Source organism: Capra hircus, chromosome 3, assembly GCF_001704415.2.
Source record: "Capra hircus breed San Clemente chromosome 3, ASM170441v1, whole genome shotgun sequence".
In the NCBI taxonomy this organism is placed as follows: Eukaryota; Metazoa; Chordata; class Mammalia; order Artiodactyla; family Bovidae; genus Capra; species Capra hircus.
Genome location: NC_030810.1, coordinates 114,148,263 through 114,220,351, shown reverse-complemented (window position 1 = coordinate 114,220,351; position 72,089 = coordinate 114,148,263). Strand labels below are relative to the sequence as shown.

At 37.9% G+C, this 72,089-nt stretch overlaps 1 protein-coding gene across 5 annotated transcripts; it reads right to left on the bottom strand.

The window, feature by feature from the left end:
• NUF2 (NUF2, NDC80 kinetochore complex component) lies at window positions 13,652–55,924 on the bottom strand. Of its 5 annotated transcripts, none has more exons than XM_013975335.2 (14): window positions 55,659–55,917; window positions 52,017–52,158; window positions 50,502–50,576; window positions 49,492–49,568; window positions 48,935–48,996; window positions 37,052–37,149; window positions 35,816–35,889; window positions 33,499–33,595; window positions 32,307–32,369; window positions 30,124–30,261; window positions 27,882–28,022; window positions 26,243–26,418; window positions 24,882–25,017; window positions 13,652–14,071 (listed from the first exon to the last, which is right to left on the bottom strand). In XM_013975335.2, the coding sequence occupies exons 2-14, from the start codon at window positions 52,137–52,139 to the stop codon at window positions 13,934–13,936; spliced, it is 1,398 nt and encodes a 465-aa protein (XP_013830789.2). In that variant the 5' UTR covers window positions 52,140–52,158; window positions 55,659–55,917; the 3' UTR covers window positions 13,652–13,933. The 5 variants fall into 5 exon arrangements, with proteins under 5 accessions (XP_013830789.2, XP_005677171.2, XP_013830800.2 ...); XM_005677114.3 differs by having other exon boundaries at window positions 52,017–52,151; XM_013975346.2 differs by having other exon boundaries at window positions 55,799–55,917.

Below are 72,089 nucleotides of genomic sequence, written 5' to 3'. Positions count from 1 at the left end.
CCAAACAGTTAACCTTGAGACAGGTTATATCATGTAATTTTACTACTCTTTATCAGTACTTGCAAAAATAAAGCCTTTAAAACTCCTTACAGTTCATAAAATACTGGTGGTTATTTTGAATCTATTTGCAAACACTACAGTAATGAGAGCTTTATAGGGTACTCATGCAAAATAGTTTGGGTAATATCAGCTCACTATTACCTGATACAGGTCAGCTGACTGAATGGGGTCTAAGTTTTAAGGTAGGAAAGCCAGAGACTGCTATTAGAAACTGCTGGTCATTTTCTTCTTTTCCTGAGCTAAATGCATGATATTAAGCTGCTCCAACCTTAAAGTTCCCTATCAGTAATCTAGTTCATGACTTGTGACTACTGTATGTTTTGAGGATGAATGCCATGATATCCCAGAAACAGATGGCTCAAGATATCTAAGTATTCTTATTACACCTGGTGACACTAATATGTACTTTTATGTTTATTTTTAGGACAGACATTACATTTGAAGTACATGGGACGAGGTTTTACATCTTGAGATATCCCTTGATATAGCCAACTAATTAGCAACATCATCTGTACCAATCATGAATAAACTTACTGAAGACAAAGTATAACCAAAACCACATTACTGGTGGAGCAAGTCAGAATCTCCATTTGTCTAGGGGACAATATATAGAAGCAGGACTAAAGTTGAGATTAATGGACTGAAATTATCCAGAATCAGGTGATAAATTGAAACTACTTGAGGGTAAACAGCTGTTTTTAGTCCTAACACTGAATATTATTTAAATTGGATAATAATTCTGGTTGATGTCATCATTTTAACACTAAAATATGCCCTTCACATGAGTTTTCAGTCTAGACTTTCCAAATAAATCAGGACATCTGTTGATTAACCTCAAGATTATATTTTATTTATTGTTGCACTAATACCCCACTCAAGTCAATGGTCTTAGTCACAAAGGGAAGGAGATAATGCCAGCTTTGAGCACATAGAAAGGCTTGAAAAGGGGCCAGCCAGTCTTCATGATGTCAGGCAGTGAGCCAAGAGAAGAAATGTGAGACTGAAAGTTATGGCATTAGGTGGAAAATCCACAAAGCATTTGGGACAGAACATGTCCCTAGCAGAGACTGCCCAACAGAGAGAGGAATCTTCTGCAACTTTTTGAGCAGAGAGAGCTCAGATCATCTGTACTGCCCTATGGACTGAAGGTGGAGTTAAGAAATGTTGATGTATGGCAAAACCAACACAATATTGTAAAGTAATTAGCCTCCAATTAAAATAAATAAATTTATATTTAAAAAAAAAAGAAGAAGAAGAAGTGTCAGAATAGTGTTCCTCACTGCCCAGCTCCTTTGGTAAGATATCTTCACTGAGCAGTGGAAATCAAGCAGGAAAAGTTTGTTTCTCCTGAGTCCTGGGCTCTGTTTCTCCTCTGGCTGCCTGCTCACGAGCCATTGGAATCCAGATAAATAGTGGTATGCACTGCTTGTTCTTGGACTTCCCTGGTGGCTCAGTGGGAAAGAATCCACATGCCAACACAGGAAAAGCAGGTTCCATCCCTGGGTTGAGAAGATCCCCTGGAGAAGGAAATGGCAGCTCACTCTAGTATTCTTGCCTGGGAAATCACCCAGACAGAGGAACCTGGTAGGCTACAGTCCATAGGTTTGCAAAGAGTCAGATAGGACTTAGTGATTAAAACAAAATTAACAAACATCTTGTTCTAACAGGTCAATAATGTAAGCCTCCAACAGCAAAATCAAACATTTTATCTAGTACATAATGTAAAATGAAGCATTTTACAACATGTCTTTTTTCCTTTAAGAGAGGGATTCTTTTCCAGAAATATACAAGGTGACCTACCACACTTTGAATAATAATGAACATCCGTGTTCCAAGTCATTTCAGTCACTCAGTCATGTCCAACTCTTTGCGACTCCATGGACTGCAGTGTGCCAGGCCTCCCTGTCCACCGCCAACTCCCAGAGTTTACTCAAACTCGTATCCGTGTTCCAAAGCCTAACTTAAAACAGAAATTTTTAAGAATACAGTTGAAACCCTTTCTGGTAGCCCTCCACAATGACAGCTCTCTCGCTGCTCTCAGGTCAGCATTACATGAAATTAGAGTTTGAAATGGGTCACCAGTCTCAGTGGGGCAAGCTGTGCTATGAAAACTTCAAGGCAGGCCTAGTGCAGGTGCATGATTTTCCCTGAAACCAGGCCCTCTGAAAGCTGGCAGAATCCCCTCCCACCTCTGTGTAAATCCCTGTTGCCGCGTAATGCCAATGAATTTTAAAAATCTGGAGCAAGCAAGTGTAGTTTAGTACATTTTTAAAAATTCAAATTCATTACCATAAAAATGAGCCTCTTCTCTGTCACAGCTTGCAATTCTCTCTGACATTCAATTGACTGATCAGCAGACCTGGGCTTTATAGTAGGAGACTTTTGCATTCCTCTTTGATCTGATTTCCCCCTATTTAATAGACAATTATAGGCTCTTTAAATCCCAAAGGTTCAGAGAGAGCAAATAATTACCAGTAGCAATTTTAGAATAAAGCCAATCTAAATGAGCTCAGTTAAATTATGTAATACTAAGCAGTGGCTTTTTTTTTTTTTTTAAACATGGACAGTGAACCAAAACCCCAAACAATCATTATACTGCCTCAAATTCCTCCTGACAGCTGCCTGTTAAACTTCTGACCTGTTTGTAAAAATTTGCACACCATCTACCAAAGGGATACACACATGATTGGAAACTTCTGTTCTAAGGACATTAAATAAATTATTTCTTTAAGATCATATGGCAGATCTATAATTAATTAAACCCACCATGATATTACAGCAAAATAATTTAGCTTTTCTAAAAAGGTAAATGTAATTTGCCGATCTGGTATTTGGAAGAATGCTTTACCCCAAATCAATTCCTTTAGTTTCTAGAGAATAGAAACTAGAGGCAATCTCATTTTAATTATATCTCTTTATTGCTAACAAAGGAATGATTTATGCAATTAAATTAACCGGCTACAAAATTATTCTCAGCTGGGCTGTCCTAATTCTTTGCTTTCTGAATTGCAGGTTCTTACACTTTCCTATGTAGATTAATTTTTCTGATATGCAAACAATGCCTCTTGTGTTCGTCTTTTCCACTTTTTTTTTTTTTAATTCAAAAGTCTCCTTTTCTTCTTGCTGCGACATGAGTAATATTTGTTGAACTGCTGGGCTGTGGTTAGGGTTTTTTTTTAATATGTTAAAAAGACAAAAAAAATCTTTTCCAATCTCATTATTCCAGAACAGAGCAAGGTTTGAGGGATTTCTTATCTGTGATACTAGAACAGCAGCAAAGACAGGGAAAAATTTGCAAAAATGTCAAAGGCTGCAAAATTTGAAAATGGTTTCAGCAGCCCTGGGAGCTGTAAATTAGCAAATGCTTTTAGAACCACCTTTTTCCTTTGCATCCCTCTGTTCCTTTGCCTGCCCCGCACCCATCCCACACCTGTCTGTATGCCACAATTACTTCTTACAAAATGTAATCAGGTAAATCCAGGCATGCTAATATCACCAGGCACAAGTCAGCATTTATGGAGTGACCTCGTTGAGCAGGACACTGAATGAGGGGCAGGTGGAGGAGGGCAGGGGAAAGGGGTTATAGAGGAATCTGAAGACATTCCCTCTGCCCTTCAATAGTTGATGGTCTAGAGGTGATTTTTTGTAAACATTCTTATGAAGTAAGATACATTTCTGTACTGGCCAATTAAAGATAGAATGATAACATAACTTCAGGGCTGGTAGCATTATTTGGGACCTACACTGATTGAGATTATTTTAAAATATTCTATACAGTTTGCTATTCATTCTTTTAAGATAGGATGAAGTAAGAAGTCGCAAAACACAGTCTGGCAATGTGAAGAAAGTGACAGAAAAGAGACGAGGTGCATGTTTCCTTTCGAAGCATAAATATGTGGCTTTGCAAGTGGCTCAGACTGTAAAGTTTCTGCCTGCAGTGTGGGAGCTCTGGGTTTGACTCCTGGGTTGGGAAGATTCCCTGGAGAAAGGAATGCCAATCCACTCCAGTATTCTTGCCTGGAGAATCCCATGGACAGAGAAGCCTGGTGGGCTACAGTCCATGGGATCATAGAGTCGGACACGTCTGAGCAATTAACACTTTCACTTCATATGATATAGGCATGCTTACCATATGTCCACCTTTGTTTACCAGATCAGGGGCATAACCCTTCTCTGTGAAAGGCCAAATAGTAAATATTTTTGGAAATGTAGGTCATATTGTTTCAGAAAAGGGATCCCTTCTAGGGCCCAAAAGGGGGCTCTTGTCTAACACGAGGAAATGAATCGTCCCAGGAGACACTTGTGCTGAAAAAGCAAGAGATTTTATTGGGAATGGGTGCCCCGGAAGAGGGCAGGAAAGTAAAGGAAACCAGGAGGACTGCTCTGTCATGTGGCTCCCAGTCTTGGGTTTTATGGTGATGCGATTATTTTCAGAGTTGTCTCTAATCAGTCATTCTGGCTCAGGGTCCTTCTTGGTGACGCACGCGTTGCTCAGGCAAGATGGACGCCAATGAGAAGGATTCTAGGAGATGATAGGACGTGTGACATCTCCTTTAACTTCTCTTCTGGTTGGTGGTGGTTTGTTAGTTCCATGTTTCTTACTAGGACCTCCTGTTGTGAAATAACTCATCTAGATGGTTGCTAGAGTGCCTGGACGGGGCGGGGGGGGGGGGGGCGGGGGGGGGGGAGGGGGGGGTGGTTCCAGTGTGCTTCCCCTAACAACATGGTGTCTGTCACAATTACTGAACTCTGCCATCTTGGCTTGACCACAGGCATAGACAATATGTAAACAATGAGCCTGGCTGTGTTATAATAAAACTTTATTAACAAAATCGGGACCACCTGGGGGAATTCAGGCCCAAATCCCAAGATTTGCTTCTTTTTTCCTTTTCATATATTTACAGAGGGGAGGGGGTAAGGGTGACTTTGGGGCTGAGTGTGTAGAAAGGAGAAGGGCTTTTACCCTGGAATGCCTTCACTTCCACAGACGATCCAGGTGTTGGGGGAGAGAGGTGTATCTCTGGGCAGATGCCCTGTAGTGCGGGTAAGGCATGTGGAGCTGATTTTTGTTCCTGTCCACCTTTCTGAGAAGTTGGAAGAATAATCACTCTGAACATAAAAATTAAGCAAGAGAGAGAGAGAGAGCGAGAGAGTGAGAGAGAGAGAGGGAGAGAGAGAGAGAGCGAGAGAGAGAGAGAAGTTACCCCTTCTCTGTATGAGCAAAAGACAAGAGTTTTCTTCAGAACTCTCTGGAGCCTGGTAACCTAATTTGTTACATAGCAGTGGATAACTGATAAGGATTTGGGCAAAAAGGAAAGCATAACATTTGCATGGAGAGAAAGCCCTTGAGAGTTGACAGTGTTCATGGATACTTCTTGACAGCAGAAACTGACTTTTTCACTTGACTTCTTCCAGTGTATATACTCATATTGCGTGTGGTATAATTACTCTTAGTAAATGACCACTGTATTATGGATTGAAGTGGACACCTAAATTCTGTGAAAGTAAATGAAGCCCAACCATGGATATGAGTAAGGGAGCAAATAGGGCCACATGTATAGCTATATATGCGGGCTAAGTCACTTCAGTTGTGTCTGACTCTGTGCCCACCATGCTCCTCTTTCCATGGGATTCTCTGGGGAAGAATACTGGAGTGGGTTGCCATGCCCTTCTCCAGGGGATCTTCCCGACCCAGGGATCAAACCTGCGTCTCATGTCTCCTGCATTAGCAGGTGGGTTCTTTACCACTAGTGCCACCTGGGAGGCCCATATGTATGTATGTATGTATGTATGTATGTATGTATGTATGTGTGTATGTGTGTGTGTGTGTGTGTGTGTGTTTGTGTGTGAAGATATATGTGTATCTTTCACATATTTAGGGAGACCAATCATTCTGGCTTGCTCTGAACTGAGGGGTTTCCTGGAATGTGGGACATACAGGGTTAAAAACTAGGACAGTGAGAGAACTAAAGGAACCTTTCTAAGAAAAATAGAAAATGGGAGAACCCGAGGGACAGATGACTACACCTTTGAATACAGTAGGGTTTCTCCATTTGTTTCTTCAACAAATATTAGTTTGTTTCTGTTGTATGCTAAATTCTGTAAAAATCTGTGGTCTCTGACTTGAATGAGCACTTTATATAAAGTTGCCTTGATTTACATTAGGACAAATTTGCCTCTAAGATAAAATACATTTTACTGAGAACTTTTTAAAAGATATTAATATTTCTATCACCTTTTTTTTTCAAATCTAGTCTAAAAGATGGCTTTAAGCATCTCACTGTTTTCTGAATCCTTTCTCAGGTATGCCAGGTGACATACCTGAGAGCAATAAACATTAGTAGTGGGTAGATCACAGTAGCGAGTAACACATACTTTTTTTTTTTCTGGTTAGATTCTATTTCTTTCAAATTGTAAAAGTTCACCTAGCACCTCTGGCAGCTATTTTTGTCATCTCTATTTCTTGGGTTTTACTAGTAATAACAGCCATTTACAAAGAGTGATAAGAAGCTCACATTTATTTTCTGATTTAATTCTTACAACAACTATGTGGAGTAAAGACTACTATAATCCCTAATTTACAAATGAGGAATGTGAGGCTCTGTGACATTCTATATCACGACCCAGTTCACATGGCTGGTAAGTTGCAAACATGGAATTTCAAAGTCTCTCCAAACCCCACATTCTTCACCACTACACTAAATAGCTCATCCTAATAATTGTTAACATAATGTAAGGTGCTTGCCTATGCACAGAGTGCTGTGCCATGCACTTTATACATACCATCACTTCCTTGGAAAGTAAAGGACTTGGTGATATGAACGTGGAATCAATGATGAGAGGCAGGGAGTGATATTGACTTTGATATTCAAAGTGTTGTCAGAAGTCCCGCAGTGTGTTTCACCCAGAAGCTGTTCAGAAATGCAGGATCTCAGTTTTTTGCATGTGTGCTCAGTTGCATCTGACTCTTTGCAACGCCATGGATTGTAGCCCACCAGGCCTCCCTGTCCATGGGATTCCCCAGGCAAGCATACTGGAGTGGGTTGCCATGCCCTTTTCCAGGGGATCATCCTGACCCAGGGATTGAACCAGGGTCTCCTGCATTGGCAGGCAGATATTTTACCACTGAGCCACCTGGGAAGCCCTGCAGGATCTCAGATTCCCAACCAAACTAGCTGAATGAGAATCTGTATTTTTACAAGATCTAGTCTAGGTGACTTGTAAGCACATCAATGTATTTCAATTGCTATAGAAGACCTATGGAAAAAAAAAAAAAAAAAAACCTATCCCCATCTGTGAATGGGTTTCTCTGTTGCAGTGATTCTCTAAGTGGGATCCCTGACCAGGAGTGTCATCTTCACCAGGGAATTTGAAATGAACATTCTAGAACCCCACCCCAGACCTTCTGAATGAGAAATTCCAAGGCAGTAATCTGTCTTAGCCTTTCATGTGATTCTGATGAAACCCGAGGTTTGAGAACCATCCTTCAAAGGCTGTGCAATCCTCACACCTGTGCTCTACTTGGAACGAGGAGTCAGCAGTGACACCCTGTGGAGCCAAGGGAAGCTTGCATGTTTTCTATGAGTGTACTTGCCTTTTTCACCTAGTAAGAAAGATAAAACCATCATGATCTATGTTCTTTGTACTAAAAAATACAAAGCTGATTTGCTACACGGTAAACTATATGCTTTAGAATCCTCTGCCCATTTTGGCCAGGCTGACAAGATCCTTTAATTCAGCAAACATTCATTCATCACCAAGTATATATAAAGGACTGCAAATAGAGGTAGTGCAGAAAATAGAAAGATTGCTCCCTGGAGCAATCTACTACCAGTTATGTTTATAACAGCACCAGCTACCGTATATTTGCTGTGTAGTAGGCACTGTGCTGTTTTTTTTTTTTTTTTAAAAAAACTCACTCAATTCTTATGAGCTAAAGATGTATTTATTATTCCCATTTTATAAGAAATATAAATACTGACTCTAAAGTGTATGCTTTTAATCACACAGCAGAGATTCTTAAAGTGATCTCCAAAGATCACTGTTATAAGGACTTAGTGAACTTGTTTTAAGTGTAGCCTCCCAGAGACCCGTCCAAATCAAGGCATATTTAACAAGCACCCCAGGAAAATGGTATATACAGTATAATTTGGGAACTACTGTGTTACACCACATTGCCTCTGTCAGAGTATACTATCCTTCAAAGTATTATGGATCATATCCTGAAATGAGTTAGCATCAAATATTTGTAAAGCAGTAGCAAAGAGATGATTAAATTTGTATTTTAGGGAGATCTATGTATTGGCAGTATGAATAGATTAGAGGAGGATGGTAATAATAGAGAATGACTTTATCATCTTATCTTGAAGACAAACAAACAATGTCACACTAAAACAAGGCCAGGTGGTGGTCTAGGTTAATTTCCTACGTGACTTGTTCATTCTAGTATGGGTATCTCAAATAGGTGTGCAGGAAAGCTGTTTTAAGAGCTGCATGGAATCTAAGCTAGAAATCCTGAACCAAGTACTAGGAGGCTAATTTAGGTAATCTAAAGAAAGATAACGAAATAGGGTCAGAATTGGAGCTTTGGCAGTCATCCTCTTAGCAAACTTTTAAAATAATTTTAAGTTACTATTTAGAACCTACTTCAATTCCTAAATAGATTGTCTATGAATTCTGATACTTTTTTTTTTGAGTTGTTACTATCACTTTAAAAATTTTCAGTTCTGCTGTTTCAAATATTAAAATCAAGCTATTTTATTTAATATCATTGGTTATACAAGTTGTTATGCCCCCTGGTGGCAATAAGGATAGGAAGCTGAGAAGCATATTTCAATCAAAATGAGAGAGCCGACTTAATTGAAACAGGGGACAGGCCCTGAACTTGAAATGGAATTTCATATAAAACTTTTCTGGTCTTACTAAAAATAGGAAACATCCCGTTAAAACTAAAATCAGATGTGTTAACTTCAGCCTGCAAGGTGCATATTTCAATTTTCCTTGCTTAGCCATAAAATGGATTAGCTCCTTGGAAAATGTCAGTTGAACTTGAAATTAAATATTTGCTCTACATAGAGCTAAGAAGTAGCTACACTCATAAAACATAACTGAAGTCTATATACAGAATTTCCTTCAAGATCAGACTTTAGCATATGTCACATATACACAATACCACCGGCTTCTTTCAGAGCATCAATTTCCTGCTATTAACAAACTTTTCAAGGTTACATAAGCCCAAGTAGTCATTTTCAAGAAGGTGTTAGAAAAAAGTTCTAAATTTTATAATTTGCCCTCCAATCAAAACAGCCAAATAATGGTTTTAATGGGGACTACTGACAGCTTCTTGATTAAGGCTTTTATCTGTTTGGGGACAAAAAAAGGTGAGTGAAGATACTGAACTACTAGAATCTATGCTGATGTTTGGTGTGAAAAAAAAAAATACATGAAAGATAAATGCTTCTTCTTGGATTAAGAGAACTTGGCCTCAGTGGATATATTATTTGGTCAAAGAGGGAAAAAAAAAAAAAAGCCCATTTCTTAAGTAAACAAAGTGGTTACTGGCACTATACTATCCTATTAGTACTAAACAGAGACAGGAGAGGAAAACCCGACAGCTATAGTTTGGGTTGGAGACTTGAAAAATGAGTGTTGTATGTTCAGTTGGACATACAAAAAAAAAAAAAAAAAAACTGTGAGAAGAAACGTGGAAACACATGGAAGTATGAGGTGCTAAGAAAGCGAAAATAGGTATTACTCGCGGATAAAGTTCAAATGAGAACTGGCAAGAGAAAAGGCATGGGAGTCTAGAGTACAAAAGGTCTTGAAATTCATGCAAATTTCTCCTGTAAGTGACAGGTCCCAAAACTTTCTCAGTTCAAGAAGCTCTTTGTGTATCCGAAATTCTTTTACTATGTCCCTTGGCAAAAAAAAACAAACAAAAAACCCCAAAAGCTGAACAGTTCCATTATCAAGTAGTTAGGTTCAAACAACTTAATAGGTATTTATGCCCTAGCAATGTTCATTTAGAACTCCCTGACGGTTTGGTGGTTAGGAATCCGTACTTATATTGCAGTGGGCTGGATCTCTGGTCAGGGAACTCAGAGAAACCTATATGCAGGTCAGGAAGCAACAGTCAGACCTGGACATGGAACAACAGATTGGTTCCAAATAGGAAAAGGAGTACATCAAGGCTGTATACTATCACCCTGCTTATTTAACTTATATGCAGAGTACATCATGAGAAACACTGGGCTGAAAGAAGCACAAGCTGGAATCAAGATTGTGGGGAGAAATATCAATAACCTCAGATATGCAGATGACACCATCCTTATGGCAGAAAGTGAAGAGGAACTAAAAAGGCTCTTGATGAAAGTGAAAGAGGAGAGTGAAAAAGTTGGCTTGAAGCTCAACATTCAGAAAATGAAGATCATGGCATCTGGTCCCATCACTTCATGGGAAACAGATGGGCAAACAGTGGTAACAGTGTCAGACTTTATTTTTGGGGGCTCCAAAATCACTGCAGATGGTGAGTGCAGCCATGAAATTAAAAGACGCTTACTCCTTGGAAGAAAAGTTATGACCAACCTAGACAGCATATTCAAAAGCAGAGACATTACTTAGCCAACAAAGGTCCGTCTAGTCAAGGCTATAGGTTTTCCAGTGGTCATGTACAGACATGAGCTGGACTGCGAAGAAAGCCGAGTGCTGAAGAATTGATGCTTTTGAACTGTGATGTTGGAGTAGACTCCTGAGAGTCCCTTGGACTGCAAGGAGATCCAACCAGTCCATTTTAAAGGAGATCAGCCCTGAGTATTCTTTGGAGGGAATGATGCTAAAGCTGAAACTCCAGTACTTTGGTCACCTCATGCGAAGAGTTGACTCATTGGAAAAGACTCTGATGCTGGGAGGGATTGGGAGCAGGAGGGAAAGGGCACGACAGAGGATGAGATGGCCGGATGGCATCACTGACTCGATGGACGTGAGTCTGAGTGAATTCCGGGAGATGGTGATGGACAGGGAGGCCTGGTGTGCTGCGATTCACGGGGTCACAGTCGGACACGACTGAGCGACTGAACTGATGTTCATTTAAACAAAACAAAACAAAATGGAAAGAGCATTTTCTTCTGTCGGATAGCAATTATTAACTGAGTGTGCATGCCAATTTGGCACTGTATAAATCAGGTTGGATATTGGTACTCTCATTTCTTATTCTATAATGATTTTCATGTGATACTTGATTTGTATTGCAGCAAACCAGTGAATGCCAAAACCCAAAACTCAGCTTCGTAAAGGGGTATCATTGAAAGGAATTTAGTGTGATCTAACAGTGAAACTGTGAACTACCTTGAGCTAGCAGTTTGCATTGGTGTCTAACAGATAGCAACAATCACTGTATTTCCTTTGCAAACTTAAAATATTGAGTTTACTATGACACCCAAGCACAACTTTTTTAATTTAAATTTATTTAATTGGAGGCTAATTACGTCCCAAGCACAATTTGAAAATCTAAAAGCTTTTGTAAAAATAGACATAATCTAATTAGCATGTTTAGAATAACCTAATACCTTTGAAGAGGTGGATTAGAAATTGTAAACCTAGTAAAAAAGATTACTGCCAGTACACCAGCTAAGAAATGAGGATGATATAAATTGCAACATGGGCAAAGATGTGAGAGGAGGCTTGGGTACATCAATCAATAGTTCTTGCTAACTAAATGGATATAAAGGAGTGAGGAGTAGTGGCATAAGAGAGAAAGTTGGCTAAGTTCCTTTTCCATAACATATTTTTGAGTATTTTGATATTTAAAATAATATTTGAATTTAATTGGTTCCACCTGCAATCCTGTATTCTACTTTATGCACAGAAAACATTACTCTGAAAAGGTCCGTTAGGCTTCACCAGAATGCCACAAGGTTAAAAATATCTACAGTCACCTCTCAGTATCCGCAGGGGACTGGCCCCAGGACCGGTGGTCTCAGATTGTGTCTGCTGATGCTCAAGGGCCATAGTAGTCCTCCGTATCCACAGTTCTGCATCCATGGATTCAACCCACTGTGGATCATTTATTCAAAAGTTCGACTGAAACAAATCCATGTACAAGTAGACCCTTGCAGCTCACAGCAGTGCTGTCAGGGTATACTGTATGGGCTATTGAATACCCAAGTCTGAAATTCAGGAAAAATATGACAAATGTTAACAATGTACACAGAGCAGTAAAAGTTGCATGGATGTTTAACTCACGACTGAAGCGCTGGGTGTAGATGACAGTTTTCAAGGAGGATACAGAGGTTGAGAAGAGGAGGGTCAAGGGCAGATGCCTAGAGAACACAAACACTCTAGGCGAGAACAGAGAATGAGACCCTCATGGGAAAACATCTAAAAGGAACAGACAAGAGAACCAAGAGAGCAGTGTTACTGAGACACAGGGAAAAAAGTATTGGACAGGTAGAATGTAAGGAAGATAAAGATTAAAATGGCCCAGGGAATTTTGATAACTAGTAAAATGATTTTAGAAAGTTCAGTGAACCAGTGTGAATAGAAATAACACCACCACTATGGGCAGGGAAAGAAATAGAGGCACATATAAATTAGGTTTTCTAGAAATTTGATTGTGGGGGAAAAAAAAAAGAACAAGAGCTAAAAGTGGAGACAGGTGTTGGTGAGTTTAACATTTTTTAAACATAAAATGAGAGACATGGTCATGTTTACACCTGTTGCCCAGCCCCATAAATAGACCTTCCCATAGGCTGAACTTATTTTTTTAAAAAGCAAGAAAGGGACAGGGCAATAGCTCAATTTTGTGCCCCAACTAGTCCTCCATTGGACACCTAGCCCTTTCCACTCTTCCTAGGGCTTTTCCTCTTACTGAAAGCCTACTCTCTACTTACTGTAGTATTTTATATTTCTGTCAAAGAGAAAAATAACTGGAACTCTGCTGCTGCTGCTAAATCGCTTCAGTTGTGTCCGACTCTGTGTGACCCCAGAGACGGTAGCCCACCAGGCTCTGCCGTCCCTGGGATCTCCAGGCAAGAACACTGGAGTGGGTTGCCATTTCCTTCTCCAATGCATGAAAAAGAAAAGTGAAAGTAAAGTCGCTCAGTCGTGTCTGACTCTTAGCGACCCCATGGACTGCAGCCCACCAGGCTCCTCCGTCCATGGGATTCTCCAGGCAAGAGTGCTGGAGTGGGCTGCCATTGCCTTCTCCGAACTGGAACTCTAAATACCATTAATTAATATGTATTGTCTACCACGGCACTGTTCTAAGCAGTCTAGACATTTTACTTTCCTCAGAAAAATGTCTTAGCATAAGACCACCACAATCATACTTCCTCTTTTAATAATTACATTAGGAAGTATGGTATAGCAAAAACATTCCAGACCTCAGTATTATACAAAGCACAGTTCAAATTTTGGCTCAACTATTTACTCTTTCAGGACCTTCATAGTTACTTCACCCATCAAGTAGTTATAAAAATGTCTACTTAGAGCTGTCTGAGTGAAGACCAAATGAGATCCCACAACGCTTGGTGCAAAGTCAGGGCTCAATAATACTAGACCTCTGTATGTTGACAAACGAAGCGACAAAAGCCATGAAAATAACAGGGAAAAAAAAATTTCAAATGCAATTGTTTGTTTTATTTCAACCACTACAACAAGGAGCAGAGACATGAATACCTGCACAATTTAAGTTCATGGAAGTCTACAATAAATGTATTATCTTACAAAATAATAATCTATGAGAGTATATAAAAAATGACTGAGCCAACACTATTTGGTACTTTTGATACTTTCATTAACTTCAACTTAACTATTCCCTTTCAGAATATAAAATTAAAAGTTGACAAGCTTTTTATAAAAAAGATGTGTAATTCTGTTAATCAGGTTGGGTTCTGAACATTTTCTTCTTCAGTTCAGCTGTTTTCGCATCTATTTTAGCATGGCAGTCCTCTGTTGCCTTTTCAATGCCCTCGTGGTATTTCTCCAAAGCAGCTTTCAAGCTGAGAAATATTTCCTAAGTAGAAAATGAAATACAATAAGGATTATTCCATGCAATGACTGAAACTAAAAGTGAGTTATAAGAATTGCAACACTCATTCATATTTATTCACAATATTTTAAAGCCTAAATTATCTTATGCACAAGCACATACAGACACACGTGTGCCTACTCTTATTAAGCCACACAGATACATCAAAAAGTCAGCTACTTAGAAAGAACAAAGCAGAGACATTAACAATGGCTTGAATTCTAAGACATTAAGGACATATTTTTAATAACCAAAGAAAAGTTCTTACTTTGGAGCTTTTCATGTTTACCAGGCAAATACCTAGATTTCTGTAAACAGCTATAACCTCTGCATTTGACTCTGATCATCATTTAAATTACATGCAAACAGGTTTAATAAGTATCTACAGGACTGAAAAATATACCAATAACTTTGTTTTAATAAACTGATTGGACAGTCCTACTATAAGCAATAATGAGTTTTCATATAAACCTATATGGATATGTTAAGAATTAAGAAAAAACTACAAAACAATTTTTATCAACTGAATAATAAACCAATTAGTCTGCATGCATTATCTTTTATCTCATGCTTATCAAATGCAATTTTAATCCATTTATTATTGATTTTTCTGGAGAAGGCGATGGCACCCCACTCCAGTACTCCTGTCTGGAAAATCCCATGGACAGAGGAGCCTGGTAGGCTGCAGTCCATGGAGTCGCTGAGGGTTGGACACGACCGAGCGACTTCACTTTCACTTTTCACTTTCATGCATTGGAGAAGGAAATGGCAACCCACTCCAGTGTTCTTGCCTGGAGAATCCCAGGGACGGGGGAGCCTGGTGGGCTGCCGTCTTTGGGGTCCCACAGAGTCAGACACGACTAAAGTGACTTAGCAGCAGCATTGACTTTTCTTACACAAAACAATTCTCAAATCTTGATACAAGAAAAAGTAGTATGCTGAAAGATTATAAAAGGTGTTCCACCACTGAAATAAAATAGCAGGCCTTTTCCAATGGAAGAAAAAAGCAATAAATGGGTATAATGGTTATAAATATTTTCAATTTTAACTGCTGCTCCCATTAAACTTTTCTTAAACCCATAGTATAGCTAGTAATTATCTTCGTTTAAATTCTAGTGTAGATACTATCTGATTTTGCGCAAATTATATAGATTATAATTAAATATAGTATGAATTCAAAATGTTTCAAAAAAGAACAACACTATTTCCAGAGACTGCTACCTATGCAAGTTTGAGAACTATTGCTCTAGATTAAGTAAATATAAATAGATGGTGAAGGTTAAACACTTTCCTAAAATCTAAACATGGATCATTATTAAATCATAATACAAAAACAGAAGAGTATACTTAGATTCCCAACATCTAATCAGACATAAAATTACTACAACTATGATGGAATATAAATCATTAGGGAAATAAATAAAAAAATTTTGATACCTTTATTTCTTAAAGCTTATAGGAATAATAAGGTGAATTAGTTGTTAGCTTATATAAACATCATTTAAAAAAACTGGCACAATCAGCAGCTACAGATCAATGTAATTCATGGTTCTATATAGGAATATGTATTTATTCATATTAAAAGCTGAATAAATTTGGTAGAAAGACATTACTCAGGAGAAACTATTAAAATGAAGTGTAGCTAAATAAAGATATATAATCTAAATATCTGAATCAACCATTTAGATACACTGAGAGGAACGATTTTCTCCTGAGGACAACTATGTTCTCAAGGAGGAACCAAATCTAGCAGGTAGAGCCTCAATGAATGAATGAAATATTAAAGCCCAATTCCACTGGCATGCCCACAGAAGCAAACGAACATCTGAAGTTCTAAGCCAGGCCTCACAGGATGGTAACAGAAATTGATCAGAGCCCTCACAAAAGCTACGTATTTCAGTTTCCAATTAAACTCTGTATCCAAGTGCAATTTTATATTAACTTGCATAATAAGTAAGTCTTACTGTGATGGCTTGGCTGAAGTTAAATACTTTTAAACTCTAACTCAAGTTCTACAGTGTCTAACGTGACAACCATGAGGAACATGTGATTATTTAAATTTAAACAGTTGCATGCTCCTCAGCTGTACTAGCCACACTTCAAATGCACTGTAGCTACAAGTACCTAATGGCTACCATACTCAGTAGCACAGAACATTCCCAGCAGTAAGTTCTATTGGACAGCATTGGTCTAGGTAATTATCTCACTTTCCAAATCAGAGATATCAGGAATATATAATATCTATGGAGTTTTACGGCCAATATAGCCATTTATCCACCAAGTATGTATTAACTCATCAACCAACATATTACTGAGTGCCTCCTACAACAGCACTGTAAGTAGTATAACAGTACAATGGGACATGCAGTTATGCTTTCTACTATGAAACATACAATCCAGACTAGTTGGGATACTCAGCCCTTAAAATATAACTAGTATAAACCAGGAACTAAATTTTAAATTTTATTTCATTTAAATTAATTTAAATGTAAGTGTAAACAGCCACATGTTGCTAGTAGCTATGGACAGCACAGATCAGAATAGACTAATAATGCCATAGTATGTGAGGAGAGAAATCAACGATATCTGAAAGGAGCCACAGAAAGTTATACGGAGAATATATTTTTCATTACACCTTAAACAATGAAAACGATTAGCTTAGATACAAAACTTTAATAATCCTAGAAGGTAGGGATCATGGCTTCTTTGTTCACACTTATTCTCTGAATCAAATATAAAGGCTACTACCTAGTAGATTCCTTTCATGGATCGTAGCTTTGTCATAGCAAAGAGGCTTAAGTAACTCAAAGACATTATGAGCCATGCTGTGCAGGACCAACCAAGATGAATGGGTCATAGTGAAGAGTTCTGGCAAAATGCAGTTCAATGGAGAAGGAAATAGCAGTCCACTCCAGTATTCTTGCCTGGAGAACACCATGCACAATATGAAAAGGTAAAAAGATACTATGCCAGAAGATGAGTGCCCCAGGTCGCAAGGCACCCAACATGCTACCAAGCAAGAGCAGAGAACAGTTACTCATAGCACCAGAAAGAATTAGGCAGCTGGGCCAAAGCAGAAAAAATGCTCCCTTATGGATAAGTCCGGTAGTGAAAGTAAAGTCCAAGGCTGTATACTGTCATCCTGCTTATTTAACTTACATGCAGATAACATCAGGTGAAATGCTGAGCTGGATGAATCATAAGCTGGAATAAAGACTGCCAGAAAAGAGGGTGAGATGCATGGAAAGAGTAACATGGAAACTTACATTATCATATGTAAAATAGATAGCCAAGGGTAATTTGCTGTATGGTTCAGGAAAGTCCAACAGGGGCTCTGTACCAACCTAGAGGGGTGGGATGGAGAGCGAGATGGGAGGGAGCTTCAAAAGGGAGGGAATATATGTATACCTATGGCTGATTCATGTTGAGGTTTGACAGAAAACTGCCTAATTCTGTAAAGCACTTATTCTTCAATTAAAAAAAAAAAATACTGTCAGGAGAAATATCAACAACCTCAGCCATAAAGAATAATACTGCAATACTCTATAAAGAATAATACTGCACAGGAACCTGGAATGTCAGGTTCATGCAAAGTAAATTGGATGTGGTCAAGCAGGAGATGGCAAGAGTGAACATCAACATCTTAGGAATTAGGGAACTAAACATGGACAGGAATAGGCAAATTTAATTCAGATGATCATTGTATCTACTACTTGGACAAGAATTCCTTAGCAAAATGTAGTAGTAGCCTTCCTAGCTAACAAAAGAGTCCGAAATGGAGTACTTGGGTACAATCTCAAAAATGACAGAACAATCCTGGTTTGTTTCCAAGGCAAACCATTCAATATCACGGTAATCCAAGTCTATGCCCCAACCACTAATGCAGAAAAAGCTAAAGCTGACTGGTTCTATGAGACCTACAACACTTTCTAGAACTAAAAAAGACATCCCTTTTCAACACAGGGGATTAGATTGGAAGTAGGAAGTCAAGGGATATCCAGAATAACAGGCAAGTTTGGCCTTGAGTACAAAATGAAGCAGGGCAAAGGCTAACAGTTTTACCAAAAGAAGGCACTGATGATAGCAAATACCCTCTTCCAACAGCACAAGAGACAACGCAACACATAGACATCACCAGAAGGTCAATACTAAAATCAGATTGATTATGTTATTTGCAGCCGAAGATGGAGAAGCTCTATACAGTTAGTAAAAAAACAAACAAACAAAAAACCTCGGAGCAGACTATGGCTCATTATTGCAAAATTCAGGCTTAAATTGGAGAAAAGTAAGTAAAACAACTAGGCCATTCAGGTATGACCTAAATCAAATCCCTTATGATACAGCAGAGGTGATGAAAAGATTTAACGGATTAAATCTGGTAGACAGAGTGTCTGAAGAACTATGGACAGAAGTTCCTAACAGTGTACAGGAGGCAGTGACCAAAGCCAGCCCAAAGAAAAAGAAAAGCAAGAAGGAAAGTGGTTGTCTGATGAAGCTCTAAAAACAGCTGAGGCAAGAAGAGAAGAAAAAGGCAAGGGAGAAATGGAAAAGTATACCCACTGAATACAGAGTTCCAGAGAATGGCAAGAAGACATAAGAAGGCCTTCTTAAATAAGCAATGTAAAGAAATATAGGAAAACGATAGAATGGGAATGATAGGGAGCTCTTCAGGAACATTTCATGAAAGTTCAGTTCAGTTCAGTCTCTAAGTCGTGTCCGACTCTTTGCGACCCCATGAATCGCAGCACACCAGGCCTCCCTGTCCATCACCAACTCCCAGAGTGCACTCAGACTCACGTCCATCGAGTTAGTGATGTCATCCAGCCATTTCATCCTCTGTCGACCCCTTCTCCTCCTGACCCCAATCCCTCTCAGCATCAGAGTCTTTTCCAATGAGTCAACTCTTCGCATGAGGTGGCCAAAGTACTGGAGTTTCAGCCTTAGCATCATTCCTTCCAAAGAAATCCCAGGGCTGATCTCCTTCAAAATGGACTGGTTGGATCTCCTTGAAGTCCAAGGGACTCTCAAGAGTCTTCTCCAACACCACAGTTCAAAAGCATCAATTCTTCGGCGCTCAGCCTTCTTCACAGTTCAACTCTCACATCCATACATGACTACTGGGAAAACCATAGCCTTGACTAGATGGACCTTAGTCGGCAAAGTAATGTCTCTGCTTTTGAATATACTATCTAGGTTGGTCATAACTTTTCTTCCAAAGAGTAAGCGTCTTTTAATTTCATGGTTGCAGTCACCATCTGCAGTGATTTTGGAGCCCCCCAAAAATAAAGTCTGACACTGTTACCACTGTTTGCCCGTCCATTTCCCATGAAGTGATGGGACCAGATGCCATGATCTTCGTTTTCTGAAGGGTGAGCTTTAAGCCAACTTTTTCACTGTCCTCTTTCACTTTCATCAAGGGGCTTGAGTTCCTCTTCACTTTCTGCCATAAGGGTGGTGTCATCTGCATATCTGAGGTTATTGATATTTCTCCCAGCAATCTTGATTCCAGCTTGTGCTTCTTTCAGCCCAGCGTTTCTCATGATGTACTCAGCATAGAAGTTAAATAAGCAGGGTGACAATATACAGCCTTGACGTACTCCTTTTCCTTTTGGAACCAGTCTGTTGTTCCATGTCCAGTTCTAACTGTTGCTTCCTGACCTGCATATAGGTTTCTCAAGAGGCAGGTCAAGTGGTCTGGTATTTCCATCTCTTTCAGAATTTTCCACAGTTTATTGTGATCCACACAGTCAAAGGCTTTGGCATAGTCAATAAAGCAGAAATAGATGTTTTTCTGGAACCCTCTTGCTTTTTCAATAATCCAGTGGATGTTGGCAATTTGATCTCTGGTTCCTCTGCCTTTTCTAAAACCAGCTTAAACATCTGGAAGTTCACGGTTCATGTATTGCTGAAGCCTGGCTTGGAGAATTTTGAGCATTACGTTACTAGCATGTGAGATGGAAGGATGAGCACAATAAAGGACAGAAATGGTAGGACTCAACAGAAGCAGAAAAGATTAAAAGAGCAATTGGTAAGAATACACAGAAAACAGAAGGATAATACAAGAACGGTCGTAATGACTCAAGGAACCACAATGGTGCGGTCGCTCACCTAGAGCTGGACATCCTAGAGTGTGAAGTCAAGTGGGCCTTAGAAGCATTCCTACGAACAAAGCTAGTGGAGATGACAAAATTCCAGCTGAGCAATTTAAAAATCCTAAAAATGACGCTGTTAAAATGCTGTACTCAGTATGTCAGCAAATTTGGAAAACTTGGGAATGGTCACAAGACTGGAAAAGAGCAGTTTTCATTACAATTCCAAAGAAGGGCAATGCCAAAGAATGTTCGAACTATTGTACAATTGTGCTTATTTCACATGCTGGAAAGGTTATGCTCAAAATCCTTCAAGTAAGGAGTCTGAAGTATGTGAACAGAGAACTTCCAGATGTACAAACTGGGTTTAGGAAAGGCAGAGGATGAGATCAAATTGTGACATTTGTTGGATCAGGGAGAAAGTAACAGAGTTTTTCAGAAAAAAACACCTATTTTGGCTTCATTTGACTTTGTGGATCACAACAAACTGTTGAGAATTCTTAGAAATGGTAATACTAGATGTCTTTGCCTGCCTCCTGAGAAACCTTTCCGCAGGTCAAGAAGCAATAGTTAAAACCAGACATGAAACAACTGACTGGTTCAAAATTATCAAGTTAAGGTTGTATATTGTCATCTTGCTTATTTAACTTATATGCAGATAACATCATGAAAAATGCTGAACTGAACGAATCACAAGTGGGAATAAAGACTGCCGGGAGAATATCAACAACAACCTCAGACATGAAGATGATACTACTCTAATGGCAGAATGTGAAGAGGAACTAAAGAGCCTCTTGACAAGGGAGGAAAATAAAAAAGCTGACTTGAAAATCAACATCAAAAAAACAGATCATGGCATCTGATCCCATCACTTTATGGCAAATAGAAGGGAAAAGGTAGAAGCAGCAACAAATTTTATTTTCTTGGGCTTCAAAATCACTGCAAATGGTGAATGCAGCCATGAAATTAAGACACTTGCTCCTTGGAAGAAAGCTACGACAAACTAGATAGCATATTAAAATGCAGAGATGTCACTTGGCTGACAAAGATCTGCCTAGTTAAAGCTATGGTCTTTCCAGCAGTCATGTATGGATGTGACAGGTGGACTATAAGGAAGGCTAAGTGCTGAATAACTGATGCATTCAAATTGTGGTGATGGAGAAGATTTGAGAGCCCACTGGACTGCAAGGAGATCAAACCAGTCAATTCTAAAGAAAATCAACCCTGAAAATTCATTGGAACAACTGAAGCTGCAGCTCCAACACTTTAGCCACGTGATGCAAAGAGCTGATTCATTGGAAAGGACCCTGATCCTGGGAAAGATTCAAGGCAAAAGAAGAAGCCAGCAGCAGAAGATAAGATCGTTAGAGAGCATCTCCAGCTCAATGGACATGAACCTGAGGAAACTCCAGGAGATATGGGGCTTCCCTGGTGGCTCAGATGGTAAAGAATCCGCCTGCAATGCAGGAGACCCAAGTTTGATCCCTGGGTCAGGAAGATCCCCTGGAGAAGGGAATGACTCCCCACTCCAGTACTCTTGTCTAGAGAAGTTCATGGACAGAGGAGCCTGGTGAGCTACAGTCCACAGGGCCGCAAAGAGTCAGATACGATTTAAAAACTGAACATCAACAATCTTGTAGGTATATAGACCATTTGCTGAATGGTTGACTAAATGTAGAAATAACTACAGGAAAACAGGGAATTTGGGTTTTAAACAAGAAAGTGTAGCAATAAGAGTGATATTTTAACAGGAATAATTTGGCCTTACTTAGGATTCAGGGCAGATTTGATGCAGGAAATCTTAAGGAATAAATTTTACAAGTTTTTGCTGCAATTCACAAATATTAGAAAATGATGTAATAGAAATATGATTAGAAAACAGTTGTTATGAATAGTTATCAATGAGTTTTTACAAGTCATGACATTAACTTGGTGACTATTTGGATATCAGGATTATTTAAAGAAAATCCAAAACTGCAACTCTTTGTGATATTTTGGAAATGATGATGCCACTGAAGAATATGAGGAAACTAAATGAAAAGGAGAGGAAAAGGGAAGGGGAAGGAGACAGAGGCAGAGGGGGAAGAAGAAAGTGAGGGTGAGGAAGAGGAAAGACATTGAAAGATGTTAAATTTCATAAATGTTATTTTGTAATAATAAGCTTATCCACTGAAAATATCCATCAGGCAGCTAAAATAAGGAGTAGAGTTGAGGTGGACAGAATAGGAAAAATAGATTTTTGAAAGCTTTATAAATAAAGATGACAATTGAAGCTAGAAGTGATGAAATATCTATGGAAAAGGATTTTTAATGAAAAAGAAGGATCATTAGGATCCAACAAAATTATGAAAAGAAAAATTTGGCAATTTTAACACATCCTTCTTTCCTTTTCATGAAAGATGATTATAAAGTAAGCAAAAGGGTTTTTTCTTTTTGACAAAATGTGTCTCAGTGTCATCACAGGACTTAGAGACTCTCCCAAGCTATTTTGGAACAAACGGATATGACAATGTCATCTGGGTAAAGGTAGAACAACTTAACAAGTTGAACAACTAACTGCATCGAAAGTTTCGCTGCTGCTAAAAATCCACCTTGATATTATGCTTCATTTAACAAAAGCATTGTGCTCTGTGGCTGGTGACACCATTACTTGGAAGACTACGTTCAGGACTGATTTCTACATATTAAGTAGAATAAAAAAAGCAGAAAACAGAGCAGAGGACAGTAAACAGAATGGAAATTAATCTATATAAAGAGTGGCTGGAAAACGAGCACTAATTAGCCTGATGAGAAGGCTGAAAGAACCCACGATCTTTATCCTCAAATACCTTAAGCACAATTTTATTAAGCAGAAGAGGGTACAGATTTTTTCCAGAAAGATGATCTTGGTCCACTAGAGTACAGAAATGAAAAATTTTAAACTCAAAACAAGAGGTAACATTTTAATAACTAAAGCTGACCTAGTAGAACAGCTTGCCTGGTGATGAGCTTTGTAATACTGAAACAATGAAGCAGAATACATCAGTGGTTCTCAAGAGTTATGCTAAAAAATTTAGGTTCACGGGCCCCACTGCTGATGGTTCTAATTCAATATATTTGGGTGAGGGGTTGCTCATCTTTAATTTTTTTGAATTCTTTATTGTATTCTAATACATTGCTAGTTTTAAGAAACAGCATGCTACAAATATTTATGGAAAGCATACTACAATATAAGGCACCATTCTAGGCATGGTTTGGCATGACATACTAAGGTAAAAAATTTGATCATTATTGTTAAGACACTTAAAATATTATTGATGAGACACATATGCACAAAACTAAAAGGAATTTAAAGCAGGGACAGGCACCTTTTATGATCACAGACAAAAGGTACTTATATTAGTAACTGGTTCATTAATTATATCGGACAAGCCGATAATAAATCTGCTCATATGATTTGGTAAAGTAGTAGGATTAAATAAGGTTTTTCTAACCCCCATTCCAGAGATAAACTGAGGGCCAAAGGATTGGCAAATATCCAGTTGAAGGAAAGTAGTTGGAATGTAAAAGAAAAGTAATTGGAGTGTAAAAAGAAAGAAAAACTCACGACAGTGTACTGGGCAGCCCATGGAAGAGGAATCCCAACTATTTTCTTTTTCTTTCTTTCCTTTCTTTCTTTCCTTCCTTTTAAAGCAGCCCTGAGATAATTCTCAGCTGTATATATAAACTTACATGTGCACGTGCTAACAACTTAATGTTTCAGAGGATAAAGATTCCTGAGAACAGATGAGGGGATTGTTTACTGTGATTCTTTCTTTTAGTATTAAGAATCCTTGCAAATAAAATGTAAATGGTGAAAGGTAATGACAGCATGTTTAAATATCTTTCAGGTTTCAGAGGTTGTAGGATATCAATGTAGGCAAGATGAAGCAAAATGAAAAATAAAAAGAGGCCAAGGGATTTTACATGATAAAGGGCTATTTTTAGTGACTCCTGGTAGAGCAGTTTGGGACCATCTTGAGGCTACGGGACAAAGTTAAAGGTTAAAGAGAGAATGATAATGTGATAAACAGAGTAGGAATAAACAACGTCTTTGGGTCTTTGGCAGTCAAGGAAAAACAGAAGCAGGGAACATGTGTGGCGCTGTACTGATATTCTGGAAGACAAAAATGTAGAAGACGCCTGTCCACACTAAACTTGAGACTGTCTATGAAACAATAAAATAAATATACTTGAAACAGGCAAAGTAACTTGGTAATTGTGATAAAATTATCATTAAAAAATCTCAAAATACAGGAGCCAACCTAAGCTACTTTGTTTCAGGTAACAACTCAAATACATTTAAACAGATCCTAAGAAACAATTTTGAGATTCTTTTATCAGAAAGAAGATACAAAAATTTTTTGGAAGACTTTACTTTAAATCACCATCTAAGTTAATTTATCAAAAACATTCAGAAACTTTATGGAGCACCTACTCTTACTGCAAAGCACGACTCTAGGTGCTGACAGGGAAAAAAGGTGAGTAAGGAAAAGGTGTGAGGAGGCATACATGCAAACTATCCCAGGGTAATGGAAAAGATACTACAAATGGAAACAAAAGGAACAAACCTGAGGGGCCAATTTTTACTCTGAAGAACTGACAAAATCTTCAAAATGAGGGTGACATAATTTACATTTTAAACCCACGAGATTATCTGAAATTATTTCTTATGAACATATACTCACCCGAGACTTCAGTTTCTCCCTTTCAGCAGCATCTTTTAGTTGCTGAATTCCAAATTTAATTTTTTGGATTTCTTGATTAATTGTGGTTACTCGCTCATAGACAGCACCTCTTTTTTCTTGAACTTTATTACAGTCTCTAAAGGAAAAGAGAGACAGGTGAAATTATAATTCCACTTAAGCATTTAAACAGTCAAACATTTAACTCTAGTTTTGATTCCAAAGAGATTATTTGTATCAATATTTGGCTGACACACCTACATCTCAAGATTTAAAAGCAAGCAGATGAGAATCACAAGGTGGTGCTATAATTAGGAAGAGTAAGCTCCTCCACACAAAGCTGTTATTTAAAAATGAGATTTTTAAGTCACCTCTCCCAGCTGCACTCACTCATGACTATTGGTGGGAGTGTGAATTAATACAACTTTCCTGCAAGGTAAGTGACAAACTGAAACCCTCAGATTCTGCCCTTTTTCTTCATCTGCATGAGGAAGAGGAAAGGAAATCTTCAGACCATCCTAATATACCTTTTACAAACTGAAATAGTGTCATCTCATAGACATATCTGGGGCATTTATTCTAAAAACACATTTTTAGAACTGATGGGAAGAAGATTCTACCAGTGAAACATCCAAACATACTAGCCAACAACCACGGTGACAAAATTCTTGCAAAGTACTTGGTACTTAAATAAAAATGGAAGACTTTTTCTCAAAATATGCTATAATGCTCTAGACTAGCTGAACAATAACATGAACTAGTTGATTTATTCTCAGAGAAGGCAATGGCACCCCACTCCAGTACTCTTGCCTGGAAAATCCCATGGATGGAGGAGGCTGGTAGGCTGCAGTCCATGGGGTCGCTAAGAGTCAGATACGACTGAACGACTTCACTTTCACTTTTCACTTTCATGCACTGGAGAAGGAAACGGCAACCCCCTCCAGTGTTCTTGCCTGGAGAATCCCAGGGACGGGGGAGCCTGGTGGGCTGCCATCTATGGGGTCACACAGAGTCTGACATGACTGAAGTGACTTAGCAGCAGTAGTAGCAGTTGATTTATTCTAATACAACTCTGGATAGCTGGCTCTGAAATGTACTGAAATAAGCAATAGCACTAGAACCCTTCTAACAAATTATGCAGAAGATTTAGAATTGTGATTATCAGGAAAATAAACTAAAAAACGAATACCTAAAACATCTCTATACATTTAGATGTGGCAGCATTATAAGCCACAACTGCTTTAGTCACCCAAAGGTGGAATACCTTTTTGAAATTACAGGAGGTTTGGAATCTTAAGGAAAATAAAATGAATTAGGCTTTCCTAATTACTTTCTAATACATTCAATTGAAAATAAGTTCATACTCAATCACTGTGCGTTTGTACTGCTTGACATCCTCATGCTTCTTATTTATTCTGAACTGTGCTGTGGCAAGTTTTTCCTTCTTTGCAATCATCAGTCTTTTAAAGGAGTTTTCTTCAGTCTTCAATTTCTTCAGTTCTGACTCATCACTCTCAATTTGGTCCTCCAAGTTCAGGCTCTATATTTTATATGAGATTTTAAAGTCAATACAACAAATTAGAATTTACAAAGGACTGTCTTCAAGGATGAGCTGTAATAAAACACAATTTCAAAATGTGATAAAACTGTTTAAAAACTGAAAGCCCAACACAAGAATGCAGACTCAACAAAAGACAAGGAGAAGGAAATGGCAACCCACTCCAGTGTTCTTGCCTGGAGAATCCCTAGGAAGGCACTAGGGATCCTGAGAAAGTATTTGACACCTAGAGAGAGGTGTTTATCACATCATTTTATCAGCAAGGACCAGAACAGAGTGTTACAACCTCACCAGAGCCAGGACAGGCTCAGAGAGGTGCACTAACTAGGCCAAAAATAATCCCTGAGTCATGCTTCTGGGGCTTCCGGGGAAGATCACTCTGGCCAATCAGAGAGATGATAACTCTGGCCAATCAGAGGGATGATAACTGGCCAATCAGTAAATACCAGGAAACCCCTGCAGCCAATCAACCCTTGCCAACTCCCTGTCTTTGTTCTAAACTTATAAATACTGCTGTAAATCTGGGCTCCGGGCTCTTGTTCTACTCCACTGTGTTGGATGTGACACGAGCCCTGGCTCGAGCTAGCAATAAACCCCTTTATGCTTCTGCATTGCTTATGGATGTCTTATTCTCTCAGTTTTGGGGACTCGGATACTGGGCAACACAAGAGGAACATATCAAGATCAGCCAACAGGCTAGGTTTCAGGGGGAAAGGGTCTGAATTAAAGGAGCAGAAATAAAGAGGAAAGAGTAGACCCTAGAAACAATTTAAAGCAGTAGATCTCAATCCTCCCCCCCCCCCCAACCCCCCGCCTCTTTATTTTTTGCTGACTCATGATGGGAGATAAGGGAAGTATGTAATTGGGAAAGAATATCCCAGACAATCTCACCTTCCAGCCCCTTCTTCCCTGAAAAGAGAAATCTTTCATCGAAATCTATGTTAGTGATCCTGGGCACAGTCTGGATTGGTATGATGAAGTGAAAAAGATTTTCAGGTTTCTAGCCTGAGAAACTTTCAAAATGTTGGCATTAGAGGTCCATCATCATTCAGGGCAGGGTCTGTATCATCAATCTTAAATCTCTTTATATATCCTAGCTACAGTGTTAGGCAGTAAGTTGGGACTTTATGCTTACTGTCTAGAAGATCATTTCCAACTGTCAGAACAAGTTTAAAATTCCATGACTTTTCCCCAAAATATACACGGCAATATGCTATGTTAATTAATTTATTACTCATTTCATCTGAAGGTAACAATGGGTCTACTACTGCTATGTTTAAAAAGAATAGTGTTTTATTCCTGAGCGTACATTGCCACATCTATTATACTGTAGAATGATCCTGCTTTTTGGTAAGAAAGTAGCAACAGAAAGTAAAAGCAAATCCGAGGGACTACAGTAAACTATTACATAATAAAAAAGCATAAAAATTCCATACAATACAAACCTCCTTTAAGATAGTAGTTAATTTTTCTCTATTATCTGCAAGGTCCTGTATTTTCTTTTGATATAACTGCACTTCCAGCTGACATGAAGGTAGACAGTCAACAGAGTCTCGATAGATTTCATATTTTTCCATTACTTCTTGCTTTGAAAGAAAAAAAAAGACACAGATACCGGTTTGACACTCTCCTTTATGAAACTGCAGTAATGTCAATTTGTTTGCTCTTAATTTCTGTATTTAATACTGAAAGCTTAAGAGCAAAGAACAATTAAGTTTCTAGGTCAGTAACAAAGCAATATTACTGACATGTGTCTAAGCACATATAATTAGGTTTCCTAATTGTTAAATATCCTTGAACAAAGAAAACATACCATAATTTTACTAAACCACTCATTGAAGTACCTTCCAAAGGTTATTTGTAATGATTTTAAAAGAGTTCATTTCTGCTAATACTCAAACTACTCCCAATTACTCCTGGGCAATTATATTACCAATTACAATCTTCCTATTCATTTGTATAACTATTACTACAAGTAATTCTTTCAAAACGATTAATTCTTCTTCTAAAATTAGGAAATGAGCACATGTTTACCACAAGTACTGCAATAATACAAAGGCTTCTTTCTGAGTTTACCCTTTCTTCCCGCTTTATTAGCCAGTGGATTTTGTCTTCAGTGAAATGCTTAATCATAGCACTGCTCATTTTTCCATTAAGCTGTCTTTTTCCTACTAATTTGTAAATACTCTTTTGTGTCTTTGCATATCATGGATATAATCCCTTTACCTATCATATGCGTTATATATGTTTCACAGGTCTACTTTTTTCTGCAGTTTTTGGGTTTTCAATCTTAATTTTAAAATTCTATCCAAGATAATATCAATGTTCACCTAAAACTGTTAAATTTCTAATCCAATTAGAATTTATCTTTGTAAACGGTACAAGGTACAGACCCAACTTACTTTTCTTCTAGATGAACAGCCAATTGAACCAAAATTGCTTATTAAATAAATAGACCTCAAAAACTCAGATCTATTTCTGGGCTCTCACTACTGTTCTATTAATTTTTGTCTATTCTCTTGTGATAATTCTCAATTATCAGAAATGACTTAAATAACAAATTCAGAAATAAATCAGAAACTTTTTTTCAATTAATAGTTCTTAAACTTTTCCTCATAAAGGATGCTAAATTGTCTACCCACTTCTACTTCTATCCCCTCCTAAATCTACCTCCCACTGTAGCTCATAATCTTTTTTAAACATAAATCAAACCATGTTCCAACATCCCAGACTCATAAATTAGCCAATGGTGCACTCCTGCTCTTATGGTAAAATCCAGCATCCTGAAAAACCTGCTCATGGCCTATTTGTCCATCATCTCACACCATTCTCCTTATACATCATACTGTCTTCTTTGAATATAACTTCCTCTCTACTACTTACCTCAAACAACTGGCACATGCTATTCTCTTTGTCTTGAATACTCTTCAGAGTATAAATTTACTAAGATAACCTCTGTTCATCCTTCAGATGTAAGCATAAATTTCTACTTCCTCCCCATCTTTACCTCTAACTTTCACAATACTAAACTAGAATACTCTCATTATGCTTTTTCTGAAGCACCCTATGCTATTTATTATTTATTTGTTTCTCTTTTTGGTGCTTAAAAAAAAAAACACTGTTTTTAGGGCAGTTTTAGGCACACTGCAAAATTAAGCAGAAGGTACAGAATTCCCATATATTTCCTGCCTCCATACATGCATATCCTATACTTTTTCATAGTATATATTAAAGTTATATAACTGATTATAAAATTATGTAATTACATAATGTAAAATTATATAACTATAAGTATAATTATATAATTATATAAATATATGTAATTATAATTATAAACATATCATATAAATATAATTATAACTATATTATAATTTAAAATTATATAACTGATTATAACACCATTCTCCCTTAAGATATAGTGACTAAGTCTTACGAGGACAAATCACTTCTGTTTTTGATCACCCAGGGCAAAAAAAATTTGTTGCATAATTTAAAAAATGTCTTGAAATTATACTTCTTTTCTTATATCCACTTTAGAGAAGAGCTAAAAGTTAGAGACAAGGGCAAAAAGTCTAAGAGGGAGAGATGTATAGATAATTTAGAAATTAGAAAATTAACACATGATTAAATAAGAGTTGTTAAAAAATAAGAGGGACAGAAAAGCATCAAAATAAAAAGAAAACTCACTCTGGAATTTTTAAGCTTCTGGACTGTATCTTTCATTTTTTCTTTATAATTCTTAACTTTCTCTGGAGAATCCACAATTTTTGTTTTCAAATTCTCTTGTATTTCTTTCAAAGAAACCACTGACAATTTTAGTTCATTCTGTTGAAAAAACATTTAAATATATTAGATATAATAATAAAACTAGTGATTTGCCACTATAATAATGGAAAAGAAAAAAGAAATTGGCTCTGTTTTTTTTGTAGTCAGAACAACATATTAAATTCTGACCATATCACTTTCCTGCTTGATGGCTCACATCTGTCTACAGGCCAGAGATTAGGCTCCCTTGTACAATATCATGTAGCTCTTACCCTCCTGTCCAGTGTCATCTTCTACCAGCTTCCTACTACAGCCTACAATCTGGTAATTCCAGTCTGCCTTATGTCTGGACAATTACAAGTGATCTCTCTCTATCTCGGAATACGGCCATTCGATTCCTGTACTGCAAATGAATTTCCATTGACCTTTGAAAATCCTGTTCCTACCTACTCTATATTCTTTCTATAAACAGTATAATCATGTACATGATAATTATAATTACGTATTTAATATGTGTCTCTGAATTAACTGAGCAACCTGGGGTTAAGAACAGTTATTTTTGCTCTCCCACAACCCAAAGAAAGTAACAGCACTGCGAAGGTACTCAGTATATATATATTTACAACAGGAATGCATTACTGTATCACTTGTATAATTGGTCTAAATTATTTTTAACTAAAAAGTTTTTTAAAGTTCTCACTTTTTCATCAACTAACTCAGAAGCCAAAACTGAATGTTTGAAACAATATATTTGTTATTTTATTATTAGAATTTAGCATACCACCATGTTATCTACTCGTTTAATACCCTATGAAATTAAAGGTCATTTTCCTTACATTAGCACTGACTCTTTATCACTTTTAGTCCCTTCACAAAAACTCTAAAATTTGATATTATATATAAATACAAAGTGATTTTATTTTAATATAGATTTAAATGGGAGAGAGAAATGAATAAAATTGAACCACAGTCAATACTACTCTGATAAAAACATTTGGCAATAAAAAGAGTGATTGAAAAATAAGGAATATTTAAATTAAAGTAAGTTTTAGATAGTTATAAAATACAAGTATCAAAATAATAGGGACATCATAAAAGTACAATGAAAAAATATGGGATTAAAAAAAATGAGGAATGAGATAGGCCTTTCTATACATAGACTTAATCCCAAATATAGAAGCCTATGTCTATCAATTTTACTACATAAAAACATGAACCTTCTAATAGGAAAAAATGATGAATTTGAAAGACAAATAGAGCTAAAACCCCTAACTCATGGAGGTTTAAAAAAAGTGAAATTTAAAAGGAACATAAACAGGTAATTCACAAAGTAAGAAATAATAAAAAACCTCTGAATAAAGTGGTCTAAATCACTGAAAATCAAAAAAACCAAAATGAAGATGAGACGTTTATTCCTCTATAAGAATGACACAGATTAAAAAGAAAAGAAAAACATAAAAATATCCAATTTTGACAATGATGCAGAGAAAGGAATACTCTCATATTCTATACTGGTATCTTTTTAGAAGTCAGTTTGGCAACGTGGGCTAAATTTAAGTATAATTTTCTTTAGCTCCAAAACCATACATTTAGGAATCTACTAAGATAAAAAGCAGCCTGGTGGGCAAATATACAGGTACATGTATAGGTGTGTAGCACACACAGGCTATTGTTCAATAGCAAAAAGTCAGAAGCAATGTGAATGTCTATCAATAGGACACAGGATTGACATTAAGGTGCAGTTATCAAAATAATGGGGATCTATATAGATATGATAACTATACCATAAAGTGAAAAAAAGCAGCTTTGAGTCACATAGAGTATATCATTTATGTAAAATTACATATATATATATATGTATATTTGCTTAGAGAAATGTAATCTGTGACATGTATCTCACTGTGTGGTGAATTTGCAGGTGATTTTCACTTTGTCATTCATTTCTGTGTTTCTGTATTTTTTAAAACAATAGTCATCTATTCTACTGGAAAAAGTTAAATTAACTTCACTTAAAGGGAAGAGAGAAACATTTAATAATAACGCACAGTTAAAATACTCCTACACACAAGATTCAAACCTTAAATGCTAAATGAAAAGATGCTTACCAAACGCTTAGTTTTCTCTGAAATATCTGATTTCTTTTGTGAATTTCCCTCTTGCAGCACTATCTAGGGAAAAAAGCAAACAACTATTTTCCAGTGATTCAAACATATTTAAATTTAGTCAATGCTTTTTAACAAAACAGAAGTCAGAAAGTAGAGGAATTAAACAGATTAGACCCGATATTCCCAAACTTTCTCTGTTCATTATGACCCTAAGGCTATTATAATAAACCCCTAACAGATCCTTTATTGGGTCATTAAATTCCAATAACTGAGTATTTATGTGCTAACAACTTAGTAGCCCCTTGAAAAAGCAATATATGCAAATTGAAAGAAAAATACTATTTTTATTTTATTCTTAAACAGCTACAACTTCTTCCAAATTGGATGGGTATGGTATACTATAAAAACTGAGTACTGAAAACATCTTAGAATCATGGGTCACAGGCAATTATCATTTCCTATTGCATGATAATATTCACACAGCACTTGTGTTTTATTATGGCAAAAGCCAAAAACCCAGGTTCAAAAAATATGAAAAGAAGATAACATGAGTTCATGTTGAAACTGTGAACCACCTTGAGCTAGATATTCAAGCAGTGTATGACAGATGCTGAATGTTGTTTTCCTTTAAAATTTAAAACATCCTGAAGCACCCTTGAGGGCTTGCTGTAGCACCCAGGGTGCCTCAGTGCACAATTTAGAAACATTAGGACTAGATACAGAAAAAAATCTTAATTCTAGTCAACAAGATAGCATATACCCTTGACACCATCAATAATTAAAATTCTGTTGACCTGGAGAACAGACATATATATTCATTGTAAGGTGAACAAATGGACGCAGCAATATGCACTATTTGTTTAGTAACTGAAAGTAATGTGCTGTTGGCCCCTCCATATCACAAATACAAAAAACTTTTAAAAAAGATTTAAGGTGTCTAACAATAGACATCATTTTTATTTATTTAATTATTTTTATATATGCAAATATATATAATATATATATTCATTATTTATTTAATTGGAGGATAATTACTGTACAATATTGTGATGGTTTTTGCCATACACCAGTCTGCATAAGCCATAGGTATACGTGTGCCCCTCCATCCCAAACCTTCCTCTCATTTCCCTCTCCACCCCATCCCTCCAGGCTGGATACCTGGGCACCAGGTTTGGGTGCCCTGCTTAGATACCGTTTTTTGACGAAACTCTTGATTCAGCGATTGCTGCAGCTCCTGAATGTCATCTGAAAGCTGCTTGAACTCTGCCTGCTCTTCAACTGGAACAGAACTGAACACAGCAAAGTAAGTTAAAATAAGATGTATCAAGTTCTTAACCTAGAAAGTCCAAAAAAGGTCTCTGCTCTTCAATAACTTAAAGGAAAAAAACTATCTGCTTTCATATTTCTGAACTCTCATCCTTCCACATGACAATAATTTAAAATCCATGACCTGGACTCTACTATCCAGCAAAAATAAAAATCAGATGAGCTCTTTAAATTTCTGCCACCAATCTATGTATGGACTCATCTGCATACACATCTACCCTAACTCCACTCCTAATTTTAGTGCTGATTCCATCTTTCTCTGGCTCTCACTTCCTCACATCTCTCTACTGTACCATCCATTTGTTTCGCTCCACAAATCCTTCCTAAGAGCACTTTCACATGTTCTAGTCTCTTCCATATGAATGCTCTCAACTTTAGTTTTTGATACGTGATATGTGGTATAGAATTGTTACTTTAATTTTCATTTCCTTGACTGCTATTGAGTTTAATGATTTTTACATATTTTTAATTAGTATTTGCACTTAATCCTCTGTAAATTCCTTGCCCGTTTTTAAAATTATATTTTCCCATCAGTTTGTAGTTCTTTGTATTTTAGGAATACTATATGAGCATTATTAGAGATTGAAACATCTTGCTGCAAATGTTGCAAATTTCACTTCCAGTTTGCCATTTCTCTTTTGACTTGGTTTATCATAAATTTTGTTGTTGTTCAGTCATTAAGTCATGTCCAACTCTTTGGGAGCCCCTGGACTGTAGAAAGCCAGGCTCCTCTGTTCTCTACTGTCTCTTGGAGTTTGCTCAAATTCATGTCCATTGAGTCTGTGATGCTAACCATCTCATTCTCTACCACCCCCTTCTCCTTTTGCTTCAATCTTTCCCAGCATCAGTCTTCCAATGAGTTGACTCTTTGTATCATGTGACCAAAGTGTTGGAACTTCAGCTTCAGTCATTCCAATGAATATTTGGGGTTGATTTCCTTTAGAATTGACTCGTTTGATCTCTTTGCAGTCCAAGGAACTCTCAAGAGTCTTCTCTAGCACTATAATTTGAAAGCATCAATTCGGTGCTCAGCCTTCTTTATGGCCCAACTCTCACATTCATACATGACTACTGGAAAAAACACAGCTTTGACTTTACAAACATTTCTCGGCAAAGTGATGTCTCTGCTTTTTAATACTCTGTCTAGTTTGTCATAGCTTTCCTTCTAAGGAACAAACATCTTTTAATTTCATGGCTGCAGTCACCATCCACAGTGATTTTGGAGCCCAAGAAAATAAAGTCTGTCATTGCTTCCACTTTTCCCTTTCTATTTGAAATCAAGGGATGGGGTCAGATGCCATGATCTGTTTTAAATGTTGAGTTTTAAACCAGCTTTTGCACTCTCCTCTTTCACCCCTGTCAACAGGCTCTTTAGTTGTTCTTCACTTTCTGCCATTATAGTCGTATTATCTGCATATCTGAGGTTGTTGATATCTGAACACTGTACAAACCTGCCATCTTAAATTTTATTATTGGCCTCCTACTCCCAGTCTTTTCAGTTTACTGCTGTCTCTAACTTTAATGGTGGCTCAGATGGTAAAGCATCTGCCTACAATGCGGGAGACCCAGGTTCGATCCCTGGGTTGGGAAGATCCCCTGGAGAAGAAAATGGGCTGTCTCTAAAGGCAATTTATGCCAGAGCAGGCTAAAAACAAAATTTTTAACTGAAACAGAAAAACTCAGAACATCAACATATTAGAAGGGATAAAAAAATCCTTTTGTTCAAAATCAATATATATAAAGCCAACAAATTATAACCCTTGAATGATTTCTTCTCCTATCTGATCTTTAAGTCAAAACAAAACAAACCAAACAGTAAAGCTCCGTTGAAGGAATAAAAATTTTAAAGAATTAACTGATCTCAAGGAAGAAAGAGAATCCTATCAGTTACTGCTTACACATAAGATAAATACCACTAGATATAATTTAGGAGAGTTACTTAATGGCTCTAAACATGTCTGGCTAATGTGCTAACAACAAAAAAAGAAATAAAAGAATACACTATGTGTATATTAAGAGTTAAAGGAAGCACACCTTAGTTTTTCTTCTTCAAAAAAGGTCAACTTAAATACCCTATTTAGTAAGGAAGATAAAAGAGATGAAGTAGACTGTAAATTGTAAAATACTCTCTACCTTCATTTTGCATTTTGAAATTGCATTTTATTTGTAAATTTCCTACTTACTCAAGTCTCTCCAATTTCATTAATGCCTCCTGGTGTGCAGTATTTAACTGCTGCATTTTGTCCACAGAAGATTTCTATTAAAGCAATTTTAACAATTTAATATTAACATTTTTCAACATAATCAATGATGTGTTTAAAAAATATCTACCAGTACTTGCACACTCTATAACTTTCACTGTGAGAATTAAGAAATTTAAGAAAGAATTAGGCATCTATGACAAATGAGTTAGGAATTTCTTTACTTATTCAACATACAAATGTTGAGTTCTTATTAACACAGTTAATCATGGTGCTAGGTATCAGGAATAACTCCCAAGAAGACTAACTTGTAGTCCCTGGACTTACATAGTTCAGTCTCTTTAACGAGTCAGAAAAATAAATATAAAACTATACATCTTGTCATAGGACTGAATATAATGACATTCAACCCAACCTGGGTAATGTCTGGGAAGCAGTACCACAGAGGGTTCACAGAAATGACAGAACTCTGAGCCATATCTTAAAAAAAATGAGAAATTAGCCAAGCAAAATTGTGTGTTAGTATGTGTTGGCACACACATCTGTATGCTTTGGAGAATATTTGATGTTTAGGTGGTATAGGCAGATCATGATTTGTACAAGGAAATATTTATCTACGTAGCTCACTTGTTTAAGTACTAATTCTCTGGTGTTACCCACGTGCTTTTCTAATAGGATGGTACCCCAAACTGAAGGCAGATGGGAACAAATCACACAGATGACCCAAAATCTTTCCAAATTCTCTAAATTGTTGGTAAAAGGAGTTTAAGGTGATTTACTTGATTCTTATAATGCAATGCTGAACAAGCAGATGAATAGAACAAAACACCTAATTAGGCCATTATTTAGAAAGCAAATATAAACTTCAAATTTCTCAATTATTTAAAGAACATTACCCTATCTATTAAACTCTAAAGAAAAAGAATAGAATTATCACTATTGTCTTCCCCTCCATTTCCTAATAAAGGAAAAGGAGTCTCTGATACAAAATTTAAATAAATAACCCAGCTTCTCCCTAATGATACCAAGTATAAAAGAAAATCTCATTCTAAGATAAGCTTACTAAATTTGAAACTTCATATATATGTAATATGTAAATTGGATTCTAATGGCCATAAAAAGTTAGTTATCTGTAACAATCATTTCAAGACATATTATTGGTGTATAAATGATGTTACTGAACTGGTATATGATCCCAAAAATACATTTGAGTCTTACATATTGCCAAAGAAATTCCATATATGTCTCACGGCATGCTTCTCGGAAGTGAATAAAGTTGATAATGCCACTTAAAAACCGAGTTGTCCGTTTTGCCTCTAAAAAAAGAAAGCAAGCCTCCTTAAATAAATCTTTGAAACAATATAAGTGAAAATTTATTTTCTCCCACCATATATTCTGCTTATAGTATACAGAAAAAAAATATTTGTATGCTAATTAACCAAAGTACAGAATATCTGCTCTTAACTTAATGATCACAATTATCTTAATTAAGAAAAACCCCAAAAAACAAAAAGCATTTTTGGCCATGAAAGAACAGAAACCAGATATACTATCCCATCCTAAACAACCAGAAAAGCAGATAAAAAGTATAAAATAACAAGTTGTAGACACTGCTGCTGCTGCTAAGTTGCTTCAGTCGTGTCCGACTCTGTGTGACCCCATAGACAGCAGTCCACCAGGCTCCCGCGATCCTGGGATTCTCCAGGTAAGAACACTGTCGTGGGTTGCCATTTCCTTCTCCAGTGCATGAAAGAGAAAAGTGAAAGTGAAGACACTCAGTTGTGTCCGACTCTTTGAGACCCCATGGACTGCAACCCACCAGGCTCCTCTGTCCATGGGATTTTCCAGGCAAGAGTACTAGAATAGGGTGCCATTGCCTTCTCAGTGTAGACACTAAACTATAAGTAATATACAATAGCAATTTTCAAGAAAGGTAAATGAGGTGAACCCTACTAATGCACTAGCCTACCACTTGAGTGAATTTTTAGGCTATATCCTGAGGGCGATCACAAACAGAACCTTGGGTATTGCTGAGACATGAAGACAGAATTTAGAGTTCGGAGAGAACAAAAAAAATAGGATTTTTGGAATTTAAAGAGGCCAAGGAAGCTAGAATATATAAAAACTCTATCTTCTTGACTCAGTCTTCATGAACATAATCTATAAATACATTCTGTTTGTTCAGGAAGGTTCAGAAAAGCAATAGCATTTTAAGGACAGAAAGGCGAGACCCAAATCAAACTTTTACAGTTGAAAAATAAAATATCTGAGATGAAAAATACAATCGATAGGATTAAGGGCAGATTATATCTACAGATGAAAGGATTAATGAAACTGAAAACATAGGAATAAAACTATCTAAAATGAGAGCCAGAGAGAAAAAAATGAATAGACTATTTAGGAACTTAAGGACAATGTCAAGCAGCATAATAAATGTGTAATTAGAGTCCTACAAAAAGGAACAGTAGAAAAAACTTTTATACAATAGCTAAATATTTTCCAAACTTGACAGAAACTATAAACATATCCAGGCTTCCCTGGTGGCTCAGATGGTAAAGAATCTGCCTGCAATGCAGGAGATGTGGGTTCAATCCGTGGGTCAGGAAGATCCCCTGGAGGAGGAAATAGCAAGCCACTCCACTATTCTTGCCAGGAGAACTCCATGGACAGAGAGGCCTGGAGGGCTGCAGTCCATGAGGTCACACAGAGTTGAACACAACTGAGTGACTAACACACACACATAAACATATCCAAGGAACTATAAACATATCTAAGGAAGGGGGACAAAAATAAAATCTTCAAAGGCACATGATAATCAATTTGCTGAAAACTTGTGATAAAGAGAAAGTCTTATTAAAAACAGCCAGACATGAGGAGAATCAAGAGAGAATAACTCCAGGCTCAGTAAGCAGTTAGTTTGGATTATTAACTTTCATGAAGAAACAGCTGATCACACCTTGGACTCACATGACACAGGGAACTGGAGCTGAGGTCCCTAAAAGATGTGGGACTCTAGAAAGGCTACATCCTTAGTGAAATGGTAGATTAAGGGGAAAAAATGCAGGGAAATGACAAAGTTAGTAGTGTTTCTGCATTGTCTCTGTGAGGAAATAATCTCCTCTGAGAACTCTAAATCGTGGACCCACTGCCATAAGGATTTTTATTTTAAACTATATATTTGATCTAAGAACTATCAAAATTAGGCATTTAGATTAAAAATTAGTCTTTGACCAATGATAATCCTGAAATAACTTCCAAAAAGAAAAGATATCTCAGGAGGGATGCAGCCTCAATTCCTGAAGCCAGAGTGTCACAGGACTACTCTGTTGAAGATAAAATTAAATTTATAATCACAAATGCATATGTGCGTGTGTGTGTGTGTGTGTGTGTCAAGTACAGGGAGGATGTAGAGGAATTGTAACTATCACACAAACATCTATAATAAGGTCATGGGATGCAGCTAAAGCAAGGCTAGAGGGAAATTTATAGCACTAAACATCTATGTTAGGAAAGAAGAAAGGTCTCAATTGATGGCCTCAGCTTCTATCTTTAAAAGACTGGAGGGAAAAAAAAGAAAAGAAAACCCAAAGCAAGCATGAAAAAAGAAGGAATAACAATGAGCACAAGAACCAATAAAACAAAAAACAAATAAAATACCTAAAAATTAGTGAGACAAAAAGCTCGTTCTTTCAAAAGATCAGTAAAATTGAGAAACTTCTAGCCAGACTGATCAGGGAAAAGTAAATGAATGAAGAAACAAATTATTAATGTCAAAATGAGAGAGGGACATCACTGCTGACCCCAAAGACTGTTCAACGATACAGGAAAAATATGAGCAACGTTATGTTAATAAATCTGCCCATTTAAAGTAAATAGATAAACTCTCTGAAAAAAGGTAACTTACAAATCTCACTTAGTAGCTCTGGAAATAACCAGCATAATCCTTTATTTATTAAAAAAATAAATTAATTAATAATTCACAGAGAAAACTCCAATCTCAGTTGGATTCACTGGTGAATTCTAACAAACATTTAAGAAAGAAAGAATACAAGTTTTACATAACTATTTCTGGAAATGAAAGAGGGAATCTCTCTAAACTCATCCTGAAAGGCCAGCAATATTTTGATATCCAAATTTGTCACTGCAGTGGCATTACAAAAAAAATACAGACCAATAGCTCTCATGAACATGATCACAGAAACACAACAAAATATTAGCAAATCAAATTCAGCAATATGTTGAAAAACACTATATCATAACCAAATGGGGTTCATCCTGAATACAAAGTTGACTTAACATTTAAAAATCAAACAATGTAATCCACTAGATTGAAGAAGAGAAAGTACATGATTTTCTCACTAGATGCAGAGAAGAAATTTAACAAAAGTGAACACCCACTCATGATACAAAATGCACAGAAGTTACTTACCCTAATAAAGGCCATCTAAGAAAATCCTATAACTAACATACTCCCTGATAAAAGCCTAAATGCTTTCCCCTGAAGAATAGGGATAACACAATGATGCATACTCTCAACATTTTATTCAACATTATGCTAGAAGTCCTAGCCACTGCAGAAGGAAAGAATAATAAGTCAAATACATCTAGATTGGCAAGATGTAAAATTGTCTTTGTTCTAAACAACTGGACTACCAGTGTAGAAAACCCTAAGGAATCTATTCTAAAAATCTATTAGAAATAAGGTCAATATATAAAAATCAATTGTCTCTCTACACTAGTAATGACCAATCCACCCAAAATTTAAACTGAAAGAAATATACATTACTTTCAGATAAATTTAACAAAATGAATATGACCTGTAGTCTGAAAATTATAAAACGTAGTCATGAAAAATTAAAGTCAACCTAAATAAATGGAGGTAAATACACTTGGATTACAAGACCTAATATTATCAAGTTGTCTCAATTATCCACCAAATGAACTATACATTGAAAGTAATCTCAGTCAAAATTCTAGGAGATTATGGAGGGTAGAGGAGCATAGAAGTGACCAGCTCGTTCTAAAATTTATATGAAAATACAAAAGACCAGAATAACTAAAACAATTATGAAATAGAGAACAGAATTGGAGAACTTAAACACTGCCTGATTTCCAGACTTACTATAAAGGTTGAAGTAATCAAGGTAGTATGGTTGGTGCAGAGACACCATATAGATCAATGGAGCGAAGAATGCAGCCAGAAATACATATATTAACTGACTCTTAATGCAGAATCTTTAGAGTACTTTCGGTTCATAGAAAAATTAAGCAGAAAGTAGAGTTTCCATGTATTCTATGTCCTGATATAGCCTACTCCACTATCAACATCCCCCACCTGAGTGGTACATTTGTGACAAAGATGAACCTACAATGACATGTCAATATTAGTCAAAGTTCATAGTTTACATCAGAATTCACTCTTGGAATGTACGTAGAAATCTGTACATTCTACGGATTTTGACAAAGGTATAGGCCTTTTTATTTATTTATTTATTTTTACTTTACAATATTGTATTGGTTTTGCCATACATTGCCATGAATCAACCATGGGTATACACGTGTTCCCATCCTGAACCCCTTCCCACCTCCCTCCCCATCCCATCCCTCAAGGTCATCCCAGTGCACCAGCCCTGAGCACCCTGTCTCATGCATCGAACCTGGACTGGCAATCTGTTTCATATATGATATTTTACATGTTTCAATGCCATTCTCCCATATCATCCCACCCTCGCCCTCTCCCATCATCCAAAAGACTGTTCAACACATCTGTGTCTCTTTTGCTGTCTTGCATACGGGGTTATTGTTACCTTCTTCCTAAATTCCATATATATGACAAAGGTATAATGACACAAATATAACACTGTATAACTACAGTATTATACAGGATAGTCTCACTGCTGTAAAAAATCCTCTCTGCCCTGGCTATCCATTCTTTCTCCTCCCACAGTCCCTGGCAAACAATGATCTTACTATCTTCATAGTTTTTGCCTTTTTCAGATTGTCATAATTGTAATAGTACTGTAAATAGCATTTGCAGACTGACTTCTTATACTTAGTGATACGCATCTAAGATTCCTGATGTCTTTTTATTGCTTCATAACTCATTTCTTTATAGCACTAAGTAATATTCCCCTGGCTTGATGTACTATTTCATCCATTCACCTACTGAAGGATGTCTTGATTGCTTCTAGGTTTTGACAGTTATGAATAAAGCTGCAAAAAGATGTTAACAGGTATTTGTGTGGACATGTGCTTTCTAGATGTTTGGATAAATAACAAGGCACATGACTATTAGATCATACAGTAAGAATACACTTAGCTTTGTAAGAAACTGACAACTGTCTTCCAAGGCTGCTATACTATTTTGCATTCCCACAAGCAATAAATGAAAGTTCCTGTTGCTCCATATCCTTCCTCATCAGCATTTGGTATTGTCAGTGTTTTAGATTTCTGTCATCCTAATAGACGTGCAGAATCAATTAGTTTTGACAAAAGTGCCAGGGTAGTTCAATGGCAAAAGGATAAGCTTTTCAATGAGTGATGCTAGAATACTTTGATAATCATATGCATAAAGGAAAAAATTAACCTTGCCCTTTGCCTCACATGATATTCAAAAATTTAGGCATTAAATAATAAAGGCGGAAACTATAATATGCTTACAGCAAAATAAAGGAGTAAAATTTAGCCAAATAAATCCTTGAGGCCAAGATTTTCTGACAGAATGCAAAAAACCGCTTTATGAATGACAAAAGAAAAAATATCAATTAGAATATTAAAAACTGAAATACATCTTGCTTTTGAAAAGACACGGTTATGAAACTGAAAAAGCAAGTAACAGACCAAGGGAAAAACCTGTATAATACGTATCTGATAAACTCGTTTCCAAAATATCTGAAGAAACCTTCTAACTCAATCACAAGACAAACAATTCAATTTTTAAAAACTAGCTAAATGATTCAAATAGATACTTGCAAAGCTACATGGATGGCAAATCAGCATATGAAAGTTTGCTCATTATTATCTAGCCCTGAGGGAGATGTGAATTGAAACCATGAAACATAACTAGACAGTCTTTGCGTGCATGCGGGCTCAGTCATGTCCCACTTTTTGTGATCCATATACTGTAGCCCACCATGCTTCTTTGTCCATGGAATTTTCCAGGCAAGAATACTGGAGTGGGTTGCTATTTCCTACTCCACGTGGTCTTCCCTGATCCATGAATCAAACCCATGTACTTGTGTCTCCTGCATTAGCAGGTGGATTCTTCACTACTGTGCCACCTGGGAAACCCAGAGACAGGCTTTAGCATGTCTAATTAAAAACCTACAACACCATGTTCATGGATCAGAAGAATCAATATAGTGAAAATGAGTATACTACCCAAAGCAATTTACAAATTCAATGCAATCACTATCAAGCTACCAGCCACATTTTTCACAGAACTAGAACAAATAATTTCAAGATTTGTATGGAAATACAAAAAACCTTGAATAGCCAAAGCAATCTTGAGAAAGAAGAATGGAACTGGAGGAATCAACTTGCCTGACTTCAGGCTCTACTACAAAGCCACAGTCATCAAGACAGTATGGTACTGGCACAAAGACAGACATATAGATCAATGAAACAAAATAGAAAGCCCAGAGATAAATCCACACACATATGGACACCTTATCTTTGACAAAGGAGGCAAGAATATACAATGGAGTAAAGACAATCTCTTTAACAAGTGGTGCTGGGAAAACTGGTCAACCACTTGTAAAAGAATGAAACTAGATCACTTTCTAACACCGCACACAAAAGTAAACTCAAAATGGATTAAAGATCTAAATGTAAGATCAGAAACTATAAAACTCCTAGAGGAGAACATAGGCAAAACACTCTCAGACATAAATCACAGCAGGATCCTCTATGATCCACCTCCCAGAATTCTGGAAATAAAAGCAAAAATAAACAAATGGGATCTAATTAAAATTAAAAGCTTCTGCACAACAAAGGAAAATATAAGCAAGGTGAAAAGACAGCCTTCGGAATGGGAGAAAATAATAGCAAATGAAGCAACTGACAAACAACTAATCTCAAAAATATACAAGCAACTTATGCAGCTCAATTCCAGAAAAATAAACGACCCAATCAAAAAATGGGCCAAAGAACTAAATAGACATTTCTCCAAAGAAGACATACGGATGGCTAACAAACACATGAAAACATGCTCAACATCACTCATTATTAGAGAAATGCAAATCAAAACCACAATGAGGTACCACTTCACACCAGTCAGAATGGCTGCGATCCAAAAATCTGCAAGCAATAAATGCTGGAGAGGGTGTGGAGAAAAGGGAACCCTCCTCCACTGTTGGTGGGAATGCAAACTAGTACAGCCACTATGGAGAACAGTGTGGAGATTCCTTAAAAAATTGCAAATAGAACTACCTTATGACCCAGAAATCCCACTGCTGGGCATACAAGAAAACCAAGGAAACCAGAATTGAAAGAGACACATGTACCCCAATGTTCATCACAGCACTGTTTATAATAGCCAGGACATGGAAACAACCTAGACGTCCATCAGCAGATGAATGGATAAGAAAGCTGTGGTACATATACACAATGGAGTATTACTCAGCCATTAAAAAGAATTCATTTGAATCAGTTCTGATGAGATGGATGAAACTGGAGCCAATTATACAGAGTGAAGTAAGCCAGAAAGAAAAACACCAATACAGTATACTAACACATATATATGGAATCTAGGAAGATGGCAATGACGACCCTGTATGCAAGACAGGAAAAAGGACACAGATGTGTATAACGGACTTTTGGACTCAGAGGGAGAGGGAGAGGGTGGGATGATTTGGGAGAATGGCATTCTAACATGTATACTATCATGTAAGAATTGAATCGCCAGTCTATGTCTGACGCCGGGTCAGCATGCTTGGGGCAGGTGCATGGGGATGACCCAGAGAGATGTTGTGGGGAGGGAGGTGGGAGGGGGGTTCATGTTTGGGAACGCATGTAAGAATTAAAGATTTTAAAATAAAAAAAAAAATAAAATAAAATAAAAATAAAAAACCTACAGCATCGAGTACAAGAAGGATGTAGAGGAATTGAAACTATCCCATACTGCCAATGGCAATGCACTAGAGCTTAACGATACAGCCATTTAGAAGAACAGTTTGGCAGTTTCCGAAAAGTTTAAGCATGTGCTTACTATGTAAACCAGCATTTCTACTTTTAGTATTTATCCCATCTGAATGCAGAGTTCCAAAGAATAGCCAGGAGGGTTAAGAAAGCCTTCCTCAGTGATCAATGCAAAGAAATAGAGGAAAACAATAGAATGGGGAAGATTAGAGATCTCTTCAAGAAAATTAGAGATACCAAAGGAACATTTCATCAAAGATGGGCTCGATAAAGGACAGAAATGGTATGGACCTAACAGAAGCAGAAGATATTAAGAAGAGGTGGCAAGAATACAAAGATGAACTATACAAAAAAGATCTTCACAACCCAGATAATCACGATGGAATGATCACTCACCTAGGGTCAGACATTCTGGAATGTGAAGTCAAGTGGACCTTAGGAAGCATCACTATGAACAAAGTTAGTGGAGGTGATGGCATTCCAGTTGAACTATTTCAAGTCCTAAATGATGGTGCTGTGAAAGTGATGCACTCAATATGCCAGCAAATTTGAAAAACTCAGCAGTGGCCACAGGACTGGAAAAGGTCAGTTTTCATTCCAATCCCAAAGAAAGGCAATGCCAAAGAATGCTCAAATTACTGCACAATTGCACTCATCTCACATGCTAGTAAAGTAATGCTCAAAACTCTCCAAGGCAGGCTTCAGCAATACGCGAAACATGAACTTCCAGATGTTCGAGCTGGTTTTAAAAAAGGCAGAGGAACCGGAGATCAAATTGCCAACATCTGCTGGATCACTGAAAAAGCAAGAGAGTTCCAGAAAACATCTATTTCTGCTTTAGTGATTATGCCAAAGTATTTAACTGTGTGCATCACCACAAACTGTGGAAAATTCTTAAAGACATAGGAATACCGGACCACCTGAACTGCCTCTTGAGAAACCTGTATGCAGGTCAGGAGGTAACAATTAGAAATGGAAATGGAACAACAGACTGGTTCCAAACAGAGAAAGTAGTATGTCAGAGCTGTATACTGTCACCCTGCTTATTTAACTTATATGCAGAGTATCATCATGAGAAATGCTAGGCTGGATGAAGCACAAGCTGGAATCAAGATTGATGAGAGAAATACCAATAACCTCAGATATGCAGATGACACCAACGTTATGGCAGAAAGTGAAGAAGAACTGAAGAGCCTCTTGATGAAAGTGAAAGAATAGAGTAAAAAAGTTGGGTTAAAGCTCAGCATTCAGAAAACGAAGATCATGACATACAGTCCCATCACTTCATGGCAGATAGATGGGGAAACAGTGGAAACAATGGCTGACTTTATTTTTCTGGGCTCTAAAATCACTGCATATGGTGACTACAGCCATAAAATTAAATGATGTTTAATCCTTGGAAGAAAAGTTATGACCAACCCTAGACAACATATTAAAAAGCAGAGACATTACTTTGCCAATAAAGGTCATCTAATCAAGGCTATGGTTTTTCCAGTAGTCATGTATGGATGTGAGAATTGGACTATAAAGAAAGCTGAGCGCTGAAGAACTGATGCTTTTAAACTGTGGTGTTGGAGAAGATTCTTGAGAGTCCCTTGGACTGTAAGAAGATCCAATCAGTTCATCCTAAAGGAAATCAGTCCTGAATATTCACTGGAAGGATTCATGCTGAAGCTGAAACTCCAGTACTTTGGCCACCTGAGACGAAGAACTGACTCATTTGAAAAGACACTGATGCTGGGAAAGATTGAAGGCAGGAGAAGGGGACAACAGAAGATGAGATGGTTGGATGGCATCACTGACTCGATAGACATGAGTTAGAGTAAACTCCGGGAGTTGGTGATGGACAGGGAGGCCTGGTGTGCTGCAGTCCATGGGGTCACAAAGAGTTAGACATGACTAAGTGACTGAAATGAACTGACCTGAAAACCTTTGACTGTATGGATCACAACAAACTGTGGAAAATTCTTAAAGAGATGAGAGTACCAGACCTTACCTGCTTCCTGAGAAACCTGTATGCGGGTCAAAAAGCAACCGTTAGAACCAAACATGAAATAAAAGACTGGTTCAAAATTGTGAAAGGCTGTATTTTGTCGCCCTGCTTATTTAACTTATATATAGAGTACATCATGTGAAATGCCGAGCTGGATGAAGCACAAGCTGGAATGAAGACTGCCAGGAGAAATATCAATAACCTCAGATATGCAGATGACACCACTCTTATGGCAGAAAGTGAAGAGGAACTAAAGAGTCTCTTGATGAAGGTGAAAGAGGAGAGTGAAAAGCTTCCTTAAAACTCAAAATTCAAAAACCCAAGATCATTACATCCAGTCCCATAGCTTCATGACAAATAGATGGGGAAAGAATGGAAACAGTGACAGCCTTTATTTTCTTGGGCTCCAAAATCACTGGAGATGGTGACTGCAGCCACAAAATTAAGACACTTGCTCCTTGGAAGAAAAGTTATGACCAACCTAGATAGCATATTAAAAATTAGGAAAAAACACTTCGACAACAAAGATCTATATAGTCAAAGCTATGCTCTTCCCGGTAGTCATGTATGGATGTGAGAGTTGGACCATAAAGAAGGCTGAACGCCGAAGAATCGGTGCTTCTGATTTGTGGTGTTGGAGTAGACTCTTGAGAGTCCCTTGGACTGCAAGGAGACCAAACCATTCAATACTAAAGGAAATCAGTCCTAACTATTCATTGGAAGGACTGATGCTAAAGCTGAAGCTCCAATATTTTGGCCACCTGATGTAAAAAGTCGATTCATTAGAAAAGACCCCAGTGCTGGGAAAGATTGAAAGCAGGAAGAAAAGGGTACGACAGAGGATGAAATGGTTGGATGGCATCACTGACTCCATGGACATGAGTTTGAGCAAGCTCTGGGAGATGGTGAAGGACAGGGAAGCCTAGTGTGCTGCAGTCCATGAGGTCACAAAGAGTCAGACAAGACTGAACAACTGAACAACAGCAACCTTTATCCATAGAAATGAAAATATGTGCATGCAAAGATCTGTACACTAATGTTCACAGCAACTTTATACACAATGGCCAAAACAGGAAGCAATTCAAACGTCTTACCAACTGGACAACGGATAAATAAACTGTATACTTATGATAGACTGCTACTCTAAAATAAAAGAACAAAGTACTAATAAATGCAATAACGTGGACAAATCTCAAAAGCACTATGCTAAATTAAAGAAGCCAGACACAAAAGACTATAGACTATATGATTTCAATTACATGAGGTTCTGAAAAGTCAAAATATTACAGGGATAAAAAGTAGACTGTAAAGGGATATAAGGGAACTTTGGGGGTCATGACTGTGGTGCTGGTTATATAACTATATACTTTTACTAAGATTTATTCAGTTATGCATTTAAAATTAGTGAATTTTTATTTTGTATAATTTATATGCCAATAAACAAACAAAAAAAGAGATCCAAAGTGGGATAAAAATAAGTTTTTATATAGTACACCTAACATCTTAAAACATAAAATAACTTGATTTATAAATACTAAAGAGTCAAATTACGCGACACAAAATTAGCAGAACTTTACATTTTAATACAATATCATGACCATCATGATTATCCTGTTAAAACGTGTTTTCTTCATGATAAAAAGTAATTATGATATTTGCTAAAACTGGTATGATTAATTCATTATGCAACATCACAGCTTACATATTGTTTGTATTCATAATCTCAAACTTACAGAACATTTTCAAATATAAGGAGTTTAGAAAAACTAATCAAAAAAACAGCTTTTCTGTGACTTTACAAAGGAATAATTTCCAATAATGGGATATTAAAAAATTCATCCTTGAGAATCAAGACACATTTTCTAAATCCAAGTTCTATTAAGTCTTTTTTCTTTTTTTCACATTATTGATAGAAAGGTAAAATGTTAGATTAAGGCCAAACATTAAAAATTGTCTTAATTTTCACTTACTTGGATATAGAATATCAGCAATCTCAAAGTCATTCACCCGACAGATGGGCAGAAATGAGTCCCTTGAAGATAAAGAGGAGCAAGCATATTGAAAAGTATCTTTTGAATTACATACTAAGTCAAAAAGGATAAACATCTTTTTATCAAAAACATTTCTGGATATATTTCTCAGTATCATAGGACTGAGTCAGAAGTCTACAATACATAATCATATAGCACTGAAATCTACTTTTTCTGTATATTACAAAAGTATTCATGTAATACCAAGGTATAGTTATAGATTCTAATAAACAACACATACTCTTAGAAGTACTAGGACTCTCTAAGATGCAAAACTCTAACAACTTTAGACTCATAGTATCTTAATACATCAACTGAAAGAACTGAAGTGGGGGCAGCTAGCTGTATTGCTGGAAATGTACAATTTTGAATATTTATGGGAGGGAGTGGAGAGAAAAATGGTAGAAATTCCTTTCCAAAGAAAATCATGTCTTTAAGAAAGCCAAATGTAATGTAAATACGAATGTGGACTAAGAAAATAATGACTCTTTACTTACAAATGAATAAACAAATTGCTGACTGGTAAGAAGCCTTCCATTATATGTGGATACATGACCTCAGAGTTCACTGGCATCTAAATGTAATAAATCACAAAATTCAAGTTACAGATTGATTAGACAAAATGAGAAAAATTTTCAACCTTAAGAAAGTTTAATTACAGATTAAAATCAAAATATATTAACTTACTATCATTAATTTAAACAAACAATGCAGATCCTGGCCCAAACCTGACATGTCACTAATATTAATAATGCTCAGTTCATAGTGAGTGCTCAATAAAGACTTTAAATGAATGAAAAAATAAAGGGGTAATGGTTAGCATTTGCTAAATATCAGGTACCCTCCTAAATTATATAAACATATTCTTAACATATCCCTTCTTAATTTCTATAACAACAGTAGAACAGAGTACTAACCTTATTTTATAGACAAAGAAACTAAGCCTTAACAAGGTTTCACAGCAAATAAAAGACAAACCTTTCGATTTCCAAACAATATATATTGAGATTCTACAGATATTGCTTTTTTGTACATCTTCAATTGATGCCCTGATGACTTAACAGCAAAAAAAGATTAAGAAAAATAATCTTCCTACTAAAAATACCTAATTTGCTAAAAGCTCAACTGCTTTATTTCAACTGTTTTCAATCTCAGTGCGTATCTCTTATCCCAATTTGGAAGTCTTTCCTGAGAAGAGAACAGTATCTGTGAAGACTTTGCTATTGCTTATTGTAGTCTCTGAAGACGAGCCTAGAAATTTATGAATAACTGCAGGGAATCAATAACTTGTGTCATCTAGGTTTTCAGTGGTAGTTTTCATCTTAGTAAAGCTATCAATATATATCATGACTACACCTAAGATTCCTTTGTAAATGACATTAACTTTAAATAAGCCTTTGATTTTGCTAAAAATAAAGTGAAGAACCTCCTATCCTGAAAACCAATACTCAATGTGAGCAGGAGAAATGCAGCAAAAGAACATAATTTCGCTTCATCTTAAACCCACCATGTAAAAATGCTCCAGTCGAATTCCATAAACGATCTGTAAAGCTCTCATGTAGATCATATGCAAGACTTCAGGCTATAACAGAAAAATAATTTTTAACACTCTGTTGTACCACTATCACCATTACTGTCCAATACTGTAGTTAATGGATAAAAAGAAGAGTGACAACATTACTCCGCTGCCCTTGAAATATTTTTTTTTGCCACTTTATTTTTTAATTGAAGGATAATTGCTTTATAGAATTTTGCTGTTTTCTGTCAAACATCAACAAGAATCAGCCACAGGTACACCTGTGAGCCCTCCCTCCTGAGCCTCCCTCCCCATCCTACCCCTCTAGATTGTTAGAGCTCCTGTTTGAGTTCCCTGAGTTATACAATTCCTGTTGGCTATCTATTTTACATATGGTATTGTAAGTTTCCATGTTACTCTCTCCGTACATCTCATCCTTAATTTTTCCATATTTTAAAACACCTTATATACTCATCAATTTGCTCATATGTGCTAAGTCATATGTACTGGTCAATAAGATCAGTTGTTTATGCTTATACACAGAATGATAACAAGAATATTCATATCTAATCCAGGCAATCTATCCACATTAGGGAATGGAAGAATAGGTTAGTCTTTCAAAACATGTCATCAAACATATGACAAAAATAATGAGGGTGTTTTTTTTGTTTTATTTTTAAAAAGAACATGGGAAATTTTGTTTGACGCCTCAGATGTTAATTAAGATGCCTTAGCTGTTTAAGGGACTACTATGATCCAGGAGGTATACATTTAATAGGATAGTATGGGATTTTTAACTTTCATCTTCTAAATCAGCAATTCCAAAACACTGGCGTATAGAACCTTTTGTCATCCATATACAAACAAGTTTATTTATTCTGAGATTATTGCTTCCATTTTAAAGAATTAAAGAGTCATCAAGATCAAAAAGTTTAAGTTCTACATCATTAAACTAGGTTTTATTATGTTATCACTTCAAGATGAACACAGGAAAATGGAAGGAGACTTTGAGATTTTCTGTGACACATGAACAGTTCATTTTTGCATTTAACAACTAAAGACATAAAAAAACACTATCTGTCAAAACAAGACAATTCCCCGTTGGGGCCTAATCCAAGAAAATTAATCTGTAAGCTTTCCAAGAAGATTGCTTCTAAGCACTTTTTGTGATTGGAAACCACCTGGAGTAAGTTCCTTCAAGCTTTACCAATAAATGATACTCTCAGACCACTACTCCAATAATAAAAAGTTTAATATACTGTAATACATCTATGGTTTAGAAGCTTTTTTCGGAAGAAAACAACTGCATTAAAGATTTGAATTCCTAATGGAAATGCAGAAGTTGCCCCACATAAAAAACAGTGTTATTTTAAAATAACTCTAGTTGACAGATTTTCTCTAAAGTTACTAGCCTATATCAAACAGTGATATACATACCTTTCCCCACACATTACAGACCTAGTGTAGCCTGTATACTAACCACATGCAAAAAGAACCACGTTTTACCTTGGGATTTGGAGAAAGATCATTCTTGGAAAGGTTTTTACCATCAGCTCCTGTTAAGATTTTGTTTCGAATATGAACCACAACTTCAGCTGCATTATATCTGGGAAAAGACAAAGTTTCCATCTTGGGAGTCTCCTGTTGCCTTGAAGGAATTAAAAACAAAGGTCAGAAACATGGCACAACCAGCAGTTCTCACCACCTGGAAGCTGACAAATGTAAGGACAAAATTAACAAGCTAGGGTTGAGCCATATTTAACGTGGTGCTATCATCAAACCATCACACATCCTAGTAAGGTGACATTAAAAACAAATATATACACACATACACACACACATATATTTACACACACATATATATACACACATATATATTCTAAAACAGCTTTTATTCTAAAGAAACACAGTCATTTTCTAATTTAACTAATACTGTTTTCTTTTTCATGGGAAAAAGGACTTAGGTTGAACAGACAGATGAGAAACTATGTTTTTTGTTTTTTTTAAAGTTTGGGAGGCAGAGTTCAATAAGATCCTGAGAATTAATCTTCAAAGTAAAATATATAGGTAACACTATCAGCAGAATCTATACACAAACAACAGCAACACAGGGTAAATAAATAATAAGCTGCATTGTACTCTGATGTGACATTCTATTTAATGATACACAGTGAGATTAAGAAGGTTTAAGACGTAAGTAGGACCAGAGAGAAAAAAAAAGAGCAAGAATAGAATAGCTGTAAGTGAGTAAAAGTCATCAGTCATGTCATCATCACTCTTTGCGACACCATGGATTGTAGCCCACCAGGCTCTTCTGACCATGGAATTCTCCAGGCAAGAATACTGAAGTGGCTTGCCATTCCCTTCTCCGGGGGATCTTCCTGACCCAGGGATTGAACACAGGTCACTGCACTGCAGGTAGATTCTTTACCGTCTGAGCCACCAGGGAAGCCCATGAATAGCTGTAACTGGCAGGAACTCAAATCACCAGAGTGAGAACTTGAAAAACAAAATAACAAAAACACCACTCCCTACAAGGTCCTTCAATAGTGAAATATTCGCACCTGTGTTCTCCTAGAGCAGTTGTTCTCACAAGTTTGGAGACACTTTTGCTTGTCTGCACTAGACTGAGGACGCTACTGGAATCTAGTGGGTAGTAGGCCCAGAAAGCTGCTAAACACCCTGAAAAGTGATTGACAAATAACTTCCCAGTTCTGCTTAAACATTTGAAACAGTACAGAATTCACTGTCTCAAGGCAACTTTTTGTCCACCTTAGTGTGGCTCTAATAATCAGATAATTCTTTCTCATACTATACAGAAATCAGTTTGTTATAACTCATCTTCTGGTCCTACTTCTTGTCATTGCAGCTAAATAGAATTTATTAATCCTCAGTCACATGACTCCACTTTCAAAACTGTGAAGAAAGCTATCCTATCTCTCTGCTTAGTCCTCTCTGATCTAAAGTAAGTATAGTTTAAGAATAGCCACTCCATTTATGACTGTTTTAGAAACTATCATTCTACTCACTTTCCTCTAAAACTACTTCATCAGAGTCTTCTTAAAATGTAATGCTCAAACTGAACCTAACACTCCAGATATGGTCTGATTACTGTGGAATATCAATACAGTTGGCAATAGTCACTGCTGATCTAATGCTATTGTAACACTTACTTACAAACGTGTGTGTGTGTGTGTGTGTGTGTGTGTGTGTTTGACTCCAAGTCCCAGAACTTTTTCAACGTAGCCCACTTCTCCATGACTTCTTAAATGACTTTGTAGTCCACAAGCCAGGACTTCTCCATGCTCTTTTTACATAACTGATTATTTGAACCTTAAGGATTTGTATTTCCTATGACTGAATTCCCCATTATTCTTATTTCATACTATTGAATTTCATAATGCAAACATTTCCTATTATTCCAATTTCCTATTATTGAATTTCATAATTCCAGACTTTCCTTCTATCAGTTCAGTTCAGTTCAGTCGCTCAGTCGTGTCTGACTCTTTGCGACCCCATGAATCGCAGCACGCCAGGCCTCCCTGTCCATTACCAACTCCCGGAGATCACACAAACTCATGTGCATCCAGTCGGTGATGCCATCCAACCATCTCATCCTCTGTCAACCCCTTCTCCTCCTGTCCCTAATCCCTCCCAGCATCAGGGTCTTTTCCAATGAGTCAACTCCACGTGAGGTGGCCGAAGTATTGGAGTTTCAGCCTCACCATCAGTCCTTCCAATAAACACGCAGGACTGATCTTCAGGATAGACTGACTGGATCTCCTTGCAGTCCAAGGGACTCTCAAGAGTCTTCTCCAACACCACAGTTCAAAAGCATCAACTCTTCGGCGCTCAGCTTTCTTCACAGTCCAACTCTTACCGTCAGAATCTTTTTGTATCCAGCTTCTGACACCTCACATGTTATATGTCCCTTTTAACATAAATATGCATTCTATATTTTCATCTAAGTCATAGATTTAAAAATCATTGCCCAAAGAAAGACAGCAGAAAAAGTCAATTTTCCAAAACAAACTATTAATATATCTGGATCAGAGATTATTCCAATAGAGAAAGAGGTGCAAAATACAATATCTTCATAATTATTATCACACATCTCTAACTTCTAAAGTCTTGTGCACTTTGCCATCAAGTTAATCTGCAGAGAACAACAAATGCATCAGGTAACATCTTTACAAAAATAATTACTTGCCCTACCCATCATATCAAATTCAAATGTTTCTGCTTGGCTTTAAAAACTTCTACAATTTAATAACCTAATAAATTTTCTGTTACAAGTTAGTCTCTTCCAGGACATTTCCCAAACGTCCAATGTTTCCCTTTGAAACCACCTCTCCTATATAACTTCTATTTTCTTTGATAGTGCAATTTCAGTTCCAATTTATTCACGAGTATGTGGAGAGGGAGGGAGAACGGAATAGGGAGGAGAGGGAGAGAAAAAGACAGGTGAAGAGGCCTTCCAATCCAGTTTGAGCTCTCTGGTGAAATAAAGTATATAAATGACCTAATATGTAAAGTAGCAGGCCATTTACTGCTAATCACCTCTCGGTGTCCCACTATCTGCAACACCACAAACCAGCGCACAGTAGGTTCATTTTTCTAAAACAAACTACAACGTGGAAATCAAAAGGCCAGGGAGCCGATGCTAAACAAAGAGAAAAGAGTCCCAACCTAAAAAAAATTAAAAGTTTCCCGAAGTTATTCAGGGAAAAACGATCGCGCCATGCACGCAAAGCGCTATATATACACCGCCCTCTTCCTCTGACTTTTGGATTAAGCATGATATTTCTAATATCACACCGCAGCATGACGAGCTGCGGTCCAGTGGATCACAAAGAACACGACCTGGCGACTGAACAACAACATGATATTTTAGCCTTTCGATTTTTGGTTTTGACTTTGGTTAAGCGATGTGTGAGTAACGGAAATTTATGACACCATCTGGAACCCCATTAGCTTCTAAATAAATCGGTTAAAAATATAGAAATACAACCTTCAACTGACCAGCTGGACTGCAAGTTTCTTCTCGAGTAATCTTTGCTGTACCAGACGGCAGACATTCGTTTCGTAGGAAATGAGTTCAGATTGTTTTGGGGACTAAAATCTAACGAAAACGACCTATGCGCTCACCCGCAGCACCCAAAGGCGCGCTTCTGCAGCCTCCTCCCCAGCGACGCGTGTAACGAAAACACGGTCAGGCCCGTGGCTCCAGAGCGAGAAAGCACACACTGTCTCCCGGACTCCGTCCACGCGCGTCTCTTTGCTCTCACCTACCGCAGCAGCCGCCCACAGGACAGCGGCGAGTCCGTGGAGCAGCTACACGCAAAGTCAAAAGTCAGCAAACATCGACCGTTGTCAATTTTCAAACCAGCCGCCTCCTCCTGGAAGTCCCTCCCCGTTCCGCCCCGCCCACTTCCTGCGCTCCGGCCGCGCCGGGTACCGGCTGGGCTCAATATGCTTAGAGCGGTTGGCGCTGGAGTTCCGAGAGAGAACGCTGGGCTCTAGGCGGAACTATTTTTCGCGGAGTTGACGTCCAGTCGGAACTTCTGCAGGAAGTGACAGAGCCACGGTTTGGGGAAGTAGTCCGGCGTTGCCGCGGAATTCCCGAGGTCCATGGACGTGTTTGGCTTTGGAGATGGAGAGCGAAAATGAATAGAGGGTTTCTGGAGACTTAAGCTAAGCTCAGGGTAAGAAGGAAAGGAGGACTTGGGGCTGTCAATGGGGCAAGGTAAGTCATAGAGACTCAGAGTGATAATAATGTTGATGTTTTTTGAGCAGAGCCCCCGGGTTCTGTGTTGGATGCTTGCAGGTATTATCTCTTTTCAATTCAGTTCAGTCGCTCAGTCATGTCTGACTCTTTGCGACCCCATGGACTGCAGCACGCCAGGCTTCCCTGTCCATCACTAACTCCCCGAGCTTGCTGAAACTCATGTCCATTGAGTCGGTGATGCCATCCAACCATCCCACCCGCTGTCGTCCTCTTCTGCCTTCAATCTTTCCCAGCATCAGGGTCTTTTCCAACGAGTCAGTTCTTCGCCTCAGGTGGCCAAAGTATTGGAGTTTCAGCTTCAGCATCAGTCCTTCCAATGAACACCCAGGACTGATAGCATTTAGGATTGACTGGTTGGATCTCCTTGCAGTCCAAGGGACTCTCACCCTCACAGTTCGAAAGCTTCAATTCTTCGGCGCTCAGCTTTCTTTATAGTCCAACGCTCATATCCATACATGACTACTGGAAAAACCTTAGCTTTGATTAGACAGACCTTTGTCAGAAAAGTAATGTCTCTGCTTTTTAATATGTTGTCTAGGTTGGTAATAGCTTTTCTTCCAAGGAGCAAGTGTCTTTTAATTTCATGGCTGCAGTCACCATCTCCAGTGATTTTGGAGCCTCCAAAAGTAAAGTCTGTCGCTGTTTCTGTTGTTACCCCATCTATTTGCCATGAAGTGATGGGGCTGGATGCCATGATCTTAGTTTTTTGAATGTGAGTTTTAAGCCAGCTTTTCACTCTCTCCTCTTTCACTTTCATCAGGAGGCTCTTTAGTTCTTCACTTTCTGCCATAAGGGTGGTGTCCTCTGCATATCTGAGATTAATGATATTTCTACCGGCAGTCTTGATTCCAGCTTGTGCTTCATCCAGCTCTGCATCTCACATGATGTACTGTGCATATAAGTTAAATAAGCAGGGTGACAATATACAGCCTTAACATATTCCTTTCCCAATTTGGAACCAGTCTGTTCCGTGTCCTGTTCTAACTGTTGCTTCCTGACTTGCAAACAGATTTCTCAGGAGGCAGATAAGGTGGTCTGGTATTTCCGTCTCTTAAAGAATTTTCCAAATTATTTTGTGATCCACAATATCTCTTTTAGGATTCATTAAAAAGGGAAAAGGGGCTAATAGATACCATCATCAACTTAGGGGGTAATTCGGGGAAATTATGCCACCGAAAGCTATGTGCAGAAGTTTGTGCGTGCATGCTAAGTCACTTCAGTTGCATCCAACTCTTTGTGACCCTATGGACTGTAGCCCACCAGGATCCTCTGTCCATGGCATTTTGCAAGCAAGAATAATGGAGTGGGTTGCTAGTTCCTACTCCCATGTAGGATAGAATCCTGGTCTTTTATTCTGCCTCCCTTCTTTCATGCTGCCACAAGAGCCAGGCACTGCCAGTGTCTTCCAACACTGAACTGTTCCCTGAACACACATGTCCCTCAGTGAGTTGGATTCTATAGTTGATGCCTGAACGAGGGGCAGGCGCCTCATACCTAGTCACAAATCAAGGCCATGCAGCAGAAGATGGGACGATAGGATGGCCTAGTTGTCGGGGAGAATGGGGGACAACCATTTAGTTTTATTATTTATTGGGACACTGGAAGATATAATAGAACTTGCATCTGACTGCAGGGTACAGTATTAACTAGTGAGGGTGATGTACTGGTTGGGAAATCTGCACTGCATCAAGTGAAAAATAATGCTGGAAAGATTGTATTGACAATAGACACAAATTCTTATACTTTGTTGTATGGGGGAGTAAAGGCTCTACCTATTAATATAGAAATTTATGCTGATTTGAAGTAAAAGTGCATTTCATATTCAGTAGTTTAGGGCTTTCTTTTCCCCTTTATGTCCATTTACTGATGTAATTCTCAAAAGTCTGAATCTAATAAAACTCAAAAATTAGTTAGGAAATAGATTTTTTAAAAACATTGAGTCTGGGAAAAAGAGACCTTTCTCGTTGGCACTTGCCAAATCAAGCTGATTACTTGTGAATGCATGTAACTCCACTAGGCCATATCTTCTTAGAAACAGAGAAAAGGAATATAGTTAGCAGTAAAGGCTGAGAGCTCAGATCTTGAGTCAGAAGAAGCTGGCTTTAAATCCCTCATTACACTGCTTACCATCTATGTGGACTCACGCAGCTTGCTTAACCTAACTAAACTGGTTTCTGCATCTTTAAAATAGCTATAATATCTGATTTATAGGGTGTCATGAAGGTTAGATAGATTTATTCATGTAAAGTATTTGGCAGAATAAGTATTAATATTACTAGTTATTTTGTCTATTATTATTTATACACTGTCTTAGTAAAATATCCTGCAAACCATATGGAGAGAGAAAAATGAGGTAAAAGAAGAGCCGAATGATGGTATTTATAGGCCAATAATTGTGTATTTGGAGGATAATTTTACTGTAGATATGGCAGGTTGGTAGTTTATTAGAATTAAAGTTAAGAAAAAACTAATAGGTATTTATTCAGGTTGTCTTGATTATAAGGGTAGATCTGACTTTTCAACATTTAGTTGTCTGTTACTGGTCATTGTGGAGTAGAAGGCAGAACATCAGAAATACAGAAATCCCAACCTAGACTGTCTAGAGTTTTGTCATCATTCATAAAGACATTAACTACAAAAGAAAATTAGATTCCATTACTCTTTGTGGCTGCAACATCTTTTTCCCCTGCACCTATATACCCTCACATGGTCCATATCTGCTCTTATATTTCATTTTCCCTCTCAGCCCTCCTGCCATTACCTTCCTTCCCAGCCTAGACCGCATGATTTATCAATATCCAGATGCCCTGTGTTTCCTTGCCTCAGACCCCAGTGCCTGTCAAGACCTTAATCCTGAATCTGTCCCATAAATCTCCAGCTGAGCACCTTGGAGGAAATAACACAAAATGACATACAGCAGATTCTTGGTCTGCAGCTTCAGCTTACTCCAGTTCTTGACACTCCTTTATCATTTGTCAGCTCCCAGTCTTATAACTTTCAGTGATAACTACCTCCTCCTCCCTCAGCTTCCAACTTCTTTTATTGACTAGAGTTGTCTAAACGGTATTTTTCAAGCACTTAACACACATTCACATGTGCCTGCAATTTTTATGCCAGTCCCTTTTTTAGTTCGTGTTCTTTTTCTGTTCTAGATTGCGCTTGAGATCCCAGATGACAGACCTGTAAAGACTGAGAGACCTTTGGCTGACAAGACGGGATGCTCAGTGAGGCCGTCACAGCCTGCAACTAGGACTTCGTCTTTAACTCAGGCGGTGTTCCTGTGGTAGCTAGTGCTTTTGGTTAAACTTTTTTAATCTCTTTTTAAGTGACAAGATTTCCAGATTGCTTCTACTTTTTTTTAGTGGGTTAGTAAGGATGAAAAATTGATTCACTTGGTCTAGTGTGGTAGGAATAGGTGAATTACTAAGACTGGGTCTTATGCCCTCCTTGCCATCAAAGACCCACTGATTTGAGGATGGAGATTTCCTAGGGGCCACAAACATTTCCAGCAACCTTGTACCTAGTTAATTGAGAAAATACAAGTAACGTATCTTAACTTCCTGTCCACCCCACATTTATCTGCCTCTCTTATTGATCTTGGAAAATGAATAGCCCCCACTCTACCCGTGCTGTTGATCAGTGCTGCTTTCTAGACCCTCTGTTACCTCTGACACCTTTGATCAGACCCTTCTTGAAACCTAAATCCCTTTGCTCTTCTCCTGTTTGTTCTACTTATCTCATGCTTCTTAGGGGCTCTTTCTTTGCGTGTCCTTTAAATAGTATAAGTTTAAACCTTGTTTTTCTTTTTCTCTTTTTCTGCATGAATATTCCCCTTCAGAGTACCATACATAAGCTATTTGTTTAAGGATCCTAAAAGTACTGCTATATCTGACTTCTTCCTTGAGACTCAGACTTTTATTTGCCTACTAGATAGATCTATTTGGGAGGTCTCATGAGGCATTCAGATTCTACTTTACCCCTTCCTTTTATTTCAACTACCAATCTATCTCACTGTTGCCTCCAGCCTTACAACCCTCACCTATATCCCCCAATTTGTCTTTTCAGTAGCAGCTGGAATGATCAGTCTTAAATGTAAATCTGACCATTTTACTGGTCTGTTTAAATGTCTACAACCCTCCCCCGCCCCCTGCCACCACCACCATCACCTACAAGATAAAGCCTACCTCCATAGCCTGTATCCTAGGACCTCCATAATCTCACCACTGTTTATATTTCCGCTATCATCTCCCATCATACCCACTTCCCATTCATGATGCTGTTTTACACTTACAGAACTTTCATATTCTCATTGACACTCTCTGGACTGTCTTGATTTTCTTTGTCTAACTCTTGCTTTCTTTACTTATTTTTCAGATGTCTTCTAAAAAGCCTTTCCCTAATCCACAGACTGAGCTAGTTGACTTTCCTTGTGACTTTCTGAGTGTTGATTGATTTATCCAGAAAATACTTAGCCTCTTATTTTGTGCCAGACACTGAGCTATATATGGAAATATAATAATGAACAAGTAAATGTAGAAATCAATCTAATAATTGATGTGACAGAGTTTATATTCTCATAGGGAAGGGAAACACGAATTAAAAAAATGTGGTTCAGTCTGAATGGTCCCATGCTTGTGAATAGATAGGAGTTAGCCAGGTTAAAGGCTGGAGGGCAAGATAGAGATAACCGTAAAGGCCCAGATGTGAGAGGAGAGCATAGTCCAGGAACAGAGATTCTAGATGCAGGGCTGGGGAAGTAAACAGGCCCAGATCATGAAGAGTATTGCTGATAATATTAAGGCATTTGACCTTCTTCCTAAAGATAGTAGTAAGTTTGAAGGGTTTCAGCATGATTAGGTTTGTATTTTAGGTGATGACTCTGGCTACTGCGAGAAAATGGAATTGAGGAGTGGCAAGACTAATGGAAGGAAAACCAGCTAGGCCATCATTGTAGTAATCCAAGGAAAAGAAGATGGCAGCCTGTGCTAGGGCTTGCCAGTGTGGACGGAAATATAAATCCCAGAGGAATTCAGGAAGTAGAACTGGCAAGATTTGACAACTGAATTGGAAGGGCAGAGGTGAGAGAAATAAAGGGTAGAGTTCCATAAACAAGTTTTAGTGAAGACCCTGTTTGCTATCGTATGTTCACAGCCTGGAAGTTCTTAGACACTGTAGATGCTTGATAAGTATCTGCTAAGTGAGAGTTTTCTGGCTTGAGCCTGGATAAATGGAATGCCGTTTTCTGATTTAGGAAATGTAGAGGTGAACTCACTGGGGGAGGTGGCTGATGATTGAGTTTTGGATGTGTCTAGCTCAAGATGCCTGTGGGAGATACACATGAAAATGGCAGATACAATGCAACTGGGAGAAATCTCAGAAATGTTCTTTGTATACTTTAAAAAAATAAAGGTTTATATTTTGTTGAAATGATCTGTTTTGTGTCTGTCTCCATTACTACACAGGACTGATTCTTTTTTTTTTTTACTTATTTTTCAGTTGGAGGAAGATTGCTTTACAATGTTGTGTTAGTTTCTACTGTACAACAACTTGAATCAGCCGTAATTATATATATATCACTTCCTTGGGCCTCCCTCCACCCCACTCCACCACCACCCCCATCCTGCCCCTTCAGGTTATCACAAAGCACCTGGCTGGGCTACAAGGGCTGATTCTAAATGATTTGATTCCCTAGCACCTTACACCATGTCTGGCACAAACAGGGCACCCAGTCATTGTTGAACTGAACTACTCCATTTTAAACATGGTACATCTAACAGGAGAAATTAATAGTAGTAGTCTCTGAGGAGGGAGACGGGCTCAAAAGATTTTATTGCATATATTTTGGTTCTTCATGCCTTTTCCCTCATTTGCTTATATTTCCTATGAAAAATAAAAATGATGAGAAGTGCTCAATTTGTATGAACTTTAAGCTGAAAACAATACTCCACCTATGATCTGATCAGAGTAGAATATTAATGCTATATGAAGTCATACTGTTAATAGCATTTTTTGACCACATCACATTATCAACTTGTTTACAAATTTGATGATCATATCATTGTTGCTGTTGTTCAGTTCATTTACATAAATAATATTTATTTATGTCTTAAAAAAAGTGAAATTATCAGCACATACTTCATATTAAGGGCATCAGGAAATCTTTGAAACTATGTATTGTGAGGTATAGTTAAAACTTATCAAGCCAAAGGAGTATGGTACTTTTATATCTGCCTAACAATATGAGAGAAAACAGTGTGCGTCTTTGACCTGTCAGCTAACATTTATTGTTTGCTAACATTACAAGTAGTATCCAACAGGCAAAACCCTTTCTTTACAAGTGTTGGAATGTTCCTTTTACATCTTAACTGTAGTTAATTATGAATGAATATGTAATAATCCTTTTACATATTGTGAATTGGCAGTTTAGTGTATAATTTTATTTAAAAGGTTGGGGTTCTAGGTGTACTGCTAAATCACTTCAGTCGTGTCCGACTCTGTGCAAGCCCATAGATGGCAGCCCACCAGGCTCCGGCGTCCCTGGGATTCTCCAGGCAAGAACACTGGAGTGGGTTGCCATTTCCTTCTCCAATGCATGAAAGTGAAAAGTGAAAGGGAAGTCGCTCAGTCGTGTCCGACCCTTAGCATAGACTGCAGCCTACCAGGCTCCTCCATCCGTGGGATTTTCCAGGCAAGAACACTGGAGTGGATTCCACTACCGATGCACTAATATTCAGAGGTAAATTCTAGTAGCGTTTTTGTTTCCACAGCATGTTCACTGGGTGGCGCTGTTGCATTAGTGTTGACCTTACACAATTTAGAAGTTTTCATTTTCTTTTACATAAGTAAACAGAGTGATGAACATTGAACACAGTATTCTAGGTGGAAAAGTGAGGTTCTGAATTTGTTGGCTTTAAGATACATATTTAGAGTTCAGGCTTAAGACAAACAGCATTGAATTCAAAGTAGGTGTCTATTGCCTTTTAGTCATTCCAAATCTCTTAATCTACTTCATTCCTCATCTATGTCCATCTTTATTAATAGATTTGGGAACTGGGCTATACATTTGAGTTACTTTAAACAGTATCTTTGCTTTGGATTCAAATGAAATTTTTAGTCTGAAACAATAAAATATTTGACCTTTGTTAATTTGTGATGAACTCTAAACCGGATGTAAGGAAGCAAACTTTTGGTATATTCTACTTTAACCTCCTAGTATCCTATCCTCAACTTTCACATCAACCTGTATTATTGTAACATAGCATAGAGAACCTTGGGCTTCCCAGGTGGCGCTGGTGGTAAAGAACTGGCTTGCCAATGCAGGCGACAAAAGAGTTGCTGGTTCAATCCCTGGGTTGGGAAGATCCCCTGGAGGAGGGCATGGCAACCCACGCCAGTATTCTTGCCTGGAGAATCCCATGGACAGAGAATCCTGGTGGGCTATGGTCCATAGGGTCTCAAAGAGTCAGACTCGACTGAAACAACTTAGTAGCAGCAGCAGAGAGCCTAAGAAATCAGGAGCCCATGCAAATTGAATATTGATAAAAATATTTGTCTAATGTGACTTTTTAAAATACGATTTTTATACTCTGGGTATTTCTGATTTTGGTATTGTAATATCCTATAGTGCTAACAGTTATTTCGGGGAAGTTTAAGAGATTCTTGGGGAGGAGGGCTAGGAAATGTGAACACTTATGTTAAAATTAATCATTTATAACAAATTTTGTAAAAGGAAGTTAAAAAATAGGACCAGTAATGACCGTATCAGAAAACTCTGGAGATAACTAGCTTTTTTTGTCAGAGTTTTAGTGTCACGTTGTCATTCCAATAGATTCTTTTATGCTAGTGACTTCTGTTATCTAGAGTAAATCTTCTAGTATGGACTTTATTTAATGAACTTTTAGAAGGAAATCACTTCTAAGTTCTCAACATCTTCTTTCCATAGCCCCTAATCTTATTTCTCTCAAAAAGAAGGCTGTATCTGTGTGTTTTATCAAAACATTTCTACATAAGTACCAGGTGCTGCTGCTAAGTCGCTTTAGTCATGTCCGACTCTGTGCAACCCCATGGACTGCAGCCTACCAGGCTCCTCTGTCCATGGGATTTTCCAGGCAAGAGTATTGGAGTGGGTTACTATTGCCTTCTCCTAAGTACCAGGTAAGAGTATCTAATTTCGTCATTAGTATTTGAAAAAGTTACCCTTCAGTTTTCACTGACTGTTAAGCAGGCAACAGATAAATTGACGTCTGAATGTTGTCCCTAGGGTAACCCATGAAGACAATTTCCATTTATATACCTTTTGCATACAGCATTTAAATAATACTAGTTCACATTCATAGAATATATTCTAGGTGCTAGGTCCATGCATTTTCTCATTAATTCTCAAAACTGCATGAAGTACTTTCCATTCCCATTTTTCAGATGTAAAACCAAAAACTTCAGTCACTTAAGAAAAACAATTTGTTTATAGTCATACATCTAGAAAAAGAGCCAAACTTTGAACCCATGTAGTCAGTCAAACAGTGGAAGCTGTCTTTAGCTACTCTACTGTACTGCCAAATCTCAAACCATTGTAACTGGTCCAATGCATGAAAGTGAAAAGTGAAAGTGAAGTCACTCAGTCGTGTCCGACCCTCAGTGACCCCATGGACTGCAGCCTTCCAGGCTCCTCCGTCCATGGGATTTTCCAGGCAGGAGTACTGGAATGGGGTGCCATTGCCTTCTCCGATTATAACTGGTAGGGGCAGTGTTAATTTTGTAACAGACCCCTTGTGTTCCTCAGGTTGTGTCCCTGGGTCCTCCCAGGAAGGACTGTATGCCCAGATACCTTCCAGCCTTTATAATACTCACACACAAAAACCAGTGTTGTTTTTGACACTATCTACTTGGCATTAGTGCCAAAGCCCACAAGCTAACAGGGAGCTCTCTCTCACAAGACTACTGCCCCTTCAGCAGCCAGTTGCAAGTCCCACATTGTTATCTGTACTTCTGACTGATGGACTATAAATTGGAGTTACCACAATTCCTTCCTCAGGTTTCAATAATTTGCTAGAATGACTCAGAACTCGGGGAAACAAGTCTACTGGTTTGTTACATGATAAAGGATATAAAGGAGTAGCTAGATGTGAGCTACATACGGCAAGGTCTTAAAGGGCCCCAAGCACGAGAGTTTCTGTCTCCATTGAGTTGGGGTGCTCCCTGGCACATGGATGTGTTCAACCCAGAAGCTTTCTGAACCCCACACTTTCATCCTGCAGACATGATTGATTACTAACTCAGTCTCTAACCTCTCGCCTCTGGCCCCTCTCCAAAGAATGGGGATTGCAGCTAAATTTCCAAGCTTCTAATCATGGCTTGGTCTTTCTGGTGATCAGCCTTCATCCCGATGTTATCCAGGAGCTCACCATAAATTGCCTCAGAGCAAAAGATGCTCGTATTACCCAAGGTGTTTAGGTGCTCTGTGTTAGGAATTAGGGTCAAAGACCAATTATTAGAACAAAAGATATTCCTAGCACCTTTATCAGTTAGCAAATTACAAGTTTTAGCAGTGCTGGCCAGGAGCCAGGGCCTAAAGTCAAATTTTCTATTATATCACAATAGCAGAGTAAGAAACTACAGTGTCCTTTTATCTGCTCATGTTTAGACTCACTATTTCAGTACTAGTGTGTTTCTCACATCATGCAGTTCACTTTTTTTATTTAACTTAATCTTCCACTACATGTATTTTATTTAAGTGTAGTTAATTTATAATGTGTTAATTTCTGCTGTACAGAAAAATGACTCAGACTCAGTTATACATATGTGTGTGTGTGTGTATATTCATATATACACTTTCCTTTTTATATTCTTTTCCTTTATGGGTTATCCCAAGACGTTGCTCTCTATGCTCTGCGGTAGGACCTTGTTGTCCATGCATTCATATGTAATAGTTTGCATCTACTGACTCCAAACTTCCATTCCATCACTCCCCCACTTCTCGGACCCGGCCTCACCCTTGGCAACCACAAGTCTGTTCTGTATGTCTGTGAGTCTTTTCTGTCTTTCACTGTCTTTTAAAACATACCCTCTGTTATCATCAGACTGGTCTCCTCACCATAATCCCAGCTCCCATCAACGTCAGCCCTCAGTAGCTTATTTCCACCCTGGTGTATTTTGTTCCTTTTCCATTTAGGGTTCTCTTTTCCTCTATTTCCTGTCGAGCCAAATTGAATTCAGCTATCACTTCTTTCACCCATTCCTCACTTCCTGCTCTAGTCCACACAGATCTCTCTTTTATTTGTTCTCCTAGTATGTATCACATAGTAACATACCATGTTTTAAGTTCTTGGATCATTCCATACACGTAAATTTGATTATCTTAATTAAATTGTAAATGCTCTTAAAGTCCTAAAATTACTCCCAAGTCCTAAAATTTCTTCTTTATACATCCTATGATAGTGAACTTTAGTTGGTCTATAAATATAGTCTGACACTGCACAATTGCACTCATCTCACATGCTAGTAAAGTGATGCTCAAAATTCTCCAAGCCAGGCTTCAGCAATACGTGAACTGTGAACTTCCGGATGTTCAAGCTGGTTTTAGAAAAGGCAGAGGAACCAGAGATCAAATTACCAACATCTGCTGGATCATGGAAAAAGCAAGAGAGTTCCAGAAAAACATCTATTTCTGCTTTCTTGACTGCCGCAGCCTTTGAATGTGTGAATCACAATAAACTGTGGGAAATTCTGAGAGAGATGGGAATACCAGAACACCTGACCTGCCCCTTGAGAAATCTGTATGCAGGTCAGGAAGCAACAGTTAGAACTGGACATGGAACAACAGACTGGTTCCAAATAGGAAAAGGAATACGTCAAGGCTGTATATTGTCACCCTGCTTATTTAACTTATATACAGAGTACATCATGAGAAACACTGGACTGGAAGAAACACAAGCTGGAATCAAGATTGCTGGGAGAAATATCAATCACCTCAGATATGCAGATGACACCACCCTTATGGCAGAAAGTAAAGAGGAACTAAAATGTCTCTTGATGAAAGTGACAGTGGAGAGTGAAAAAGTTGATTTAAAGCTCAACATTCAGAAAACGAAGATCATGGCTTCAGGTCCCATCACTTCATGGGAAATAGATGGGGAAACGGGAAACAGTGGAAACAGTGTCAGACTTCTTTTTTGGGTGCTCCAAAATCACCGCAGATGGTGATTGCAGCCATGAAATTAAAAGACGCTTACTCCTTGGAAGAAAAGTTATGACCAACCTAGATAGCATATTCAAAAGCAGAGACATTACTTTGCCAGCTAAGGTCCGTCTAGTCAAGGCTATGGTTTTTCCTGTGGTCATGTATGGATGTGAGAGTTGGACTGTGAAGAAAGTTGAGCACCAAAGAATTGATGCTTTTGAACTGTGGTGTTGGAGAAGACTCTTGAGAGTCCCTTGGACTGCAAGGAGATCCAGCCAGTCCATTCTGAAGGAGATCAGCCCTGGGATTTCCTTGGAGGGAATGATGCTAAAGCTGAAACTCCAGTACTTTGACCACCTCATGGGAAGAATTGACTCATTGGAAAAGACTCTGATGCTGAGAGGGATTGGGGGCAGGAGGAGAAGGGGATGACAGATGATGAGATGGCTGGATGGCATCACTGACTGGATGGATGCAAGTCTGAGTGAACTCCAGGAGATGGTGATGGGCAGGGAGGCCTGGTGTTCTGCGATTCATGGGGTCGCAAAGAGTCGGACACGACTGAGTGACTGCACTGAACTGATGGACCTATTTAGATCCCTGATAAAGTTTTATCAATTTAAATGAGAAAAATAAGACAATGTGAGTTTCTCATAAAGCTAGATTTATTTGGTTTAAAAATCAGCTTAATATTACATCATATCTTTTCTATACTTTTTGCATTGAATCATCATCTTTTCCTAAGGTGACTATAATAATAGATGGCTGTTTTCTAAATGTTCCTGTTCATCAAAGTACATAATTGTCAGTCCTGTGTCAGTACCTCACTTTTGCTTGTACTGCTTCAGATAATGCAAAAGTCAGAGCCTCACTGCCATCACATAAGAATTTAATGATTTAGTTACTTCAATTCATGTTGCATGGCTCATTTATTCAAGTTTCAGTTGAGTACCAATTCAATTTAAAATGCATTAAATATTAAATACATTGAGTACATGCTGGTAAACACTGAAATGAGAGATTCTTTTTATTCAGTTGTTGTCTGGCAGACCATATTCTCTGGTAAAGTGATCTGAACTAAAGGTTAAGAATCACTCTCACAGAGAATTTTTTTTTTTTAATGTAGTTCAGTAGTCAAAATCATTTGTGATGGTGAACTTGTTTGAAATTCAAATTTTTGGACCCCCACCCTCAGTCAGGATCTCTGGGTTTAAGAATTTTAGCATTTTAAAGTCGTTTCCCCAAGTCATTTTGATGCAGTTCGTTAGAGTAGAGAACAATTGCTAACCTAACAGACTAATTATAGATCTAGATTCAGGACCCAGTTGTGCCAGTTGCTAGTCATCATTTTTGGTGGGAAAGTTTCTTAACATCTACAAACCTCAGCTGTTCTAGAAAATATGGTTAATAAGTCTGCTGAGATGAGGATTAAGTGAGATGGTGACTATAAGGTAGTGGTCCAATGAGTATGGTCAATAAATACTAGTTAACTTCCTTTCCTTCCTTTGAAATTCCTTTACACTTTGATGAGTAGAATAGTTTCTCAATTTATTTGACATTACTCTGACTGCAACCAATTGTGTGTTACTTTTTTTTTTTTTTTTCGTCTTTTTTTCTTATTGCTGTTGAAGCCAAGGTCATCCTACTTGTCATTAAGGAGCAGAAATATAGTACTTTCTTAATCGCCTGGTTCCTGCTGCTCCTTTTCTTACCAGCAAGTAACCAAATGGTCTAGAAAACATTTGGTTGTTGGTTTCTGTCTAGGGAAATTCTCCTTAATTTGCTTTCACAATACTTCTGACACCGGATATGGGGGAAAGAGGGTACTCAGAGGGGGAGTGCAGTTTCTGGCAAGCAATTATTCAACAACCAGCTGGGTGTCCCACAGTTCTGTTCATTTCTGATACTGTCCACCTGGAGTTTCCATCAGATCCCACAAGTTAAGAAATTGAGTCCACAAGACTGCCCCCATTTCAGATGTCAATCACAAAGTCTAGGTTGTTACCTGTACTTCTGACCAATCACCTACAAACCAGGGTTTCTGTGACCCCTCCTTGGGTCTGATAATTTTCTAGAATGGCACACCGAACTCAGGGAAATTCTTACTTGTGTTTACCAGTAAAGGATATAATAAAGGATATGAACGAACTGTCAGCTGAAGAGATACATAAGATGAGATCCAGAAGGGTCCTGAGCATAGGAGTTTCTGTCCTTGTGGAGCAGAGATGTCCTACCCTCCTAGATGGGACTTTCCTTGTGGCTCAGATGGTAAAGCATCTGCCTACAATGCCGGAGATCCAGGTTCAATCCCTGGGTCGGGAAGATGCCCTGGAACAGGAAATGGCAACCCTCTCCAGTACTCTTGCCTGGAAAATCCCATGGATGGAGGAGCCTGGTACACTCCAAAGAGTCCATGGGATTGCAAAGAGTCGGACATGACTGAGCGACTTCACTTTCACTTTTTCACCCTCCTAGATGTCCTCACCAACCCAGAAGCTCTCTGAACACCATACTGTTGGGATTTTTATCACGGCTTCATCATGTAGGCATGATTAATCATTAACTCAGTCTCTAGCCTTTCTTCCCTTGCCAGAGAATGGGTATTAGAACTAAAAGTCCCAATCTTCTAGTCATGGCTTGCTCTTCCTGGGGACCAGCCCTCTTGGACGCTATTCAGGAGCCCACCAAGACTGCCTCATTAGAACAAAAGACACACTCCTATAACCCAGGAAATTCTAAGGAATTTAGGAGCTCTGTGTCAGAAACTAGGGTCAAAGACCAATCATGAGAACAAAAGATGCTCCTAGTGCTTTTATCACTTAGGAAACTGTTAAATTATAAAGGTTTTAAGAACTCTGTTCCAGAAAGCAAGGGCATTGTCGCTATTATTTCAGTTTCCTACTCAAAACAGGAACTTATTCTAGATAGTTTAATAGATTTTTCCTGCTTAAAAAAAAAAGAAAAATTTCTAATTTCCATTTCATAAATAAAAACTAAGAAGTCTTTATTAAGTTCTCCAACTATTACCACTTTGCCAATGTAAAATGCTAGACTTAGATTGGAAAAAATATTTTATTTCAGGGAAAATAAAGGAGGTGATGCCACCCAACTCCAGTACTCTTGCCTGGAAACTCTCATGGACGGAGGAGCCTGGTAGGCTGCAGTCCACGGGGTTGCTAAGAGTCAGACATGACTGAGCGACTTCCCTTTCACTTTTCACTTTCATACGTTGGAGAAGGAAATGGCAACCCACTCCAGTGTTCTTGCCTGGAGAATCCCAGGGACGGGGGAGCCTGGTGGGTTGCCGTCTATGGGGTCGCACAGAGTCAGACACAACTGAAGTGACTTAGCAGCAGAGTCAATTTTTATATAAATGATGACAACTCTTTGACTCAGAAAGGAGATGCGGTAGGGAGAAAGAGCATGGGCTAGAGAGTGGGAAAACCACACTTTCAGTACCCTAATCATATCAAAATCCCATAGCTCTTTCCTCCATTTTAGTGTTACCTCTTATAGGAGTTGCTCCCAAATATGAGATGAGTTCTTTTGTATATGAATTTAGAAATTAAAAGATTATAAAAAAGGCATTTTGTGTTATTAAATAATTTGCTAGGGCTGCTATAACAAGTACCTCAAACTTGGTATCTTTAGCAGCCAGAAATTCATCGTCTCATAGTTCTGAAGACTACAAGTCCAAGATTTGTAAGCAAACAAGGCCATCACTGAACCCAGGCTTGGCTGCTTCCCAACTGAAAGTCTGGCATTCAAGAGACAAGTGTTGGTGGAAAAGGTGAAGTAATTTTATTCAGAAGACCAGAAATCTAGAAGGTTGGTAGACTAATGTCCTAAGACCACCTCCAAGTTTCAGGTTGGAAGACAAAGGTTTTGAAGACAAGTGTGAGGGAAGGGGCTGCAAAGGCCATGAAGGGCTTGTGCACAATTCTCAGACTGGTTGACATCAAAGAAATTTTGAGCATTGTTAACATTTTGGTTTCAACCAATCTGGGGTCTACATGGTTGAAGTCAGCAGTTTTCATCTGATGGAAGTCTGCTTCCTGTGAAAACAACTTAGCAATGTATGTCTGTACTTTATCTATCTATATCTTTCAGGGAACTGGGAGTTGAGTGACTCTGCTGCTGTGGCTGGTTTATAGTCTAAATTGTTACCAATTTCCTAGCCCAACAGCTATTCCTCATTTTTACATCTTCAGATTTTTCTGCTCATTAACTCTTGAGCCAACATTTGCAGAATCAGGGGAGGCCTGGAACACTAAAGCAAAGCCTTTCACTTCAAAGGACACGGATATAGGAGCTTGTATGCAGTTTCAATCCCCCTTTTACTTGATGCTCCTCAATCTTGATGGGAACAGGATCAGGACAAGAAAGGGAATGCAATTTTGCATAGAGGGGTTAACCATAAACTGCAGAGGAAACAAAGTTTGGGGGTTTTGATCTTGGGGGCATTTGGTCTCAGATTAAGGTGTCAACAGAGTTGGTTCCTTCTGAGGGTTCTGAGGAAGAATCTGTTCCACGCCTCTCCCCTAGCTTACGATGGGTTCCTGGCAGTTTTTGGTGTTCCTTGGTTTGCAAATATACTACTCCAATCTCTGCCTTC

Coding starts and splice junctions, on each gene's coding strand:
- NUF2 (XM_013975353.2), bottom strand. CDS start 52,139: ATGGAAACTTTGTCTTTTCCCAGATATAATGCAGCTGAAGTTGTGGTT. Junction 50,577..52,016: donor ATCTTTCTCCAAATCCCAAG/GTAAAACGTGGT, acceptor TTTCTGTTATAG/CCTGAAGTCTTGCATATGAT. Junction 14,072..24,881: donor GGGAGAAACTGAAGTCTCGG/GTGAGTATATGT, acceptor TTTTCTACTTAG/GAAATATTTCTCAGCTTGAA.